This window comes from Suncus etruscus, chromosome 11 (assembly GCF_024139225.1).
Source record: "Suncus etruscus isolate mSunEtr1 chromosome 11, mSunEtr1.pri.cur, whole genome shotgun sequence".
NCBI classification, from domain to species: Eukaryota; Metazoa; Chordata; class Mammalia; order Eulipotyphla; family Soricidae; genus Suncus; species Suncus etruscus.
In genome coordinates this window covers 76,100,505-76,157,124 of record NC_064858.1, presented here as the reverse complement: position 1 = coordinate 76,157,124, position 56,620 = coordinate 76,100,505, and the positions used below count along the sequence as shown (strand labels likewise).

The 56,620-nt window shown below is 47.1% G+C and overlaps 3 protein-coding genes and 1 pseudogene across 4 annotated transcripts; 1 reads left to right on the top strand and 3 right to left on the bottom strand.

Annotated features, from left to right (window-relative positions):
• Positions 1–15,085: 15,085 nt before the first annotated feature.
• On the bottom strand, positions 15,086–20,616 carry LOC126022653 (cytochrome c oxidase assembly protein COX14). 2 transcript variants are annotated; one of them, XM_049783628.1, is made up of 2 exons: positions 20,459–20,616; positions 15,086–15,462 (listed from the first exon to the last, which is right to left on the bottom strand). In XM_049783628.1, the coding sequence occupies exons 1-2, from the start codon at positions 20,592–20,594 to the stop codon at positions 15,281–15,283; spliced, it is 318 nt and encodes a 105-aa protein (XP_049639585.1). In that variant the 5' UTR covers positions 20,595–20,616; the 3' UTR covers positions 15,086–15,280. The 2 variants fall into 2 exon arrangements, with proteins under 2 accessions (XP_049639585.1, XP_049639584.1); XM_049783627.1 differs by lacking the exon at positions 20,459–20,616 and adding an exon at positions 20,117–20,298.
• Positions 20,617–22,767: 2,151 nt separating this feature from the next.
• Positions 22,768–31,748, bottom strand: GPD1 (glycerol-3-phosphate dehydrogenase 1). Its single transcript, XM_049783526.1, has 8 exons — positions 30,959–31,748; positions 30,342–30,519; positions 29,211–29,351; positions 28,341–28,479; positions 27,860–27,972; positions 26,817–27,050; positions 26,287–26,393; positions 22,768–23,433 (listed from the first exon to the last, which is right to left on the bottom strand). Exons 1-8 carry the CDS (start codon positions 30,997–30,999, stop codon positions 23,337–23,339), a joined length of 1,050 nt encoding a protein of 349 aa, XP_049639483.1. The 5' UTR covers positions 31,000–31,748; the 3' UTR covers positions 22,768–23,336.
• A 2,693-nt stretch (positions 31,749–34,441) lies between these two features.
• Positions 34,442–34,551, top strand: LOC126023262 (uncharacterized; annotated as a pseudogene).
• Positions 34,552–35,677: 1,126 nt separating this feature from the next.
• Positions 35,678–55,694, bottom strand: SMARCD1 (SWI/SNF related, matrix associated, actin dependent regulator of chromatin, subfamily d, member 1). Its single transcript, XM_049783415.1, has 13 exons — positions 55,503–55,694; positions 54,705–54,892; positions 54,422–54,464; positions 54,208–54,330; positions 53,480–53,602; positions 51,821–51,937; positions 49,653–49,754; positions 48,075–48,236; positions 47,889–47,986; positions 43,419–43,554; positions 41,079–41,201; positions 37,537–37,638; positions 35,678–37,416 (listed from the first exon to the last, which is right to left on the bottom strand). The coding sequence occupies exons 1-13, from the start codon at positions 55,677–55,679 to the stop codon at positions 37,363–37,365; spliced, it is 1,548 nt and encodes a 515-aa protein (XP_049639372.1). The 5' UTR covers positions 55,680–55,694; the 3' UTR covers positions 35,678–37,362.
• Between the last annotated feature and the right edge of the window lie 926 nt (positions 55,695–56,620).

Below are 56,620 nucleotides of genomic sequence, written 5' to 3'. Positions count from 1 at the left end.
GTTTGTCCTAGGCTAGGCTAGCGTGGGCAAGGCAGGCACCTTACCTCTAGTACCATCATGGGGTAGGGGGGCTTTTTTTTTGTTTTTGGGTCACACCCAGATCGAACCTCTTTGCTACAGGCTAGGCAAACAACCTGCCCGCTGTGCTAAAACACTCCAGGCCCTGAACAACTCTTTTGTAATTACAAATTTTGTTTTAGTTTTTGGGTCACACCCGGCAGCGCTCAGGAGTTACTCCTGGCTCTATGCTCAGAAATCACTCCTGGCAGGCTCGGGGGACCATAGGGGATGCCGGAATTCGAACCACCGTCCTTCTGTATGAAAGGCAAACACCCCGCCTCCATGCTATCTCTTTGGCCCCTGTAAATACAATTTTGATTGAGTTGCATATAATTTCAAAAGATGCAACCAAAGATAAAATAATAAATATGAGAAAAATTAAATATGGTTTTCCCCCTTCCTTTCTCACTCTCTCTCTCCAGCTTGCCTTGCACAAAGCCAACCCAGATTCAATCTCCAGCACCCCATATGGTCCCGAGCCTTTCTGGGAGCGAAACCTGAGTGCAGAACCAGGAATAAGCCCTGAATACTGCTGGGTGTGTAAGACAATTTCTGGCTCTATGCTCAGAAATTGCTCCTGGCAGGCAATGGGACCATATGGGATGCCGGGATTCAAACCGATGACCTTGCATGAAAAGCAAATGCCTTATCTCGTGCTGTCCGGCCCCAAACTTTTTTTTTTTGGGGGGGCACACCCGATGACACTAAGGGGTTACTCCTGGCTATGCCCACAGAAATCACTCCAGGCTTGAGGGACCATATGGGACACCAGGGATCAAACAGAGGTCCGTCCTGGATCAGCTACATGAAAGGCAAATGCCGTACCGCTCCGGCTCCTGGGTGTGTAAGACAAACTTTTATTTTACTAAAAATTAGTAATAGGAGCTGGAGAAATTGTACAGTGCTAGGGTGTTTTCCTTGCACGCGACCAATCCAGGATAGACTCGGGATCGATTCTGGCATCCCAGATGGTCCCCTGAGCCTGCCAGGAGCGGTTTCTGTGCCTATGAAGAGCCAGGAGTAACCCCTGAGCCCCTCTAGGTATGACCCCCCCCAAAAAAAAAACCAAAATTAATAATAATAATTTGATGATAGCTGACACATAACACTATCACATGCCAAATACTGGACCAGGGAGAGAGCTTAAAGGGATGGAACACATGTTTTACATTCAGGAGCCCAAGTTGACCCCTGACATTATGTACTCTGCTGAGCATTGCCAGGAGGAACCTCTAAGCACTTGGCTTGGATTAGCCCCCAAATACTGCTGAGGGTGGTCCCCTCCTCAGGTGAAGAACTTCACATGCAGCTATAGAGAGTGCAACAGAAAATATACATGTCATGCAGCCAACCCAACTTCAATCCCCAGTGCCACATGACACCTGGTGAGCACAGATGTGTGGACCAAACTCCCCAAAAGGAGAGGGGACTTTACATGTGCTATGGAGTCAAAAGCTGGGGAGATAGCTCTATTGGCACATGCTTTGTATACAGAAGACACAGATTCCATCCACAGTACTGTGTAGTTTAAGGGTCTCAAACTCAATTTACCTGGGGGCCGCAGGAGGCAAAGTTGGGGTGAGGCAGGGCTGCATAAGGGATTTCACTTACTGAATATTGGCAATAAAAATTCGCATTAGTAAGAAAAAAACGGAACTGCTCGGGGTATGCGAATGTTTAATGCGATTTTTATTGCGATTATTCGGTAAGCGAATAATCGCAAATACTGCTGTATTTGAAGGCCGGCCGCGGGCCACAAAATGTTGTACGGAGGGCTGCAAACGACTTGTTTTTGAGACCCCTGGACTGTAGTTGGTTCTTTAACACTGCCAAGAGCTATCCACTGCCAAGGAGCAATTAAGCATTGGCAGGTGTGGGCCACCCCAAATTTATTTTCTCAATGAAGTTAAACCCTGGGGCAGGAGAGATAGCATGGAGGTAAGGTGTTTGCCTTGCATGCAGAAAGGTCGGTGGTTCAAATCCCAGCATCCCATATGGTCCCCTGAACCTGCCAAGAGCGATTTCTGAGCAGAGCCAGGAGTAACTCCTGAGCACTGCCGGTGTGACCCAAAAACAAAAAACAAACAAAAAATCCAGTTTCTGGGGATTTGGCTCAGCAGTAGGGCATTTGTGCTATAAGTATGAAGCCTTGGTTAAATTTCCAGAATTGGGGCCAAAGCAATAGCACAACCATAGGGCATTTGTCTTGTACGTGGCTGACCTGGGATGGAATTGGGTTCAGTTCCTGGCATCCCATATGGTCCCCTGAGCACTGCCAGGTGTGGCCCAAAAACCAAAAAATAAATACCCAGAATTGCCAAACCAAAACTCAAACCTACTGCTTGTTTGACTTATCACTGTATTATCTCTTTCCAAGATGATTCAAAGTAAGTGAAACATTTAGCCCAGGGGCTCCCCAAGCTTAGGGGACATTTATCCAGCCCACTGTGTTTTTGCTGTTGCTGTAGCTGCCAGTCCTCCTCAGTATCAAACTCATCCCAGGCTCACAGTGCACATGTGTGGGATGTACACCACACTCTCCAATTCGACTCCTCAGTCTCAGGCAAACGTCCTCGAACTACGGCCTGCCAAAAGCACGTCCATAGTTCCCTTTGAAATACTGGTAAGTCTGTTACTTTAACTTCTTCATTTTAACACTATATTTGTTCCCATTTTGCTTTTTAATTTACTTCAAAATAAGATAGGTGCAGTGTGCATAGGAATTTGTTCGAATTTTTTTTAAACTAAGTCTGGTCGCCCAGTGGTCTGAGAACAGTGAACTGATCCCCTGTTTAAGAAGTTTGAGGACTCCTGATTTAGCCAGACGCAAGATTAATTATAGTTTGTGGTGGGTTGATGAATTGAGCTTAGGTAAATTGCAGTAGCTGAGCCTTGCTCTGAGAAAGAATTCTGTGCATACTGAAAAGAGAAATAAGTAATGGTTTAAGGGGCTTAAGTGGTGGCGCAAGTAGTAAGGCATCTCTTTGCCCATGCTAGCCTAGAACGGACTGCAATTCTATACCCCTGCATCCCATATGGTCTCCCAAGCCAGGAGTGATTTCTGAGCACATAGCCAGGAGTAACCCCTGAGCTGGGTGTGGCCAAAAAAAAAAAAAAAAGAAAAAGAAAAAAAATGGTTTTGGGGGCCGGAGAGATAGCACAGCCTTGCTCGCAACTGATCCAGGACAGATGGTGGTCCGAATCCTGGCATCCCATATGGTTCCCTGTACCTGCCAGGAGTGATTTCTGAGTGCAGAGCCAGGAGTAACCCCTGAGTGCTGGACCCCCCAAAAAATGTTTAGGGGCTGAAGAGTTAGTACAACAGATAAATCAAGTGCTAGCATCTGACCTGGGTTCAACCCTAGCATCACATCTGTTCTCCAGAACTGGCAGAAGTGATCTCTGAGCACCTCTTTTTATAGCCGAAAACCAAAAAAGAAAATTAGAGGCCAAAGCATGGGTAGGGTGTTTGCCTTACATGTGGCTGACCTGCCTTTGATTTTAGACATCCCATATGGTCCCCTGAGCAATGTCGTGTGGCCCAAAAAAAACAAAAAAGAAAATATAAAAAGTTAGTTGCCTTGCATGTGGCTATGTCTGAGCTCAGATCAGTCTCCAACATCAAATGGTCACCTAGCAGCAACTCCAGGAACAGTCACTGAGCTCAGAGACAGAAACAGTCTGAAGATAATATGGAGTAGTGAAACTCTTAGGCCAGTTTTAGAAATAAATGGGACTGGAGTGATAGCACAGTGGGTAGGACATTTGCCTTGCCTGTTGCCAACCTGGTTTGCTCTCTGGCATCCCATATGGTTCCCCAGCCTGCCAGGAAAAATTTCTGAGCACAGAGCCAGGAGTCTTCAGTGCCACCAGGTGTGGCCCATAAACAAAAACAAAGATTACTCCTAGGCCCAGAGAAATAGCACAGCAGCGTTTGCCTTGCAAGCAGCCGATCCAGGACCAAAGGTGGTTGGTTCGAATCCCGGTGTCCCATATGGTCCCCCGTGCCTGCCAGGAACTATTTCTGAGCAGACAGCCAGGAGTGATCCCTGAGCACCGCCGGGTGTGGCCCAAACACCAAAAAAAAAAAAAAAAAAAAAAAAAAAAAAGATTACTCCTACATCTACAGAAGTGTTTTTTAAGTTAGTGTTGTTGTAGGTGAAATACTTTTCTTTATTTTATTTTTTTTTTTTATTTTATTTTTTTTGGTTTTTGGGCCACACCCGGCGGTGCTCAGGGGTTCCTCCTGGCTGTCTGCTCAGAAATAGCTCCTGGCAGGCACGGGGGACCATATGGGACACCGGGATTCGAACCAACCACCTTAGGTCCTGGATCGGCTGCTTGCAAGGCAAACACCGCTGTGCTATCTCTCCGGGCCCGGTGAAATACTTTTCTAGGCAGTAAAGCACTATACAAATCATTGAGGGTTGGGGTAAAGCAATAAACGGGCAGAGTGCTTGCCCTTGCATATGGAGTGTATTATCACTCTGACCCTGAACCATGTTTGATCTTTGGCTCACTAAATGGTCACCCAAGCCTACCAGGTGAGGGCAGAGCACCACGGGGTGTGCCCAAAAACAAAACACTGATGGGCTGGAGAGAGATTACGTACCACTGACCCAGGTTCAGTCTCTGGCACCCCAGCATGCCAAGAGTTGTCCCTGAGAGCAGAGCCAAGAGGTAATCACTGAGCACAGCTGGATGTGGTTTTAACCTCCCCAAACAGTACTTAAATTAGAAGGATAAGGGGCCGGGCGGTGGCGCTGGAGGTAAGGTGCCTGCCTTGCCTGCGCTAGCCTAGGATGGACCGCGGTTCGATCCCCCAGCGTCCCATATGGTCCCCCAAGAAGCCAGGAGCAACTTCTGAGCGCATAGCCAGGAGTAACCCCTGAGCGTCACAGGGTGTGGCCCAAAAACCAAAAAAAAAAAAAAATTAGAAGGATAAATGGAATAAAAAATTACTTTTTTTCTTTTTCTTTTTTTTTGTTTTTGTTTTTGGGCCACACCCGGCAGTGCTCAGGGGTCACTCCTGGCTGTCTGCTCAGAAATAGCTCCTGGCAGGCACGGGGGACCATATGGGATGCCGGGATTCGAACCAACCACCTTTGGTCCTGGATCAGCTGCTTGCAAGGCAAACGCCGCTGTGCTATCTCTCCGGGCCCCAAAATTACTTTTTTTTTTTTTTTTTTTGGTTTTTGGGCCACACCCGGTGGTGCTCAGGGGTCACTCCTGGTGTCTGCTCAGAAATAGCTCCTGGCAGGCACGGGGGACCATATGGGACACCGGGATTCGAACCAACCACCTTTAGTCCTGGATCGACTGCTTGCAAGGCAAACACCGCTGTGCTATCTCTCCGGGCCCAAAAATTACTTTTTTTTTTTTGGTTTTTGGGCCACACCCGGTGGTGCTCAGGGGTTACTCCTGGCTGTCTGCTCAGAAATAGCTCCTGGCAGGCACGGGGGACCATATGGGACGCCGGGATTTGAACCAACCACCTTTGGTCCTGGATCGGCTGCTTGCAAGGCAAACGCCGCTGTGCTATCTCTCCAGGCCCCAAAATTACTTTTTTTAAAAGCAGAAACATCTTTTCTTTTTTGTTTGTTTGTTTGGTTTTTTCAGGCCATACCCATTTGATGCTCAGGGGTTACTCCTGACTAAGTGTTCAGAAATTGCCCCTGGCTTGGGGGGACCATATGGGACACCGGGGAATCGAACCACGGTCCTTCCTTGGCTAGCGCTTGCAAGGCAGAAGACACCTTACCTCTAGCGCCACCTCGCCAGCCCCCAAAGCAGAAACATCTTAAGTAGCACATTGCCACATCCTGAAAGTCAACAGTAATAAGGATAGTCAATGGGGGCTGGAGAGATAGTATGGAGGTAGGGCATTTGCCTTGCATTCAGAAGGAGGGTGGTTCGAATCCCAGCATCCCATATGGTCCCCTGAGCCTGCCAGGAGCGATTTCTGAGCTTAAAGCCAGAAGTAACCCCTGAGCGCATGGGAAACTATTCTAAATATGAGAATGGTTAGTGGAGAAAAATACCGATTTTGTGGAATAAGAGGGGGACCACTCTCAGCACAGGGCGCCAGCAATGCTTGAGGGACTGTTTACAAGGGACCAAAATTGATCTTCCAGATGAAGCATGCTTTTGTTTTCTTTTTTTTGTTTTGTTTTGTTTTTTGTTTTTGGGCCACACCCGGTGGGGCTCAGGGGTTACTCCTGGTTATCTGCTCAGAAATAGCTCCTGGCAGGCATGGGGGACCATGTGGGACACCGGGATTCGAACCAACTACCTTAGGTCCTGGATCAGCTGCTTGCAAGGCAAACACCGCTGTGCTCTCTCAGGGCCCTGAAGCATGCTTTTGTGCACCTTGCATTCAATCATCCTGTTGAACTATCCAATCCAGTACTTTGATCTTACACTAAGTTCTTCAGGTTCTGAAAGATTTTAGAAGATATTTTTAGTTCCATAACATTTTGTGCCTGCTTTATGTGGCAGAAACTAGAGACAAAGATGAGTCAGCTCTAACCTCAAAGAATGTATTACTATGTTCAGTGAGGAAAGGATAACACTATGTGATAAGAGCTATTATAAATTGTTCTTGGCAAGAAAGAAATTAAAACATGTATTATGATCAGTTATGTCAATTATGTAATGCATTTTAAAGTAAATTAAGAATTAAAAAAAAGAAAAGTATAGCTCAGTGGTCCTCAAACTATGGCCCCCGGGCCACATATTGTATTGGTATCTGTTTTGTTTCTTCATTGCAAAATAAGATATATGCAGTGCGCATAAGAATTCGTTCACAAGTTTTGTTTTTACTATAGTCAGACACTCCAATGATCTGAGGGACAGTGAACTGGCCCCCTGTTTAAAAAGTTTGAGGACCCCTTGTGTAGCTGAATCATTAAATATCAGCGGTTTTGCTGGAACAACAAAAAGTGGAATAGTGTTAGGCTAAGAAGAGATATGAGAGAAATTTCTGGCTGAGACACACATTGGAAATGGTAGAGTAAGCTTTTTACAAAAAGTATTTTTCTTCTTCTTTTTTGGGGGGGGTTTGGGTCACACCCAACTGCTCTCAGGGGTTACTCCTGGCTCTATGCTCAGAAATCGCTCCTGGTAGGCTCGGGGGACCATATGGGATGCCGGGATTTGAACCACCGTCTTTCTGGATGTAAGTTACACAAAACTACAAAGGGTGATATTTCAACATTCCACAGGTCTACATAAATTTTAGTCCACACCATTCAATAGGAAACGCTACAATCCCCCTGACCCCTCCCTGACGCCACTCTAATCTCAGCTCACATTCTGGTGGTCTGTTTATTTCTCCTTGGGATGTCTTAACCCACCCGGATGGGGATATTTGGGAAAAGTCTGACCCATCAGGGTCTCAAAATTATTTTATAGTCTTGAGCCAGCAACATGTTGCTAAAAGCAACATCAATCTTTACCTGCCTATATCCTGTATTTCACAAGCACATACAGCTGTCTCTTATCTTTTTGGGCCAATCTGTAGCTCACTGGCATCAGTGAATTGTTTTACAGCCTAGCTGCCAGGGTCATCAGAGCAGTGATGCCTGGGGCAGTGAATCTTAGAAAGAAAAAGCTAGGGGCCAGAGATATAGCACAGCCACTGCCGGGCATTTGCCTTGCAAGCAGCCGACCCGGGACCTAAGGTGGTTGGTTCAAATCCTGGCGTCCCATATGGTCCCCTGTGCCTGCCAGGGGCTATTTCTGAGCAGATAGCCAGGAGTAAACCTTGAGCACTGCCGGGTGTGACCCAAAAACAAAAGAAAGAAAGAAAAAGCTAACAATGTAGTTATATCTTACTATAAAACTATAGAACAGGGGCCGATGTGGTGCAAGCGGAAGGACCACGGTTCGATTCCCCGGAGTCCCATATGGTCCCCCCAAGCCAGGGGCAATTTCTGAGTGCTTAGCTAGGAGAAACCCATGAGCATCAAATGGGTGTGGCCCCAAAACAAAACAAAACAAAACTATAGAACAACTAAACAAACATTACATTAACTCTGGCTGCAAGACTGGTATATGATCTTATTTGGAGTGCTCTTTAGCAAATTTTACATAATTTATTATTTTATATCTTTAATTGTAAAAACATTTCTGGGAACTAATTAGAATTGGATGAAATATTCCAGGAGATAAGAATTAAAAATTACTTTGGGAAGTGGGCCAGAGAGATAGTACAGCAGGTAAACTGCTTGTCCAGCTCATGACCGACTCTGGTTCAATCCTTGGCATCCCATATGGTTCCCTGAGCCTGCCAGAAGTTATTTTTAAGTGCAGAGCCAGTAACTCCTGAGCACCATAGAATATGGTCCAAAACAAATTTTAAAAAAGTTAGTCATGACATGGAGCCAGAGCGGTGGCACAGTGGTAAGGGCATTTGCCTTGCATGTGGCTGACCTAGGACAGACCGCAGTTCCATCCCCCAGCATCACATATGGTCCCCCAATCCAGGAGCGATTTCTGAGCACATAGCCAAGAATAAACCCAGAGTGTCACCAGGTGTGTCCTAAAAAACAAGAAAAAAAATTATTCACGACAAACATAGTCACATCTGTATTTGGCCAATTCTAAAGATTAAATCTATTTTTGAAAGAGATGTATACTAGGGCCGGAGTGGTGGTGCAAGCGGTAAGACATCCGCCTGACTGCTCTAGCCTAGGACCGACCTCGGTTAGATCCCCTGACATCCCATATGGTTTCCCAAGCCAGGAGCGATTTCTGAGTGCATAGCCAGGAGTAACCTCTGACTGAGCAGCACCAGATGTGGGGCCCCCCCCCAAAAAAATGAGATGTATACCAAGCCATGAGAAGGCATAGTTACACTGGCAATCTTGGTGGGAGTGAGCCAAGATCTCCCTGCTTCACCGCCAAAGCCATACCAGTTGCACCCTTCACACACACTCTCCACGTCACCAATGGCCTTGCTTCACCACTCATCTACAGATCTCTGCAGGGACACCAATCTGACCAAAACTCCAGGTATGCTGGTATTTGGGCTGATACCTCCAGGACTTTTTTGGAGTATGGGCATCCTCACTGCCCCTGCCCCTGCCTTCTCATATTTTCTGAAGCCCTGGCAACCAAAAGCCACAATATCAGCAATAGCGCTCAGAATTCCTAGATCATGGGCACAAATTCACTCTAACTTTCTAGACAGCTTTAATTTTTTAATATTGTCATCTCATTGGAACACATCCACACACCAGTTTAGATACCGTTGTGTATCTGAAGCCACCTAATGTTCAGAAACAAAATAAGTAACAGAATGATCAACTAGCAACAAGAACTTATGAAGCCTTCTGATAATGACTTCATTGTGAGATACAATCATTTTCACAATTTTTCTTGTTAATGTACTTTTTTTTTCTCTTCTTAAATAATTTTGCTCCCACTGATCTGGAAACAAATGTATTATAATCAACTATGTCAACTCTATGATTCATGGTCTTTTTTTTTTTTTTTTTTTTTTTTTTTGGTTTTTGGGCCACACCCTGTGACGCTCAGGGGTTACTCCTGGCTATGCGCTCAGAAGTTGCTCCTGGCTTCTTGGGGGACCATATGGGACGCCGGGGGATCGAACCGCGGTCCGTCCTAGGTTAGCGCAGGCAAGGCAGGCACCTTACCTCCAGCGCCACCGCCCGGCCCCGATTCATGGTCTTTTAAAGTGATTTATGTATAAAAAGGTTTCAGAGGAGGGGCCAGAGAGATAGCATGGAGGTAGGGCATTTGCCTTGCATGTACAAGGACAGTGGTTTGAATCCCTGCATCTCATGGTCTCCCATGCCTGCCAGGAGTGATTTCTGAGCGTAGAGCCAGGAGTGACACCTGAGCACTGTCGGGTGTCACCCAAAACACAAGCAAACAAAAATAAAGATTCAGAGATGAGAGCAAGTAGTACAGCAGGTAGAGCACTTGCTTTTATGTGGTCATCCCAGGTTTGATCATTGGTATCCTATCCAGACCCCCAAGTACACCAGGAGTGATTCCTAAGCATAGAGCCAAGAGTAAGAGGCTTTCCTTGTGCACACAAAACCTGGTTTAAAGGGTTGGAGTGGTAGCACAGTGGTTAGCTACTTTGCATTGCACACCAGCTGACCTGGGATCCCCGGCATCCCATGTGGTCCCCTGAGCCTGCTAGGAATGATTCCTGAGCACTGCTGGGTGTGCCCCCCCCCCAAAAAAAAAAAAACAGTACCTCAAGCCCTGCCAGAGTGATCCTGAGCACTGCCAGATGTGGCCCACTAATAAATTAGTAAACTACTTTGGGACTATGTAGGATTCTGGCGCCGGGACCCCCGACAAGGCTGATGCAAGGATGGATAAGGGTCTCTTCCTGCCCATAGCCTCAAAGGCTAAACTCAGGAAAGGAAGGAAAGACTACGAGCCACAGACAGCTCACAGGGAAGCATTGTTAGAGGAATGGACTTCGTTTATTGAAGGTAGGGAGAAGGCTTTTAAGGGTAAACTTTAGGTGGGAAACAGGATGTTTAGGCATTACAGCAACAAGATGGTACGACAAGACAACAGTCACAAGGTACATGGCTTCACTAATTCAGATGGCATGCACTGATGATGGTTACAATGCCCGTGGCATCATTAAATTAGGAAGTATGTAAAGATAGTGTAGCAATACTCATGGCATCATTAAATCAAAGTATGTCAAGGTAGCGGTTACAATGTTTATGGCACTATTAGCCTAGACAGGTTGTTTGACCTGGATTACTTTCTTAGCTCTTCCTGCACTCATAACAGCAGGGACACACTTTTTTATATTCAAGGCCAGTCTGCAGAAATCTTATTTCCCGGCTTCTCTCCCCACAGGACCAGACTGTAAAGACTATTTAGTTATGACTATCACATTTATTTATTTTTTATGATTTTTGGGTCACACCCGGCAGTGCTCAGGGGTTACTCCTGGCTCTCTGCTCAGAAATTACTCCTGGCAGGCACAGGGAACATAAGCGATGCCGGGATTCGAACCACTGTTGGTTCTGGGTCAGCTGCTTGCTAGGCAAACGCCCTATCACTGTGCTATCTCTCCCGCCCCTTCTAGCATATTTATTTTGGAAAGTTTAAAACAGTCAGATGCATCTCTGGGAAGTAGGCTTGGAGGGTCATCTCAGGACTTGGAAGCAGACCTTAGAGAAATAGAGGAAATAACTATGACAAGGAGGTCTGTGAATTGGCCATGTTATAAGTTAATCAGAATTTGGGGGGGGGAGGGGTGGGTCAGTGCTCAGGAGTTACTCCTGGCTCTATGCTCAGAAATCGATCCTGGCAGGCTTGGGAACCTTATGGGATGCCAGGATTCAAACCACCGTCCTTCTACATTTAGGGCAAACGCCCTACCTCCATGCTATCTCTCCAGACCCAGAATTTTTTTTGGGTCGGGGAACATACCCAGTGTACTCACAGGTTACTTCTGGCTCTGTGCTCAGAAATCAGTCCTGGCAGGCCTGGGGATCAAATGCAGACTGGCTGCGTGCAAGGCAAATGCCCTACGCAACTATGCTATCACTCTGGCCCCAGCTAATCAGAATTTTATGTACCTCTTTTCCTTTCTCCTTATCTGAACTGAGACACACCCTTTAAGACTAAGGAAGCAAGAAACTAACACCATCTACATTTCTTGTTATGTGAATACTTGTTCTGACCTGACATGTAGCTCAACAGAATTGGTCAGTAGAAACTGTAAACCGCTCTGATAGTTGCCTTTCTCAACACTTCATTTTCCTTTATTTATTTATTTATTTATTTATTTATTTATTTATTTATTTATTTATTTATTTTGGGTCACACCTGGCAGCGCTCAGGGGTTACTCCTGGCTCTACGCTCAGAAATCGGTCCTGGCAAACTCGGGACCACATGGGATGCTGGGATTCGAACCACCTAACTTCTGCATGCAAGGCAAATGCCCTACCTCCATGCTATCTCTCTGGCCCCCATTTTCCTTTGTTTTTATGTGCACCAATGATTGGGCATATTCAAACTGCTCATATTTATCTTTCCCCTTCATTAATGTGTTTTTTTTTTTTAAGAAAACTCTTAAATTTCTATATACTGTTACATCACTTTTTTTTTGTTTGTTTTTCGGGCCACACCCATTTGATGCTCAGGGATTACTCCTGACTAAGCGCTCAGAAATCGCCCCTGGCTTGGGGGGGACCATATGGGATGCCGGGGGATCGACCCGCAGTCCTTCCTTGGCTAGCGCTTGCAAGGCAGACACCTTACCTCTAGCGCCACCACGCCGGCCCCTACATCACTTTTTTGTTTGTTTGTTTTTGGGCCACACCCGGTGATGCTCAGGGGTTCCTCCTGACTATATGCTCTGAAGTCGCTCCTGGCTTGGGGGACCATATGGGACGCCGGGGGATCGAACCGCGATCCGTCCAAGGCTAGCGCAGGCAAGGCAGGCACCTCACCTCTAGCGCCACCGTCCGGCCCCCTACATCACTTTTTAACTCTATTTGGTATATAATCAAACTCACCAATTCCCCCTTTTGGTGTGTGAGTAGGGGATGTTTCAGCTGCTCAGGAGGTATCCTTAGGAGTAATCCCTGGCGGCTCTTGGGGTACATATGATACTGGAATGGGATCAGGCACAGGCAAAGAGAGTGCCTTAACTATTCAGCCCCACTGTAGTTTTTTTTTTGGGGGGGGGCACACCCGTTTGATGCTCAGGGGTTACTCCTGGCTATGCACTCAGAAATTGCTCCTGGCTTGGGGGGACCATATGGGACACCAGGGGATCGAACCGTGGTCCATCCTACGCTAGCGCCACCTCTCTGGTCCCAGTTTTTGAAACTCCAAATAGCCTATTGACCAGACAAGCTTATTGTATGATGGCAAGAACATTTTCCCCCTAATTTTTATAACTCTTGATTTACCAAGTTGTTCATAACACAGTTGTTTCAGGCATTAGATATGAACACCAATTCCACCACCAGAACCATTCCATCTCCAGTCCCCCACCCACCACCACAACCTGCCTCCATGCATGCATAAATTTACTTCATATTGCTTGTTACAACACAAAGGCAAGTGGAATTATAGGTCTGGATCGATAATGCAGTGGGTAGGGCCTGCCAGGAGTGATTTCTGGGCGCAGAGGTAGGAGTGTCTCCGGGTGTGGTCCCAAAACAAAAATAATATGTGGATAAACAAGAGTCAATTTGAAATGTTTTTTCCATGGAGTATTACAAAAGTGTCTTAAGGATTTACAGGGTTGATTGGTGCTAGTATAGCCTTTTGTGTTACTCTTTGGGGTCACTCAGGTTGGTAGATTACTATGTAGCTTTCCCATAAGATACTGAGTTCTAGGGGCCAGAGAGATAGCACAATGGTAGGGCATTTGCCTTGCACGCAACCAACCCTTGTTCAATTCCCAGCATCCCATAAGGTCGAGCCTGCCAGGGGTGATTTCTGAGTGCCGAACCAAGAGTAACCCCTGAGTACTGCCGGGTGTGGCCCCCTCAAAATACAGCAACAACAAAAAGATATTGTGCCGGAGAGATAACATGGAGGTAAGGCGTTTGCCTTTCATGCAGAAGGATGGTGGTTCGAATCACGGCATCTCATATGGTCCCCTGTGCCTGCCAGGAGCAATTTCTGAGCATAGAGCCAGGACTAACCCCTGAGCACTGCCGGGTGTGACAAAAAAAAAAAAAAAAAAGGGGCCGGGTAGGTGGCGCTGGAGGTAAGGTGTCTGCCTTGCAAGCGCTAGCCAAGGAAGGACCGCGGTTCGATCCCCCGGTGTCCCATATGGTCCCCCCAAGCCAGGGGCGATTTCTGAGCACATAGCCAGGAGTAACCCCTGAGCGTCAAACGGGTGTGGCCCAAAAAAAAAAAAAAAAAAAAAAGATTGTTGTAGACCAAGCTGTGAGTCAAGATGGTATGAGGGGTGGCATTGTGTTGTTGTAGTTCACAAAAAAGGGGCTTGGTGCCTCTTCCTCTTTCTGAATGCCAGTTATCATCCAGGACAGAACTACCTGGCAAGTATGGTGGCCATTATTTATTTTGCCAAGAATAAGAACTTTTTGCTTGTATTCAGGGTTCTTCCTGGTGTAGCTTAGGAGTCTATGTGGAGTTCTAGGCATTGAACTCAGATTGGTCACATGTAAAGCAAGTGCCCTACCTGTTGTACTATCTCATTAGCCCCATTGAGACTTTTTTTTTTGGTGTTTTTGGACCATACCCAGAAGCACTCAGGGGTTATTCCTGGCTCTGAACTCAAAAATCGCTTGTGGCAGGCTTGGAGACCATATGGGATGCTGGGGATAGAACCAGGGTCAGTCCTCGGTTGGCTGCGTGCAAGGGTAAACACCATACCACCGAGCTATTGCTCCAGAATGAGACCTTTTTTAAAAAAATTTTTTTTCTTGGGCGAGAGCAGGTTTGATCCCTGGCATCCCATATGGTCCCTTTGTGCTTGCCAGGAGCCAGGACCAATTCCTGAGTACAGAGCAAGGAGTAACTAACCTCTGAGCACTGCCAGGTGTGCCCCCAAACAAATTTTATTTTTCTTGTCACACCCATTGCTCAGAACTTACTCCTGGCAGTGCTTGGGGAAACATATATGTACTGGTGCTAAGGATCAAATCCCCATTAACCACATGAAAGACAAATACCTTACACAACGGTACTCTCTGGGTCCAAAAGCACTTTTCCTATTCAGCCCCCAGCATCCTATATGGTTCCTAAAGTGCCGCCAAAAATGGTTCCTAAGAGCAAAGGAGTAATCCCTGAGCACTGATAGGTGTGCCACCAAAACAAAAACTTTATTTGGTTATCCCTGTGATATTCAGACAAAAGCCAGTAAATATATATGAAAATTATCTGTACGTTTTTTTCCTCAATCATGTGCATAAGATTCTTTTTTTTCTTGTTCAACGGGTTATTGGTTAGATTCCTGAATACCACACCACTGGAAATGACTCCCCCATCCCCCCACTTTCATCTATTTAAATACCAAGACACAGACAAGGCAAAATATTTATTGGTGTGCCTCACTTTCCCATTCCTGATATGATCTGATAACCTCCCATATCTAGCAGTGTTGGGTAAAGCATGATCATCTGAAAACCATTACAGTCCTAGTTCTCTCATTTGGAAATAATTGCAGGTGAGGTCTCCCCACAGCATGTCTCAGGCTCTCTGCTCAGAGGAAAAAAACTCCCTTGTTTACAAGGCTCCTGAGGTCTTCTGTTCTTCTGCAGCCTGTCTCTGGGAGCTTTGCCGCTGGAAATACCGGTAGGCTCGGGCGCTGCAGAGGTAGCCCCCATACACGGTGAGTAGAATCATGGAGCTGGAGAAGGTCTTGTAACCAATGTCTGCTAGTTGCTTGGCAGTAGGCATGTTGTCACCTACAAGACAGAGTAGATTCAGATCTTAGGGCCTATTAAACTTTTTTTTTTTTTTTGGCCACACACGCTCAAGATCGATCACTAGATGAGAATAGGCAACAAGTCACTGACAAAAATTAATGGAGTGCACTGAACTGGAATTGACATTAAGTAAAGGACACAGGTTCTTGGCCAGGGCCCCAACATGTCCATAAATCATCTTCCCATAAGCTTCATAAATGCTTATGCATTTCCTTAGGTCAGGGAGAAACAGATTTTATTTTTTGGCCATACCTCACTATGCTCAGGATGCCAAGGACTGAACCTGAGCCAGCTTTGTGCAAGGTAAGTGCTCCATCCACTATACGACCTCTCTGGCCCAGACTTGCTAATTAAAAGAAAGAGAGTGGTGAGGGCTGAAGTGGTATCACAGTGGGCAGGGTGCTTACTTTGTATTTGGCTGACCCGGCGCCCCTCCCCCAGAGCCTTAAATATTGTCAGATGTGGCCCCAAACAAAAACAAAAATGAAATTTTATTCTATCTCATACACAAAAAGTAATTCAATGTGGATCAAAGATCAGGGGCTGGAAAGATAGAAGGATGAGGAAGGGACTTGTGTTGAATGTAGATGGACTAGGTTCGATCCCTGGGATCCCATATAATCCTGAGCCTGCCCTAAAAAAGACCCCTCAAGAAGATGGGGAGAAAATAGTTGTACAAAATACTTGAAATAACGACAGACATCCAAAATCATAAAGGTCAGCAACAAAACAAACCAATTAACTCCATCATAAAAGGGAGAATGGGGCCAGAGATACAGTATAGTGAGTGGGTAGAATACTTAACATGCACACAACGTTCCCTATGTCCAGTGGGCCCTCCAGGAGTAATCCCTGAACAGAGCCCAGGAAGCCCCTGAGACCCTGGATGTGGCCCAAAATTAAAAAAATAAAATAAAAATAGGGAGAAGAGTCAGAGAGAGAGTAAAATGAGGAACTTGCCTTGCACAAAACCACCCTGGGTTCGATCCTAGGTACCACATATGGTCCTCTGAACCCTATTAGTAGCAAGTCCTGAGCAGAGTCAGAATTAAGCCCAAAACCACCCCCAATCCCTAGACTGGGGGAACACAGCCTAGGCTGGAACACCCTGGTACCACTCCTCTGAGCCAGGAGGGAATCCCCCTGTTTCAAGCCAAACATTGAGAAAGAGAAAGGTGTGTGTGTGTGTGTGTGTGTGTGTGTGTGTGTGTGTGTGTGTGTGTGTGTGTGTGTCAGGAGGGCTAGTTGTGTATGTGTGTGTGGGGCTTTAGTTATGCATGATCATGCTTTTGCACATGATCCTAGCTATGTGTTTGTGGTCTGTGTTTGAGTGTCTGACAGCGCTCCCATTTGCGGACAGTTTGCACTATATTTATTGAAAGTCAGGATTGAGGAGCCCAGGCAGCAAGACAATAGCTTCTGGGACCTGCCTGGGTACTGAAGTCTCCCCAGACTCTCAGGGTCTGGAGGAAGGCTCACAGATTATCCTCATTAAAGTCTTTTTCAGTAGGAAAAAAAATTTAAGACCAAAAAGAAAAGAGAAAATATTTGCACACCTACATTCATTGTTTCTTAATACAATAGACAGGATACGGAAACAAACCAAGTGCCTAATGACAGGTGAATGGAAAAAGAAAATTGTGGTAAATATACAATGGGATACTATGTAGCCACAAGAAAAATTAAAGCCATGCAGTTCACTGTAAATTAGAATTGGGAGGTTATCCTACTGAGCAAGATAAATTGAAAGATAAATTTGTTATAATTTCACTGATCTGTGGAATACAGAAAAAGAACAATTTCAATCCACAATAAAACTCGAATACTGAATTAGACTAGAGAATGCATGACTGGACAGAGCAGAGGGGACCATTATGCCAACTGGAAATACTGGTACATAGGTGAGGGTCTAAAATAAAGGTTGTATTATCTAGAGGTAAAAGAAGCACAGATTAAGTATTATGGAGTGATTAGTAAGTAGGTTTAAGCAAAAGTGGGAAAACATTATGGAAAATGCCAATAAGATATATAATCTACAAAGACCATATGGCTCTTTTCTTTTATAGGCTCTCCCCGCTGCCCCCCATACAGGGAAGACCAAAAGGCTCAGGTTTCTTCATAGGAAAACTCATTCTTTTAGGGACTGGAAAGGGTCCAGGGGTTAAAAAGCAATGCAATGAGAGATAGCACAGCAGTAGGGCATTTGCCTTGCATGTGGCCAATCCAGAGTGGGCTCTAGTTCGATTCCCGGCATCCCATATGGTCCCCTGAGCCTGCAAGGAGCACAAAGCTAGAAGTAACCCAAGTGCCGCCAGTTGTGACCCAGGAAACCCATCCCCCCAAGAAAAAGGCGATGCAGTGGTAGACGCGATTAGATGGAGGTACCACCACATGATCATTAGGTTATCAGCACCCCTTGGCAACCCCAAGCACAGTAGGGGTGGCCTGATCATTTCTGGTCACAGTGAACCCTGTGTTCCCTTGTAGGCATTGTTAGTGAGGTTCCCTCACAAAGGAGAACTTAATTCCTTCCAGTTTAGATTTACTGGAATGTAATACAGTGTGCAGGATGCTTACCTTGCATGAAGCTCACTTGGGTTCAATCCCCGACATCCCATATGGTCCCCCCCCCAAGAACTGTCAGAAGTGATTCTTTTTGTTGTTGGGCCACATCTAGTGGTGCTCAAGTGTTATTCCTGAGCTCAGTAATCACTCCTGGAGGGCCCAGGGTACCACAATAGATATCGGGAATTGAACTTGGCAGCATGAGGAAACGTTCTAACAGCTGTGCTATTGCTCTGGCCCTTGCATTTTTGTTGGTTGGTTTGGGGGCCACATCTGGCAATACTCACGGGTTCCTCCTGACCCTGGCAGTGCTTGGGGAACCAGATGGAAAGCTAGGGATCGAATCCAGGTTGGCCACAAGCAAGGCAAGCACCTTCACTGCAGTTCTCCACCCCACTGGGGATTCATCCTCGCACCAAAAATGCTCTATGTCAAATTCAAGAGCAGAGCTGTGGGTTCCTGTGTCTTTTGAGGATGCTCTTGTTTTGTTTTGTTTTGTTTTGTTTTTGGGCCACACCCATTTGATGCTCAGGGGTTACTCCTGGCTATGGGCTCAGAAGTCGCTCCTGGCTTGGGGGACTATATGGGAAGCCGGGGGATTGAACCGCGGTCCGTCCTAGGCTAGCGCAGGAAAGGCAGGCACCTTACCTCTAGCGCCACCGCCCGGCCCCTTGTGGATGCTCTTAAGGCAGCACTGGTCATAAAATAAATCCCCATGGTTTGTGAGATTACCCCATACTTTGTCCTTCAACCACAAGGACAGGTCTAATGCAGGTGGCTGTGAAAAATTAATAAACCAAGCCAGGCAGAAATCATGGAGTCACTGGCTTCTCTCTCATGGTGTCTCTCCAAAGGTGCCAAATTGCTCTTTCTTTATTTTTCTGGAACAAAATCCACCAGGCGGGTCAGGGCAGGCGGGTCAGCCCACCTGGTGGGCTTGGTGATTTGATTCCTGGTTTCCCATATGGTTCCCCTAGCCTGCCAGGAGCAATTTCTGAGCGGAGCAATTTCTGAGCACAGAGCCAGGAGTAACCCCTGGGCGCCGCCCGGTGTGACCCAAAAACCAAACCAAATCAAACCAAATAAAAAATGCCAAACAGGGGCCGGGCGGTGGCGCTGGAGGTAAGGTGCCTGCCTTGCCTGCGCTAGCCTAGGACGGACCACGGTTCGATCCCCCGGCGTCCCATATGGTCCCCCAAGAAGCCGGGAGCAACTTCTGAGCGCATAGCCAGGAGTAACCCCTGAGCGTCACAGGGTGTGGCCCAAAAACCAAAAAAAAAAAAAAAAGCCAAACAACAACAATAATAATGAAAAAACAAAACCATAGTGCTAGGGTTTTATTTTTTTTTAAATGTTTTTTGGTTTGTGGGCCACATCCAGCGGCGCTCAGGGGTTATTCCTGGCTTTAGAAGTCGCTGCTGGCAGGCTTGGGGGACTATATGGGATGCCAGGAATCAAACCCAGGTCCGTCCAGGATCGGCTGCGTGCAAGGCAAACACCCTACCCCTGGTGCTATCTCTCTGGCCCCAAAAGGGTAGTTTTAAAGGAAAGAGGAAGATGGGGGACCCTGTGTTTTGGGCTCATAGCTGAGTGTTATCTTATAAATGATAACCTGTGGGCTCGGAGAGATAGCATGGAGGTAGGGTGTTTGTTTAGATACAGAAGGACACTGGTTCGAATCCCGGCATCCCATATGGTCCACCGTGCCTGCCAGGGGCGATTTCTGAGCGCAGAGCCAGGAGGAACCCCTGAGCGCTGCCGGGTGTGACCCAAAAACCAAAAATAACCAAAACAACAAACAAGAAAGATAACCTGTTTTCTGCCTCAACGGAGTTTACAGACAGCGGGAGACAAACAAGCAACCTTAAGAGGCCCCAAGACGAAGACTTCACGCGAAGGACAAGGCCGCGAGTGAGCAGGACAAAGGCGTGCCGTGGAATGCTAAGCTGGGGCAGCAGAGAAGCGAGGCGTTGGTTCCGAGCGCTGACAGCTTGCAAAAGACGGGGACCCGGCCCGGCAAGGGCGCAGCGGTCGGGGAGGAGGAGTCGCTGGGCACGAGCGTACGTACCGGGAGGCGCCTGCGGGCTTGCACAGGCGGCGGAGGTGGCGGCCCGTGACCTCTGGGCTCCGGGGTCTGCAGCCGGAGAGCAGCGGGACGAGGCGCTTCCCGGGACCAGGTAGCAGGCAGGCCCGCTCGCTCCCACCAGCGCCCCCTGCTGGCAGCCTCCGGTCACGCCGACGCCGCGCATGCGCACAACCCCGGCATTCCCCACCCACGTGAGGACAACCCGGAAGAGCCCAAACTCTGAGACGCTATTGCCGAGGAGAGCCCCCCCTTTCCTTCCTCCCTCTCCATCCGGGGCCCCGCTCACACGCCCCACGACTTTGCTCCAAGCCGCCGAGAACGTACCGTCCGCGCAAGCCCACCCGGGAGGCGGGAGGCCGAGCCGGCGGCTGTCAGCTTCGCACTTCCGCTCTGTCGACTTCCGGCATCCGGGCCTCTGACCTCGCGACCCCGCCTCCCCCGGCGCGGTGCCCCGTTGCATCCTGGGAGTTGTAGTCCTTCGCCGCCGCTGAGCAACGAGGCTCGATGGCCCCGGCTGTGTCGGCTGCATTTAGGCTTGGCACTTAGGCACACAAAGGCGGCTTTTCCGAAACAGAGAGTCGTGACTCCCCAGCCCGGGGCGCGGTGACAGTCCCCGTTAGCTAGGAATATTGTCTCGGGGTTCGGCCTTTTGCAGGTGGCCCCTACAGCCCGAAGCTCCTGCGGCCGAGCTCAGGTAGGAGGAAAACGCGAGGGCCACGGATGCGGCTGCTTGGCCGAGGCCGGAGTGGGCTCCGAGGAATCTCACTTTTCTCCTCCTTTAGGTGACCTCAAAGCCTTGCAAAGCGCCGGCAAGGGACCCAGAAGGTCCCAAGGCTCTGCCGCTACAGGTGTGAGCAGCAGGATTATAAAGTAGAAAGGGGCCGAAGAGATAGCATGGAGATAGGGTGTTTGCCTTGCATGCAGAAGGACGGTGGTTCGAATCCCGACATCCTGGGCCCGGAGAGATAGCACAGCGGCGTTTGCCTTGCAAGCAGCCGATCCAGGACCAAAGGTGGTTGGTTCGAATCCCGGTGTCCCATATGGTCCCCCGTGCCTGCCAGGAGCTATTTCTGAGCAGACAGCCAGGAGTAACCCCTGAGCACCGCCGGGTGTGGCCCAAAAACCAAAAAAAAAAAAAAAGAAAGAAAGAAAAAAAAAAAAAAGGAAAAACAAAAAAACAACGAATCCCGGCATCCTATAAAAAACTGTATAAAGCGGATTTCTTTTTCTTTCTTTGCAAGGCAAAACGCCCTACCGCTATGCTATCTCTCCGGCCTGACACCACAGTCTAACCACGTCCTGGAGCACCCTTTCTCCAACCTCTTTCTGGAAGATGCATGCATTTGGGGTGGACAAGCATCCCTTCCATTCATTGGGCAGTGAACGAGAATAGGCAAAGGTGTTGGCCTGTCCGAGGCTGCAGGGGCTGACTATCACCCACCAGGCTCCCGGTTCCAGGCCCTATTCTCCCTCCCCACACTACTCCTGCCTCCCTAACTTGCCCAGGAGGAGAGAAAGTTGAATCTGGTGCCACCAGGGGCCGCCACAGCAAGCTGAGAGCCTCTTCTGCAGGCGCAGCAGCCTCCTGGCGCCTATTTATAGCCCAGAGACTGGCTGCTGACTTTGGCCATCTCTGGCTGCCACCGTGCCCTGGAGCTAGGCCAGTCTTAGGTCAGCTCCTTCCCTTCTCCCTTCCTGTGTTTCCTTCCCCTGATTTTTGTTTTATTTTGTTTAGGAGCCACACTTAGACTCCTGGTTCCGGGTGGTACTCTGAGACTATTGTCTAGTGCTGGGTCCAAACCAGTGTTGCGCCATACGTGCTATCTCTCAGGCTCCAAGAGGGGTAATGTTTTCTAGCTGCTGCACCTTCAGACAACTAGGAGGAGCTGGCCTTGGAATGTCAGGACCCCTCCATTCCCTGTCCATTTTCAGGGCCCCTGGTTTTCACATATAGGTATGAGTTACTTGTTTTGGATAGACATGGGATAGCTGAGAAAGAGGTACTGGATTTGGGAGGAGGAAATTGAGCCAGCGAGGTGCTGCAGGAGTATGAGGCGCTCTTGGCATTCTCTCTCTCCCTCCCTCTCTCTTTCTCCATCCCCCCCACCCACACACACTCTGAGCTCGAGTTGGCTGCAGGAGCATTAGAGGCTCTCTTGGGCATTCTCTCTTTCTCTCCCTCTCTCTCTTTCTCTCTCTCTCCCCTCCCTCCCTCCTTCTTTCTCTCCATTTCCCCCTTTCTACACACACACACACACACACACACACACACCACCACCACCACCACCACCACCACACCACACCACATCACTCCAGAAAGGAGGCAGGGCAAATACAAATGTCACTAGGAGCAGTGATCCCAGGCAGCTATGAAAAGGTATTGCTATATCAGCAGATTAAGTTCCTGCTTCTCAAAGAGGGTGCTAGTAGGGAGGGTGAGGGAAGACTTGGAAAGGTCACACAGGGTGGGGAGAAGCTGACAAAGAATTAGAAACCAGGAAGTCTCTGGGGGAGAATGGCAAGCCCTGGGGGGCAGAGATGCCAGTCTAGCAGCAACTCTGGTGCCAGGGCAGCCTGGGGGAGTAGGAAATGACAGAGGTTTCTGAGAACGCAGATGTTGCTAGGAGAAGGCAGTTGTTTGAGATCTTTGTATTTTGTTAACAAACACTGAGATCCATTGAAGCTGTGTGGGGCCTGGCAGAGGTCAGAGCAGAGGAGTCCCCAGGGCCTTTGTCAACCTCAAAGCCCAGACCCCTCCTGCTTAGCCCTTGCCTCATTCCTCTTGTGGCTGATGTACTTTATCAGTATGCTGGGCTTTTGGACACGATTCCTGGTCTTTGAGGCAGCAGTAAGCAGCTCTTACTTAGCCTCTCTCTCTTTCTACACCCCCCCCTCCAATACTCAAATAAGGCAGCACTTGGGCTTGATCATTTCCATCTCACAAGACTAGTTAAAAACCCAACATCTGAAGAGGGACAAGGCAGCTCTATTTCTGGAAAGATGTGGCAGGAGGCAGCTGCAAGCCACTCGGTGGTTCAGCATTTCCAGGCAGGTAGCTGGGCTTCACAACCTTCTGTCCTTTGGTGAAAAGTTGAGAAAGGCTGCTCCAGGAGGAGTCCCAGATCTTTTTGGCCAGGTACCCCAAGCTTCTGCCTGTCTCCACTGGGGCAAAGAATCTTCCTGGCCTGGACTCTGGGCCCATTCACATATGTTCTGGGTGATTGCGCAGGCAGTGGATGAATTCAGTCACTGGCAGATTCTCATAGCATATCCTGTACACAGCCATGAATAGAGGGAACCTAGAAAGGACAGGAGGGACACAGCTTAGCATACTAAACTCCCCATCTTTCACCTAACTTTCCACTCCCCTACTGTTTTGCCTTTGTGCCCAAGCAAATACTGATACTTAGTTTCTAGTTGCTGATAATTTGAAATTCGTAGTCCTGCATTTTTTGTTTGTTTATTTGTTTGTTTTTGGGTCACATCTGGCGGTGCTCAGGGGTTACTCCTGGCTCTGCACTCAGAAATCACTCCTTGCAGGCTCAGGGGACCTTATGGGATGCTGTGAATCAAACCTGGGTCTATCCTGGTCAGCCGCGTGCAAGGCAAACACCCGATCACTGTGCTATCACTCCAGTCCTCTAAGAGTAATTCTTGAGTGCAAAGCCAGGAGTTACTCCTAAGCATTCCCAAGTGTGTCCCTCATCAAAAGAGAAAATAAATTGGGCTGGAGAGATAGAATGGAGGTAAGGCATTTGCCTTGCATGAAGAAGGACGGTGGTTCGAATCCTTGACATCCCATATGGTTCCCCGAGCCTGCCAGAAGCGATTTCTAAGCGTAGAGCCAGGAGTAACCCCTGAGTGCTGCTGGGTGTGACCCAAAAACGAGAGAGAGAGAGAGAGAGAAAGAGAGAGAGAGAGAGAGAGAGAGAGAGAGAGAGAGAGAGAGAGAGAGAGAGAGAGAGAGAAATATCTTGTATTCATGAAGCCAACTGGCCAAGGCAATTTCACTGCACCTCAGTATCATCAGCTATAAAATAGGACTAGTCTTGAGCTAGGGATATAGCTAATCAATAGAGCATTTGCCTTGTATATGTGACACTGGGTTTAATTCTCATCACCAACACACATGTGCACTCGCACGCACACACCTTAATTCTTGTCGCCAACACACATACACACATAGACACACCCCTAGTAGAAAAAATTAATAAAGATAGTAAATGTTATATAAAGTGTTCAGTAAATGCCAATTTCCTTCGTTCCAGCCTCTTCCTACTTCCTTAGCCAGGAGGCTTCACCCTGACCAGTCATGAGCTGATCTATTGAGCCTTTTTCATGTGCGTACAAGGATTCCTTCTCAGACCAACAGAATCAATCTATCACCCCCATTGTATTTATGTTCTTAGGAAGTAGAGATTGTTCTCACACTTGAGAGTAAGATTCGGTGACAAAAGGCCATGGGGAAAGAGCTTTTTTTGGGGGGTATGGGGGGGAATCCAAAGTAGTGCCAACTCCTGATGATACCAGAAGCATCAGAAAATGCTCAGAACTGGGGCCGGAGAGATAGCATGGAGGTAAGGCGTTTGCCTTTCATGCAGGAGGTCATCGGTTCGAATCCCAGTGTCCCATATGGTCCCCCGTGCCTGCCAGGAGCAATTTCTGAGCGTGGAGCCAGGAGTAACCCCTGAGCACTGCCGGGTGTGACCCAAAAACCACAAAAAAAAAAAAAAAAAAAAAAAAAAAAAAAAAAAGAAAATGCTCAGAACTGAGGCTAGAGTGATAGTACAGCAGACCCCCTATGGTCCCCAGAGCACCACCAGGAGTAATTCCTGAGAGCAGGAATTTTTCCAAAGAAAATGCTCAGAACTGGGCAGGAGTGTTATAGAACAATGGGCACTTGCCTTGTATCCAATTCAATCCCTTGTACCCCAGATGGTCCCCCAAGTCTGCCACTGAGTAACAGTGAGAGCCAGGAGTAACACCTAAGTACCACTGGGTGTGACCCAAAAAAACAAAAAAGAAAGAAAAGAAAATACTCAGAACTAAGCAGAAAATGCTGAGGCCCAGTTGGGGATGGTGGTGGTGGTAGTACAGTGTCACTTGGGACCTTGAGTGAAAGGTATATACCAGTGAACCCTGAGCTATCTCCCCAGCCCCAATGGGAATAGACAGAGGCAGGATAGTCAGATGTACTTATTCTTTTTTATTTGTTTGATTTTTGTTTTTTGCATGTTCAGGGGTTACTCCTCACTTTGCACTCATCAGTCAGTCTTGAAGGGTCCAGAGAACCATATGGGATACTAGAAATTGAGCATGGATCTGCTGCATGCAAGGCAAGCTGTACAATTGCTCCAGCCCATGATACACTTATTTTTTGTTTATTTTGGACCACATCTGGTTATGCTCTGTGGTTACTCCTGGCTCTGCACTCAGGAATCACTCCCAGCAGTGTTCAGGGGACCATATAAGTTGTCAGGGATCAAACTGGGTTGGTCATATGAAAGGCAAATGCCCTATTCACTGTGCTATCACTCCAAACTTAACTTATTCTTGTTGCTCTAGAAATTCAACCCATACAGCTGAGGGCAGGGAAGAAAGGACAAAGAGAAAGCAAGGTGGTATAAAGAGCATTAGACAATGAGTACAAAGACCGTAAACAAGGGCCAGAGATATAAGATAGAAATTAAGATACTTGCTTTGTATGCAGCCAACCCTGGTTCAGTTCCCAGCCCTGCATATTGGTCTCTTGAGCACCACCAGGAGTGATTATGAGCACCACATGGTATGGCCCAAATAAACCAAAACAAAGAACCATAACTGAGGACAGAGCGAAAGCACAGCGGGTAGGGCATTTGCCTTGCATGTGGCCGACCCTGGTCCGATGCATCTCATATGGTCTCCTGAGTCTTCCAGGAGTGATTTCTGGTGCAAAGCTGGGAATAACCCCTGAGCACCACAGGACATGACCTCACAAAACCCCAAAAATACCCCACAAAAAACAAAGACCATAAACTAGCAATTGGCCTCACTGGCTATCTCTGTAAAAATAGTCTATGTCTGTAAAAATAGTATCTGCACAAGAAGGTGAAGGTAATGAAAAGACTCTTGGCTTCAGTGCTTCAACCAGTGTGGCTGAGGCAAATACTTACTTTTGCAACAGGCCCTTCTGCTTGATGATGCTATGAAGTTCTCGGGCTGTCTGGGGCCCCTGCAGCTTCTGCCCATTCAGCATCTCCTTCTCCAGTTGCTCAATCGGCTGTGAAGAAGACAGGATAGGTGCGTGGAAAAGAAAGCTATGGGTGTGTGAATCACAGTATAAGGCTCAGATAAACGGTGGGGGTTTTGGAGGGAAGAAAGGCTGTGCAGGGCCTGGAGAGATAGCACAGCGGTGCTAGCCTTGCAAGCAGTCGATCCAGGACCTAAGGTGGTTGGTTCGAATCCGGTGTCCAATATGGTCCCCCGTGCCTGCCAGGAGCTATTTCTGAGCAGACAGCCAGGAGTAACCTCTGAGCACTGCCGGGTGTGGCCCAAAAACCAAAAAAAAAAAAAAAAAAAAAAAAAGAAAGGCTGTGCATGTTCACACAATCCTAATGTTTATGTTCAAGAGACTCAAACCAAGTTCCTTTACCATGATACCAAGTCTCCCCTCTCCACCTTCTTCCTTCTGTCCTGGGCCTACCTTTCCTGTGCGAGCAAAGGCTTCCGCCACCTTGCGGTTCCGCCCTCCATAGCAAGTAGTGATGAGGTCAGCAACACCACAGCTCTCCAAGAAGGTGGCAGAGGACACAGGACCACGGCAGAAGATCTTGGCAAAGGCGATCATCTCCATGAGCCCCAATCGAATCACTGCTGCCTTGGTGTTGTCGCCAAAACCCAGTCCATCACAGAAGCCAGCACCTATGGCCACTATATTCTTTGGGGAATTGAAGTCATAGATGAGAAAGAATCTCTGTCTGCAGGTCTCATTTGGGCCCTCAGCACCTGCCTCATGCTCCTTCCCTTCACTATGTACATACCTACTGAGTAAGTGAAGTATAGTGGGCATGCTCCTAAATTTCTTTGTTTGTTTTAGAGCCACACCCAGCATAGCTCAAGGTATACTCCTAACTCTGCCCTCAAGGATCGCCCCTTGTAACTGTTCAGTTCAGTCCCCAACAGTGCACATTGTCCCCTGATTACAGAGCCAAGAATAGTCCCTGAGCACCTTCAGGTGTGGATCCCTAGCATCCCATATGGTCCTCCGAGACTGCCAGCAGAGACTTTTGAGCACAGAATCAGGAGTAATCCCTGAGCATTGTAGGGTGTGGCTCAAAAACTATACCCCTCCCCCCCAAAAAAAGGGGTGAGGATCACCCTGGTGGTGCTCAGGAGACCATATGTAGTGCCAGGGTTCTAGGGATCAAACCAGGGTCTGCTACATACAAGGCAAGCTATATAGTCTTTCTAACCCTTTTCCAAAATTTCTTATTTCTTTGTTTCCCATTGTTACATTAGGCTGGGCCTATGCACTTTGGTTCTCTAACCCTGCCCCTTCATCCTTGAGGACTGAAATTGCTGATAGTGAATAATTGGCAGACCTTGCTTCTGCAGTTCTTCCTATTGTATGGATGGTCCTTTGTGGGGGAAGGGAGCAGCTGAGGTCCTAGTAGCCTTGCATAACTAAGCCAGGCCCTCCTTTAGGACCTTCTCCCAACACTAGCATTGCCTCATTGCTCTGCTCACCTTCAAAGCCCCGCAGATCTCTACTGTGTCAACCTCTTGCACCACTGTGATGCGGAAATTGGGTGTCTGCATCAGATCTTTCAGAAGCTGTCCATGGGCCATGTCCTTGCAGCCTAAAGTAGAGAAAGGGTACGAATTTATTGGAGGGGTATTTGGGGAAGGGATTGGGCCACACCTGAAGGTGCTCAGGGGTTATTCTTGGCTCTGTGATCAGGGGACTGTGCACTGTTGGGGATTGAACTGAACAGTTACAAGGCTAATGCCTTAACTTCTAGACTATCTTTTTGCTACATTTGCCTTAAGACCAGCAACCTTTGCCCTAGAGATGTTCCAGCCCTCCTTCACCTTTGATGCTTTCAGTTCATCATCCTTTGCCAACCTTATGGAAAGAAGAAGATGGCTTAGTGAAATGGGGGGATGAGTATGGTTAAGGGATATAATGGAGATGTGCTATATATGTAGGTGGTGACGGGGTTCTCACCAATGGTTGTTTCACAGAACTTCTCCTCAGCCACCTCACTGGCAATGTTGGCCCCCATTAACACACTCATGGGGATGCCAAGGCACTCTGCAATCACGTCAGAGATGAGCTTCAGACCACTGGGGCCCTCATCTACTCCCTGGGCACAAGATGGAGCTCAGGTCAGATGCACTTTATGCCCAATGAGTGCTCCCCCTCAAATCCTGCCTCTTCTAAATTAACCTACTCCCCGACCCCCCAGACCATTGTCTCCTTGACCCCCAGGTCCCATGGCAAAGCTTGCTCTGAGGAAGGAAGACAGCATGTAGAAGAGACTCCACATACCCTCAACGAATCTCTAAGATAGTGTACCCACAACTTAGACAACCCTTCTTGAGCACTCCAATGCAAATTCCATCCTAACCACTGCTCCAAACAGGTTTCCCTTTCAGATTTTCAAACACCATGCTTTTTATATTCCCCAGGCAGCCCTTAACACCTCCTAAACTCTCCAAGACATATGACTCCAAAGCAATCTCTTATCTGTTCCCAACCTCCCTCCCCTTTTATTTGTTTTCGTTTTTGTTTTTTTGGGGCCATACCCAGCGGAGCTCAGGGTTACTCCTGGCTCCACTTAGAAATCACTCCTGGGAGATTCGGGGGACCATATGGGATGCCAGGGATTAGGCAACTGCCCTATCTGCTGTGCTATTGCTCTGGCCCCTACCTCCCTACCCTTTCCAAAGGCCCAGTCCAACTCAAAGCCCACTTTTCTCCACCCTATCAAAAGAAAAATATAATAAACTTAGTCTACTAAGTTTATTTTCTGTTCTTACTTCACCCACCCACAATAGTAGCCATTCCCCATCCAAGAAAAAGTGTGCTTGGCACCTTAATAAGTGATAAGCCAATAGCATCTGCCTTCAGGTGGCCCTTGAGCTGGTTACAGATCTTGCCGATAAACTGATGAGGCACCACAAAAATCAGGATGTCAGCAGCCGCTGCAGCTTGGACAACATCTGGGACAGCCACCTGTAGGAGTGACCAGTGCTCATGGCGTGACAAACTTCTAGCATCTCCCAAACCCCATTTGGGACATCTAGGGAACAAAATGTGAGGCTTGCAGGGGAGAGGATAGGGTATTTGTAGGGCTAAATCTGAAAAGGTAGAATAAGATTCTTGGAGGAAGAGTCTCTCCCTCAGCCATTGCTCCCTCTCTAGTTTCAGTTGTCCTGGGCTCTTCTCAGCAATCTCCTAGTCCTTGGCTATGAAACAGAGATGGAGGCCAAAGGAGACCTTGTTTTGGCAGGAGAAAGGCCAAGTAAGGTTTCTTTTATTATTAGCCTGTTCCTTAAGGCCCCCCAAGAAGAAGGAAGAGATCATTTCTGCTCTTTTTTGCTCCACTTTTGCAGATGGAGAGTAAATAATAGGGATTCTTTTTTATTTATTTTATTTTATTTATTTTTTTGGTTTTTGGGTCACACCCGGCAGTGCTCAGGGGTTACTACTGGCTCTCTACTCAGAAATTGCTCCTGGCAGGCTCGGGGGACCACATGGGATGCCGGGATTCGAACCACTGTCCTTCTGCATGAAAGTCTTAGCTCCATGCTATCTCCGGCCCCAATAATAGGGATTCTATGAATAAAGACCTTAAGTTCAAGAAATAACTTCTATGCTAGTAACACAGTGAATGAGTAACAGGATTAAAACAGGTAGCCTCAGATTTGGAAGCAGAGAACCTGCTTTTGGCTGCTCTAGAGATAACTTTCTTGCCCTCTCCCTGTTTTTTTTTTGTTTGTTTGTTTGTTTGTTTTTCCTATCTAGGAGCCCTAACCCTTATCTAAGGTTAGGGATGCAATAGGTTCCCCTTCTTCACAGAAGTGCTCAGAAGCTGAGTAAAGGGGTGCCCTGAGCCTGAAGTAAGTTTCCTAAGATGTTTCCCCATCCAAGTAGCACCTGAAATTGTCCCCTTTCAACAAGAGGCACCCCCTTCATCCTCCCTTGCAGGGTTGTGGGGCTCACCACATTGGGGGGCAGCTTGTGCCCTGGCAGGTACTTGACATTCTCATGCTGTGTGTTGATGATCTCAGTCAGTTTTCTGCCTCCAACATCTTCCTCAAACACCCACATGGTCACTTTTGGGTCAAAGTGTGCCAGCTGGGCTGCTTTGCTGCCCACAATCTTGGCGATGGCAGAGCCCCTGACAGAAAAGTACAGGAGTTGGGGTGTGAGGAACAGGATGGCTGGGTGCCACCTTGGGATTTCTCAGCAGCCCCTAGTATTTGTCAATTTCTTCATCACCCCCATCCCAGTGACAGAGCATATTCCCTAAAAACCTAGAAGCAGAAAGGAGATTCTGTCTACATCACACCACTCTGCTGATAGGGACAGCCTTCTGTTTTCCCTGCACCCTACCCCTCAAACAGCTTTCCAGGCAAGGCAACACTGCAGCTTGCTCCTTGGGGTGAACAGGTGCAGCTGCTCAGGCCAGCAGAGCTGGGAGAACAGGCACAAGCAAGAGCAGGGGAGCAGTGGTTTCCTAACCAGTCTGTCTCCTATCCATCAAGCCACCCTCTGTAATGTCCTGTGAACATTCCCATATTCCCTCCATTCCCATATCCCTTAACAGAGCTGCATACCAGTTGCCGGAGCCTATAATGCAGACTTTCTTGCTGGCCATGGTGCTGTTTCTCTGTCCAAGCCGGCTCTGTACCACACTTGCCAGCTCCTGCCGGCTGGTGGCATTTAACTCCACCACACTGGGATGTGGCCAAGTCCCGCCCTCCAGAGGTGGGTGGGAAGGCGGGCTCCCAGGGAGCTTGAGACTGGCTGAGCCAGAGAAAGGGGAGAAAAAGACTGATGGGGAACAGGAATAGACTGACAGGACCGCACTTTCTTCCTAAATTAACCCACTCGTGATGCTTCTCATGGTCCCAGCCCAGCTTGCTGCCATCACCCTCCCCCATTACAACTTCATTCTGCTATTTGGCAACAGCCCAGAAAGGACCAAGTGACTGGTCTCCCTCACACATACTTCTGTCCCAGCACTGGAACACACTTTGGAGTGGGGGTGGGAGTTGACACCACACCTGGTGGTGTTCAAGGCTTATTTATGACTCTATATTCAGGGATCATTCCTGGTAAGTTGAGGATATTACAAGGTGCCAGTGATTGAACCCTGGTCAGCTGCGTGCAAGGGATGTGCCCTTCTCACTGAACTTTTGCTCTGGCCCCATGGGACATAATTTAATCCTAGTAGTAAATGAAAGGATGTTTTTTCAGATGGGAACTGGCTCACACTATACCCAGGACCCCCAAACTATCCTATAGGGTGTTTTATTTTTATGGTGGGGAGGGCACACCTGGCAGTGCACAGGAATAACTCCTGACTCTGCACTCAAGAATCACTTTTGGCAAGCTCAGGGAACCATATGAGATGCTGGGAATATCAAATTTGGGTTGGTTGCATGCAAGGCAAGTGCCTTAACTGCTGTACTATCACTCTGGCCTATATAGGCTTGTTCTCATAGCAGTCACAGGGATGTATCATTGGCCCTATACTAGTTCCCAGCAGGGTTGTCCAGTACGCTGTTGTCTGGGGGGCCACATTAGTGATGCTCACAAGGTCACTGCCAGTATGATCTCAAGGGACTAAACTGTGGCGGATAGACTCTCACATGCAAATTACCCACCCACCCTTTTTTCTTTTTCAGTCTGAGGTATCTTGCATGCAAGGCAATGGCCTACTTTGGGCACAGTCCACACCAAGGGTAATAAGATACTCCAGAAGCCTGGAGACACAGACCAGCTTAATTACCCACAGTGGTTATCTCAGGGACTTCAGTGGGTCTTTCCTCATCTAAATGTCAAAGTTGGAAGGTCTCTGTACCATAGGGCCACCATTCTCCTTTTGCAGACTGGGCAAAAGGAAAAGGAAGACAGGAGAGAAAAAAAAAAAACAGCTGGAGGGGCTGGAGCAGTGGCGCAAGCAGTAGGGCTAAACTAGGACGTGCTAGGGCTAGCACGGTAGGGGTAACCTAGGTTAGCACGCACTAACCTAGAATAGACTGCAGTTCAATCCCCAGGCATCCCAGCCAGGAGTGATTTCTGAGCGCATAGCCAGGAGTAACCTGAGCGTTACCAGGTGGGGCCCAAAAACCAAAAAAAAGAAAAAAAAAACAAAAACAAAAACAGCTGTAGTCAAGGTCCTTCAGAGGCTCTGAGCTTCCTTCAGTTCTCTTCGGATTCCAGGTTCCCAACCTAAGAATTCCCTTGGACTAATGTCAAATTTACAAAAGCTAGAATGAGGGAGGTAGGACCTGGGGTAGTTGTGACCTCTGGAGTTTTGTGGTTTCATTTGCTGTGATGTTGGTTGTATATTCTGGAACAGTTGAGGGCTCTCCAGCACCCACAGCCATCTGTTTGACTAAGAGGGGGAGCTCTGATTTCTAGGCTGAAGTATGACGCAAGAGCTCTCTAGCATTCCCATTTGTGCACCTTGGCCTAGAGGGCAGACGCCACGGTGTGCTCATGTGCTGACCTCCTACCTTGGCAAACTGTTAAGTGGGTGTTTCTATTCCCTTGGGTTGCTGCTGACCCATGAGGGTGATAAGCTCTGGGCCAGAGGGGAGTCTGTGTGCAACCAGTCTTAGGGTAAATGGGCAGAGGTCAAATGTGAGTTTTTTTTTTTCTTCTGTCACTCAGCAGTGCTCAGCGCTCACTCCTAGCAGTCTTGGGGGACCATGAAGTGCTGGAGATTGAACCCAGATTGGCTGAGTTCAAGGCAAAAATCCTACCCAGTATACTATATTTGGCTCTAGCCTCAAGAAATAGTTTTCTAAGTTCTAGGGACTGTTGTTAGAAAAGCCCACCACGTTCTCCTTCCAGGGCTAGTGTTTGGAATTGGCAGTTGTTTCTTAGGAACAGAGTTGCACATACTGCACACTGATCCTGTAAGCCATTCATGTTGTACTGGCATTAAGGTAGACACCAGTGCCAGGCAGCCAGCTAGGAGCAGTTTACAGTTGATGGAAAAAGATAGGTTATCCTTGGCACAGGAAAAGAACCGTAAAGAATAGCTGTTTACGTATAAAATTTTCCTTTCAACACTTCCATCTCTTCTCCCCCCCCCCAATAACTTGGGGGGGGGGGTCCTTGGTCTGCACCTGATGATGTGCAGGGCTTATTCCTGGTTCTGTGCTCTGGTATCAGTCCTGACAGAGCTCAGGGGACTATGTGGGTGTCAAAAACCAATCCCAGATCAGCTGCATCCAAGTCAATTGTGCCTTGCCCATTGTTCATTTACATTGGAAGTATGCAGAGACTCAGAAGTGGCTTGTCATGTAAGTTATCTGCACCACTAGAGCTTTTTCCCAAGAGCAAGTTTGATGATCATTTGGTTGAAATAGTGGTTCACAGCCATTCATCACAAATGTAATTAGCCTGTATAAAAACAGATGCTATTTCAGTGTCCTTGACATTTCTATTTCTCTACCCCAAATGATCACTCACACAGAATTTTTTGTCTTTTTAGTTTTTTGGCCACACCTGGCGATGCTCAAGGACTACTGGCTCTGCGCTCAGAAATCGCTCCTGGCTCGGAGACCTTATGGGATGCTGGGGATCAAATCTGCTTCCATCCTGGGTCAGCTGCGTGCAAGGCGAATGTCCTACCACTGTGCTAACTCTGGCCCCATCACTCACACATATTACTCTCTGCTTTCTATACTTGTCTGGCAAGTCCTCAACTTCTAAATTGGAGGGCCGGAGAGATAGCACGGAGGTAAGGCGTTTGGCATTTGCCTTTCATGCAGAGGTCATTGGTTTGAATCCCGGCATCCCATATGGTTCCCCGAGCATGCCAGAAGTGATTTCTGAGCCTGGAGCCAGGAGTAACCCCTGAGCGCTGCTGGGTGTGACCCAACCCTCCCCCCGCCCCCCAAAAAAGTTCTAAACTGGAAGAATATTTTATCCCTGGTGAGTTTATGTACGGTAGTCTTTCTCAGCGATGGTGTCAAAGCACTTTTTGAGGGGGAATTCAGAATCTTGGCCACACTTGGCAGTGCTGGAGGATTATATGCAATGCCAGGGACCAAACCAGAATTAGCCACATACAATGCAAAAGCCTTAAAAATCACACTATCACAGAAAGAGGAGGTACAGTAAATGCTTCCCATATACACCTCAAACCAGGTCCTTTGCCTGGTCTGTATTGTGAATGGGGGGGACAAAAAAAAGAAAAAAAAAATCACACTATCTCTCCCCAAACATATCCTTTGGGGCCACACCTACCAGTGTTCAAGGGCTACTCCTGTGCTAGAGTTGCTTCCAGAGTTTGAGACCAACCATGTGGTGCCAGGAATTGAGCCTACACCTCTTTATGTCCTCAACCTATTGACCTGTCTAGCCCCCAAGGCTAATTTTGGGGATAGGGGGTTTGGGGCTACACTCAGTGTGCTCAGAGGCTATATAATAGCATTCATACTCTATTTTAGATGCCTTTTTGAGTAAAACAAAGCTATGGAGTAGCATAAAGAAAGTGAGTGAGCCACAGGATATAAAGCAGACTTATCAAAAGCAGCATAATTTCATACTTTTGCTAATGATCCTGAGTCAAATCACCCAAACTTTACTAATGAGGGGCTATTTGTATCAAGTTGACAATATATTACTCTTCTTGACCATCAGGCAGAGGGGGCTCGAGAGCGAGTACAACAGCCAAGGGACTCGCCTTGCAAGCAACTAACCAGGTTTGGCCCCCAGTATCCCATAATGATCCTCCAAGCATCACCAGGAGTAATTTGATTGCAATGCCAAGAGTAAACCCAGAGCACCACCAGGTGTGGCCCAAAAGCTTAAAATAAATTGTCAAGCAGAGGGCCAGAGATAATATAGGGGTTAAGGTGTTTGATGAGGCCAACCCCAACTGTATCTCCATTGGTGTGTATCCAGGAGTAAGCCCTGAACAGTTGGGTATGGCCCCAAACTCCCCAAAAACAAAATGAAAAAGAATCTAGAAAAGCACAAAAATGTTCTTTGCTATGTAGGCCCTGACCTGTATGCTCACAAAGTCTGAAGGATCAGAAAAGGATTACTTGCTTGAGCCAACAGTATCTGTGAGAGCTCAATAACAGAAGATAGCAGTGGCAGTGGCAATGGTGCAGTGCCTTCTAAACAGGAACTAGTATTCGAAGATCCAAATGTCAATGCTAACCAGTACCTGGACTGTTTGGATCACGGGGCTAACATCAAACTCTAGGCCCACGTGGTAGAAATCTTGTCTTCCCCCATAACCGAAGTAACTGAGATGAAACTGACCTACAGAAAGTATTCAATAAATGTCAAATAAAATGATCAAATGCCATGGAGAAAGAGCCAGGAAGAGCTCCTCCTTAGTAGGAAGGGAACCCATCCTTCAGAAGGTTCTTTTATTAAAACTAGGTGACATCAATAAGGGGGTAGTACAAAAAAAATTTTGGTCCATGAAAAAAAAAATAATTCAGTTAATAAAAAGTTATCTTCAACAAGGACATTGTATACAGGAGTGCTGAACTTCCTTCGCATGGTTCCAGCCCCAAGGACAGGAGGTCTAACGTCACTATGAGACAGGTGGGACAATAGTAGAAAGGGAAAGATAGGGAGTTCTATGAGAAACAGGTAGAGGGCTAGGGGGTGTGTGCCCGCAGGAGCCTGAGGAGGGGTGGGTAAGCAGGGGCTTGTCAGTTCTATGGGTTGAGACCATAATGATGGAATTCCCCTTATGTGCCCAGCTATCTCCCACCTGTTGTGTTGAACCTGCGAGCTTGGGATATACTAACTTGAAAGTTATCAATCTGGAAGAATCTGGGGCTCTCCTGAAATGATGCAAAACCATCTCAGTTCCAAGGGGCCAAGATCACAAGGTCCTGCTGCTACCTGAGGGGTCTGAAGCTTTGGGGGCAGGGGCTCAGGAGTATATTCCTATGAGGCAGGGGGAGGAGTCACAAACCCAACTCAGCTATTGTCTAGCCCTAGGCACTTTTACTCCTTAGTGCCCAAGAAGTCACCAGTGAGTGTCAACTGAACAAGGACAGGAAGACAGGTATGGCCCAGGGCTTTTACCCGTTTGATTTTTAGGCTCATTTCTCAATGAAAGGATGGGCGAAGCAGAGTGAGGTGAGTGAATGTCCACACCTCCAGTGACAGCAGAAAGAATCAGCCTCCACTGGCAAAGATAGGTTTGATCCCTGGTACTGGGAAAGGCAAGATTCCCTCATCCAAATGCCCTTTACGGTTAGAACAAATAGAGGAAATCCCAAAAAGAGCAGCTACAGGGAACGTGCTAGGAGGGAACATTAGTTAAAGAACAAACTCCAATACTGTTGTAGACCCCCTCCCCCCCACTAGGGAGAAAGAGAAGCACTGAAATAGCAGGCCAGTCCAGAGGGCTGGGACGGACCTGGCTCAGTGGAGCTCAGGAGCGAGGGTTCCATTAGTGCTAGAGGGCAACAAGTAGAGGGAGAGTTTGCTTCAAGCCTGTGGAGGGAAGGAAGGAAACTGGATTCTCTTATCTGGAAAACCATGACCAACTAGCTTATACAGTGCCCCACCCCCCAGGCCTGAGTGTTGGAGAAGGGGTTAAAGATCTCCCCATTCTTGGGTCTCTGGAGCGCAGGATCAGTGTAGCTGGTCCCCCTGAAGACCACTTGGCCTTAGGCCCAGTCCTTTAGAGCTATGATTACCACTACAGGGTCTTTCTCTAACACTAACTATAGAAGTTCTTTGTAGACTGGGGCAGTGAGAGGCACATGGGAACTGGGGGGGGGGGGGGGGAGGGGGAGAGAAGGGAGGGTAGGGAACCAAGAAGATAGAAAGGGATGGGGAAAGAGGGCAATAGGTGTCTTGTGAGACAGAATTTGAGACCCTCTTCGCTATGGTGTTGTCCGTAAATCAGTAACATCCCTCAAAAGGCCCCAAGCAAGACCCAAGCAAGGCAGCTGCTTTGAGGCAGGCAGCACAGGGCCCAAATAATCGGTGCAGCCAAATCAAGGCTGTGGGAGAGGCCCTATGTATTTCGGATTCCCAGGGCTTGCTCTAATTCTTGTCGTCTCTGCTGCACCTAGAGAGAAAATAGTGGAGGGAGTGGAAGATGAGATAAAATCAGATATTACCCTACCCCATCAGGGGTTACAGACCCCTTGCCTTTGATTGGTTTCCCCCATGCAGCCAAGGCGCTTACCTTGGAATAGAAGTAGCGGCACACAGCCTCCTGAGCCCAAGGTTGGAAGTAAAATTCAGCTCGGCGTTCCTCCTCAGGGTTACCCACTACATCAGTCATGGTCTGAGGGAGACGGGAGTGGTAAGAGAGAACAGTCATGTTTCCTTTTTTCACATCTCTAAAGAGCCAAATTATACCACCTCCCATCCATCCCCACCCTCAAAAGATGTCAGAATCCTAATCTCTTCCCTGTGAAAGCAACCTTACTTAGAAATTGGAACTCTTGCAAAAGAACACATTAGATGAGGTCACAGGGGGCCAGAGTGGTGGCACAAGTGGTAGGGCCTTAAACGCAATAACCTAGGATGGACCTCGGTTTGACACACATATCCCCCCCATCCCCCCGTGTCCCATATGGTCCCCCAAGCCAGGAACGATTCCTGAGTGCATAGCCAGGAGTAATCCCTGAGCGTCACAGGGTGTGGCCCAAAAACAAAAACAACAAAAAATGATGTCATAGGCTGGAGCAATAGCATAGTAGGTAGGACCTTTGCCTTGCACGTGGCAGACCCAGGTTCAATCCCTAGCATCCCATAAGGTTCCCCGAACCTGCCATGAGTCATTTCTGAGTGCAGTCAGGAGTAACCTGAGTGCCGCTGGGTATGGTCCCAAAAGAGAACAAAAGACGAAGTCATAACCCACTTTTGATTGTTAATTCATTATGACTGCTACTCTTAAATGGGGTGGGAGGAGTGAGCAGGAGAGAGTACAGCACATGCCTATCATGCAGCTGCACCTACAGCCACAGCTACAGCCCTGGTTTGAATCCTGGCACCACTTATGGTCCCCTGAACACTACTACATGCAGCCCAAAAGCAAAAAAGAGAGAGAAGATACAGAAAAGAACTATGAAGGCCTCTAGAGCCCACCAACTGTAAACCAATAAATGCCAGGGGTCCCAGAAGCTAGGACCTGTCTTAGAACTGTCTCCCTTACAGTTTTTTTTTTCTGGCTCTGCACTCAGAAATTGCTCCTGGCTTAAGGGACAATATGGGACGCTGGGGCTCGAACCAAGGTCCGTTCTGGGTCAGCCTCATGCAAGGCAAACACCCTACCACTGCGCCATTGCTCCAGCCCCTCCCTTACAGTTCTAAGGAACCAAACCCTGATGACACCTTTCAGACTTTTAGCCTCTAGAAGGAGAATGAACTTCTCTACAGAGTAGTTTACAGAGGAACCTCTTGTGCTTGGCCTCCACAACTACACTCACAATCAAGACAGAAAGGCAGGGGCCGGAGAGATAGCATGGAGGTAAAGCGTTTGCCTTTCATGCAGGAGGTCATCGGTTCGAATCCCGGCGTCCCATATGGTCCCCCGTGCCTGCCAGGAGCAATTTCTGAGCCTGGAGCCAGGAATAACCCCTGAGCACTGCCGGGTGTGACCCAAAAATCACAAAAAAAAAAAAAAAAAAAAAAAAAAAAAAAGACAGAAAGGCAGAGCTGATGGGCCGGAGCGGTGGCACAACAGTAAGACGTTTGCCTCTGACCTAGGACGGACTGCGGTTGGATCCCCCACATCCCATCTGGTCCCCCAGCCAGGTGCAATTTCTGAGCGAAGAGCCAGGAGTAGCCCCTGAGCGTCACCGAGTGTGTCCCCCCCCAAAAACAAGAAAGGCAGAGCTGAGGGCACATTTCACATGTTGTGTGCTCAGTCCTTTCTACTTAAAAACAATCGGGGGATGGGGTGGTCAAAAAAATTTTTAAGTCAATCACCATAAATTACTAAGTTATTCATGATTGAGTTTCATGAGTACAACATTCCAACATCCATCCCTTCACCAGTGTCCAATTCCCTCCACCAATGGCCCCAATTTCCCTCCTGACTCACCTGCTTCTATGGCAGGTATTTTTTTCTTCTATCTTCTTTTTGGGGGTGGTAGGTGGAAGGGGCCCAAACCTGATTGTGCTCAGGGGTTACTCCTGGCTCTGCACTAAGGAATCCTGGTGGTGTTTGGAGGACAATATAGAATATCAGGAATCAAGGGGCCAGAGAGATAGATAGCACAGTGGTGTTTGCCTTGCAAGCAACCGATCCAGGACCCAAGGTGGTTGGTTCGAATCCCGGTGCCCCATATGGTCCCCCATGCCTGCCAGGAGCTATTTCTGAGCAGATAGCCAGGAGTAACCCCTGAGCACCACCGGGTGTGACCCAAAAACCAAAAAAAAAAAAACAAAAAACAACAACAACAACAACAACAAAACCCCAAAAGAATACCAGGGATCAAATTCAGGTTAGCAGTGTGCAAGGCAAACACCCTACCTGCTGCTACACTATCTCTCCAATCCCTCTTCCTACCTTTTTGACTTCCTCTGAATTATGTGACTAGTATAGGTGAGTTCTACTATTTTTATTTTTTTTTTTACAGTTTACTGCCATTTATTTTCAGGGGCGGGGGGCTGGGAACACTCTTGGCAGTGCTGGGGCAAAGAAGAAGAATATGTGTTTTTTTTGTTTTGTTTTTGAATTACTTCTTGTTCTGTGCTCAGAAATTGCTTCTGGCAGACTCGGGGAACCATATGAGATGCCAGGAATCAAACCCCGGTCTGTCCTGGGTCAGCAGCCTGCAAGGCAAATGCCCTATAGCTGTGCTATCATCCTGGCCCCAGAAGAATATGTGTTAATGATGATTTAAACCAGGGTCTAGGGGCCAGAATAACAGTGGGTAGAGTGCTTGCCTTACACACAGCTGACCTGGGTTTGATCCTAGCATAGGTAGGTGTGGGCCCCCCCCCCAGAAACTAATAAAGACAAATCACAGAGTAAAAAGAGGCAGCCACATGCAAAGCAAATGCGCTATCTTCTATACTATATCTCTAGCTTTGAGGTTTATCATGCCCTTTTTTTTTTTTTTTTTTTTTTTTTTGGTTTTTGGGCCACACCCGGCGGTGCTCAGGGGTTACTCCTGGCTGTCTGCTCAGAAATAGCTCCTGGCAGGCACGGGGGGACCATACGGGACACCGGGATTCGAACCAACCACCTTTGGTCCTGGATCGGCTGCTTGCAAGGCAAATGCCGCTGTGCTATCTCTCCGGGCCGGTTTATCATGCTTTAAGTTATATTAACTTCGTTCCTTTAAAGCAAAGATCATCTTCCACTCTGTTCCCTACCATAGTCTATATTACAGCACATGTCAGTTACCAGAGCAACTGAATTATAAAACAGACCCTGGAATGTTCTACAGGAAATTTGGTATCTCATTTCCTGCCCAGCCTTCTCCTTCCAAAGCAAAACTAAAATGTGATTCACTAAAGTGCATTACTAGGGGCCAGAAAGATAGCACAGTGGTAGGGTATTTGCCTTGTAAGCAGCCGATCCAGGACGAATGGTAGTTTGATTCCCAGCATCCCATAAGGTCCCCTAGGCCTGCCAGGAGCGATTTCTGAGCACAGAGCCAGGAGTAAACCCTGAGCGCCACTGGGTGTAACTCAAAAACCAAAATAAATAAATAAATAAATAAACTGAAGAAGAAAAATAAAATAAAGTGCATTCCTATGCACCTTTACCTTGAGATCCCGGCACTGAGACTGAAGCCAGTCATTGATGAAACCCTGAGGGTCTCTGGCAAAGCTCAGCATGAACTCCCGCTGGGTCTTCAGCTGATTGATAGTTTCTATTGTCTCATGGATCTGAAAGAAAAAAGAAAGACTGGGGCCGGGCGGTGGCGCTGGAGGTAAGGTGCCTGCCTTGCCTGCGCTAGCCTTGGACCGACCGCGGTTCGATCCCCCGGTGCCCCATATGGTCCCCCAAGAAGCCAGGAGCAACTTCTGAGCGCATAGCCAGGAGTAACCCCTGAGCGTCACAGGGTGTGGCCCAAAAACAAAAAAAGACTACCTGAGGGGAAATGCAAATGAGGCAAAAGTGACTATCTTTGCCTTACACTTCCAAGGTGGAATGCTTCCCTCTGGCCGCCTTCCTGCTACCCCTGAAGTAAACTAGTTGCACAGAGCTCCAGCAGCTACCGTAGCTACCAGCAGGTACCATAGGTACCATAGCTACCTTCTTTCAGCAGGTTTTTGGTATTGTCTCTCTAAACACCCTAAACGAGGGAAACTTTTCTAGTGGTTTCTGCATTTTTCTCTGCCCTCTCCTTCATATTCTTCCTGGCTATTTCACCTGCTCATATGGCTTCTATTTCCTTTGATTTTTTTCAACCTGAATTTGTCATTTTTCAATTTGAACATAGTCCCCAGAACCATATATGTTTATGTAACCTAGTACTGCCAGGAGTGATCCCTGAGCACAGAACCAAGAACAAGCCGTGAGCATTGCTAAGTGTAGCCCCCAAACAAAAACTGTAGCTCTTTTTCCCATGCCACCTGACAACTCAAATCTGTCTGCTTATTTCATCTTCACTATGCCAGAACTTAAAGTCTTTCACTTACATGCATTATGTACCAGTCTTATAATTGGGCTTCTTAACCCTCTAACACTCTTGATCTCCCAACCAATGATCATTCTAAGAGTGAAAATTTTGGAAGTCATATTTGGTGGTCTACGGGGGATCTTGTGGTGTTGGGATTAAACCCAGAATACTTTTGCCAAAGCAAATAGCTTCAGTCTCTCCAGTCTTAGGATTGAAGTATAAAACCAGTTTACCTTCCTCAAAGCTTCACAAGTAGGCTCCTTCTTAGCTATTTCATTTCCTTTCCCAGACTTCCCATTCCTGATACCCTAAGCCGTTATCAAACACACTAAATGGCTTGAACTTCTTGAACGTGCTAAATTGGCTCTTTGGCCTTCATTTCCTGTCATGTGTTGTTGCCAGTACCCACTACCACTCCTCTTTTTGTTTTGGGCACTCATAGTGGTGCTCTGGGCTTACTTTTGGTTCAAGGACCAGTCACAGAAAGACTCAGCACCACACGGGGTGCTGAGGATCAAACCTGGGTCGGCTGTGTACAAGGCAAGTACCCTACCTGTTATCTCTCCAACCCATTGTTTCCTCTTTATGAATATCCTCTCCTCCTAACCTAAAATTACCACTAATTTTTTTCTTCCTTTCCTTTTTTTTTGGTTTTTGGGTCACACCCGGCAGTGCTCAGGGGTTACTCCTGGCTGTCTGCTCAGAAATAGCTCCTGGCAGGCACGGGGGACCATATGGGACACTGGGATTTGAACCAACCACCTTTGGTCCTGGATCGGCTGCTTGCAAGGCAAACACCTCTGTGCTATCTCTCTGGGCCCTCTCCCTTTCCTTAATTCTCACTTTATCCATCAAGATTTAGTTGGGCAACCACCTTTCCAGAAAAGATGACCACACACACACACACACACACACACACACACACACACACACAAAGGAAAGAAAAGATGAAACACACACACACACACACACACACAGGAAAGAAAAGATGAAACCCTTCTTGTTTTTTGTGTTACCAAGCATTTTGGACTTTACTTACATGGACTACATCTGATGTTCAGAGTAATGCTACTGAGAACAGTAGAAGCAACTGCCATTTGTCTTTAAGGACCAGATATAATGTCAGGTTTATACATCCTGTCTCATTAAATGCTCATAGCCAGCTTATAATAGGTAGCATGATCTCTATCTTGGAGATCAGAAACTGAGGATAATCAAAGTCAGAATGAGAATGTGTATGTTCCAACTAAGTGTGATGTCTGGGTGTCAATGTATTTTAGAAATTTTGAGGACAATTTACTTTGGTGCAGGGCCAGGATGGAACTCAAGGCCTCACACATGGATGTGTTCTACCACTGAGCTAGATAGCTGGCCCTCATTTATGCCAATATATCTGAATGAATACAAAAATCAAAAGGCAGCCTAGAAACTATTATAGAAGTCTGGTGGCACTCAAACCACCCAGGACAGAAATCCCTACCTTGTTGTCTAATGTAGCAATCTCCTGCTGGCTGGCTGTAGAAAGCAGAAAAGAATTCATCTGCGTCTTCAAGGTATCATCCACTTCCACATCAATATCATAACAGGCAGTCTTTTTCTGATCATTAGGATCAACACTAGGGAGGAAATCAAGGGAAGAAGTAAACATCTCTTTATTGGGGGGGGGCCTACACTCAGTAGTGCTCAGTAACTTTGTGCAGGGTCATTCCTGACAGAACTCAGGAGACTATATGGGATGCTAGGGATCCAACCCAGGTATGCTGCATGCAAGGCAAGCACTCTGTACACTATACTATATCTCTGACCCCTGGGCTTGTCTCTAAAGACCAATTTATAGACTAAAGAGATTGTCCTAGATGACTGGATAGTACTGCAAGAGGATAGGGCATTTGCCTTGCCTGTAGCTGACTAAAATTCAGTTCCCCAATACCACATACACCTCAGAGCCAGGTGTGATCCAGAAGTAAGCCCATAACAGAGCTAGATATGACCTCAAAAGGAGAGAAGGAGGGAGGGAAGAACAGCCTGAGAATGAAAGGGAAAGGTGGTGGCATCTCAAAAGACTTAAGGTATGTTTTGCATACAGGAAGTACAGGTTTGGTCATCCCAAGCACCACCAAGGACAAAAAGAAACAAACAAAAATGAAGAAAAAGGCACTGGCTGCACAGGGTAAAAGATAAAAAGAGTTCTGGGTGTAACAGAAAGGTTTGTACTTTCCTTAATAATGTCTACAAAGTGTACACACATTTTTGTTTTAACTATACCTGGCGTTATTCAGGGGTTACTCCTGGTTCTATACTCAGGTATAACTTTTGGCTGGCTCAGCGGATCAGATGGGGTGCTGGGGATCGAACCAAGGTTGCTGCATCAAAGGCAGCCCACTGTACTATAGCTCTGGTCCCACACGTTTTTTGTTTTAGGGTCCCATTTAGTGATACTCAAGAGTTAATTTTAGCTGTGCTCAGGGATCACTCTTGGCAAGGCTTAGGCTCCTTAGGTATATACAAATTTGACAAAGTCATCAAATTGTACTTGATTTTGATTTTGGAGTTACATGTAGCAGTGCTCCAGGCTGACTCCTGGCTCTGTACTTAAAGAATCACTCCTGGCTGGGCTCACAAGGCTGTAATTGACTGTAATTGACTGCTAGGGATTGATCCCAGGTCAGCCATGTGCAAAGCAAGCACCCTACCAACTCTGGCCCCTCAAGTTATACTTTAAATAGTGCAACTTATTATAACAAAACCCAAATTAATCTGCTATTTTAAAAACTGAGAGATGGAGTACAGGTATGTGGCTATAACCAGTGATCCTGGTTCCAATCCTAGTACCTGCATAAGATATCCTGTGAACAGAGCCCAGAAATGTCTCCTAGGCACTGCTGGGTGTGGCTTTAAAAAACAAAAAACCAGCAAATGCTGATTTCTGTGTATTACCAACATGACTGATTTCAAGTTGCAAGCACTATACCAGGGCCAGAGTTACAACACATGGGTATAGGGTGTTGCCTTATATGTGGCTGACCTGGGTTAAATGCCTGGCATCACTTATGGTCCCCTGAGCCAGCCAGAAATGTCTCCTGGGCACTGCTGGGTGCGTGGCCTTTAAAACACAAATAAAAAAACCAGCAAATACTGATTTCTGTGTATTACCAACATAACTGATTTCAAGTTACAAGCACTGTCCCACCAGGGCCAGAGTTATGACACATGGGTATAGGGTGTTGCTTTATATGTAGCTGACCTGGGTTAAATTCCTGGCATCACTTATAGTCAGGAATGATTCCTGAGTTCAGAGCTAGGAGTAACCCTTAAACACCATTGGATATGTTCCCCAAACAGAACAAACACAGTATCACTCAATGACTGAAGAATTATGAAGACATGTGGAAGAGAATAATACATTATTATATATTATTTATACGATAAAGACACAGTATTGGTAGGGGCCGGAGAGATAGCATGGAGGTAAGGCGTTTACCTTTCATGCAGAAGGTCATTGGTTTGAATCCCGGTGTCCCATATGGTTCCCCGTGCCTGCCAGGAGCGATTTCTGAGCACAGAGCCAGGAAAAACCCCTGAGCACTGCCGGGTGTGACCCAAAAACCAAAAAAAAAAAAAAAAAAAAAAAAGACACAGTATTGGGATTTCAGCCCTAGTACAGAGGGTAGAGCACTTGCTTTCTATGTGGCCAACCAAGGTTTGATCCCTGGTACTCCATATAGTAATCCTTGAGAATGTGCCAATAACAATCCCTGAGCAATACGAGGTATGGCCCTAATAACGTTTTTTGGTTTGATATATATATTGGGGTTTTTTTTTTGGGGGGGGGACGTTTTTGTGTGTATTGTTGTTGTCCCCCCAGCATAGCTCGGGGATCATTCCTGGCTCTGTACTTAGGAATCACTCCTGGTGGGCTTGGACCACAGGGATGCTGGGGACCAAAGGGAGCTTGGCCACATGCAAGGCATACTCTGATTCCTCCAATAAATATTTAAAAAAAGACATAGTATTGTAGTCCCAAAAACACAAATACTAATAGAATGTACTAAAATAAAGTAGAAAAGAATTAGTTTTGAATATTCCTACTGTAAATTGGGGAGAGGTATTGGAGTCACTCCTGGTGTCACATGGGTTACTGCTGACTATGCTGAGAAATTGTTCCTGGTAGGTTCAGGCTCAGGGGACCATATGAGGTGCCAGGGACCAAACCCTAGTCAGGGGCCGGAGAGATAGCATGGAGGTAAGGCATTTGCCTTGCATGCAGAAGGACGGTGGTTCGAATCCCAGTATCCCATATGGTCTCCCAAGCCTGCCAAGAGCGATTTCTGAGCATAGAGACAGGAGTAGCCCCTGAGCACTGCCGAATGTGACTCAAAAACCAAAAACAAACAAACAAACTAAAACCCCTGGTCAGTCCTGGGTGAGCTGCATGCAAGGCAAACACTCTACCTGCTGTGCTATTGCTCCAGCTCCTATAATTGTAAAATATAGGTCTGTGAGGGCCAGCTACCTGCTATACCTGCTATACTATATCCAGTGACTGCCTTACACAGGGCTGACCCTGTTCAATCCCTGGTATCCCATATGGTCTTCTTTTTTTTTTTTTTTTTTTTTTTTTTTTGGTTTTTGGGCCACACCCTGTGACGCTCAGGGGTTACTCCTGGCTATGCGCTCAGAAGTTGCTCCTGGCTTCTTGGGGGACCATATGGGATGCCGGGGGATCGAACCGCGGTCCGTCCTAGGCTAGCGCAGGCAAGGCAGGCACCTTACCTCCAGCGCCACCGCCCGGCCCCCCATATGGTCTTCTGAGCTTCACCAGGAGTAATTCCTGAGTGTGGAGTCAGGAGTAATCCTTGAGCATTGCCTGGTATGGCCCAGAAAAAAAAATTAAGTAGGGGGCTGGAGCAATAATAGTGGGTAGTGTTTGCTTTGCATGCAGCCAACCCAGGTTTGAATCCTGGCATCTCATATGGTCCCCCTACCCTGCTTGGAGCCATTTCTGAGTACAGAGTCAGGAGTAGCTTTTGAGTGCTGTCAGTGTTGTTTAAAAAAAAACTTAAATTAAAACAAAATAAATGTAATTTTTTTCTGTTTGTTTTTTGGGTCACACCCGGCAGTGCTCAGGGGTTCCTCCTGGCTCTACACTCAGAAATCGGTCCTGGCAGGCTCGGGGGACCATATGGGATGCCGGGATTCGAACCACCGTCCTTCTGCATGCAAGGCAAACGCCTTACCTCCATGCTATCTCTCCGGCCCCCAATAAATGTAATTTTTTATAATTTTACTTTATTTTGGGTTTTCGAGCTATGCCTAGCTAAGCTCAGAGGCCAATCTTTGTTCTGTGCCCACACTGACTCTTAAGGGTATTCACAATGCCTATGCAGTACCAGGGATTCAAACCAGCCTCTGCCACAACTACATATAAGGCAAGTCCCTTACCTTCTATACTATTTCTTTGGCATAAAATTTTATAAAAAAAGTTTTAATATTAGGGTCTTTTTTTGGAGGGATGTCATACATGGTGGTACTCAGGGCTCACTCTTAGCTCTAGGATCAGGAATCACTCCTGGCTCTATCTTTGGTACCAGGGATTGAACCCACGTTAGATGCATACATGGCAAAAGTCTTACTATACTATCTCTCTGGCTCAATATTTTTTTTTTTTTTTTTTGGTTTTTGGGCCACACCCGGTGACGCTCAGGGGTTACTCCTGGCTATGCGCTCAGAAGTCGCTCCTGGCTTGGGGGACCATATGGGACGCCGGGGGATCGAACCGCGGTCCGTCTCCTAGGCTAGCGCAGGTAAGGCAGGCACCTTACCTCCAGCGCCACCGCCCGGCCCCCTGGCTCAATATTGAGCTGTTTTTTGACAATGGCTTACAAATTCCTGAAAACTGGTTTATGTAAGCTGGTACAAGTCAACTTTAACCTCCCATGAATATGCCTACCTGATGACATGATTAATAATAATAGGCTCTGGTGGCATAAGCAAGGCATGGAGCCGTTGGGGGATCTCTGAAAACTTCATCCGTTGAGACTCAAAGATCTGTGAAAAAGAGGAAAAGCAGCTTTAGGACTCAGCGTTTTGAGAACAACAGTAATCCAGTGGATTCCAGTAAAAGACCTTTACTTACTTGCTGCAGATATTTGTCACAGATGACAAACTCCCGCTCATGAGGGTCCTGGAGTTTATGTGTCTTAATATATTGCCATAGTGCTTGGATGATCACTGGGCGGGTTTGAGTGTGGATACCCAAGAGCCGAGCTAGTCGAGGGTCTAATTTAAACTGGGGAGGCTGTAGAGAATCAAAGATGATAAAGGTGAGTAACCTGGGTCCCTTTGCGAGTTGGGATACTTAGCAAGGCCATACATTCAAGTCATGTAATAGTATTTTTTTTCCTTTGTCAAAGAGTGGAGGTTTGAGGTCACAGCTGGTGGCAGTGCTTGGGAAGTTGTTCCCAGCAGTGCTTAGAGATCAGGTGGGCCTAAGGGTCAAAGTCAGGGCTCTTGTATACAGAGCACAAGCAAAAGTTCTGTGTCATCTCCCAGTCTCAGACCAACTACTCTCTTGGCCAGGGAGAGAACTCAAAATGCTGAACATATGCCTGGTATATGCTCTGGGTTCAGTTCCTGATACTGAATAATCCCCTCAATTACTGCCGGGCCCAGACAGTATCATGTCAGATATTATCAGGTGTGGCCCCATCATTCCCTCAGCATAGAAACATATAACCCCCATTAAAAGAAAAATAGTGGGGCTGGAGAGATAGCATGAAGGTAAGGCATTTGCCTTGTATGCAGAAGGTTGGTGGTTCGAATCCCGGCATCCCACATGGTCCCCCGAGCCTGCCAGGAGCAAATTCTGAACGTGGAGCCAGGGGTGACCCGAGTGCTGCCAGATGTGACCCCCCCAAAAAAAATAAATAGTGCTATAGTGCTTTTTTCCAGGGCCGCTAAATCTAATGAGCAGGAACCTAGAGATAACAAAACTCTTATCACTATGTTAGGCTGCTTAAAGACTAGTAACAAACTGTCTACAATTAGACTTAAATATTCCTTTCTTTAATTTTGGGTGAGCCATACCCTGTGATGTTCAGTGAACTATATTTGGTGCCAAGGATCGGCCTGGAGTCAGCAAGATACAAAGCAAATGCCTTCACTTTTGTATCACTTTTTGTTGTTTGGGCTCCATCCAGCAGTGCTCGGGGCTGACTCCTGGCGCGATACTCGGGATTCACTCCTGATGGGGCTCAATAGACCACATGGAATGCTGGGAACTGAACTCAGGTCAGCCACATGCAAGGGAGCACTCTACCCACTATACTACTGTTCCAGCCACCAAATTTATACACTTTCTTGTGTTCCTATGGTAAAGGGTGGGGGTAGCATAATCAGTGGTGGAACTCAGCGTCTCATAAATGCAAAGCATGTATTCCACTACTGAGATATACCCTGGGTTCCCACTTTTAGTTACACCAAAGTCAATAGTGAGGCTCAGAGGTTATCACTGGCTCTGTGCTCAGGAATGACCCCTAGTAATGGCTCAGGGGACCGTATGTGATGCTAGAGATTTGAAGCAGGGTTGGCAGAACAAGATAGGCATCTTAAGCTCTATCTCTAGTCCTTTTAAATATCTCTCATTTTAAAACATCAGACTGCTAATGGAAGATGGCTATGAAGGTTGACCTCCTCACATCATATTACAGAGTACCTGGTAATCCAACATCAGTAGAACAGTACACCGGACATTCACGTCTCCTGGCCGCTTCACCTGGAAGCCATCCGTCTCCTGGGTAGTGGCGGTCCTGTGCCACTACAGAGAGGAAGATGTCATGGGGTGCTCTCCCAGAGGAAGAGCTGGGTGAGAGGGAAGAACTTCTGTAATGACTGAATATTCAACTTTGATTACTGAGACTATTGGAGAAGAGCAATAGTATGAGATATTTTCAAAAATGGCAACAAATCTGGGATTACTGTCTGATAGTAACCTTTTCTGATTGATTAGAGTCACAGTGTGAATTTTCAGTGATAATTTTATCTACAAAACGGAAAACTATAATAAAGTAGTTTAGCTATTGTTTACTAATACTGTGTTTAAAGAGTATTCTCATTTTCTTGGATTATCTAATTCCCATAACAGCTAATCAAGATAAGTGCAATTAAACTTATGTTACAGTAAAATACACCCTAACACTTAGCAGAATGAAGTTGCCTAAAGTCAAATAGCCAGTCAGTGGCTAAGCTGCAATGTGAACAGTCCACATGTTACAGATTTACACATTTTTTGCCACTATGTCTAATTGCCATAAAGTGAAATTTATTTATAAATTGTCTGGAGCCAGAGCAATAGCACAATGGGGAGTGTGCCATAATAATGGATATCATTGGTTGCAAGCAGGCAATCTGGGTTTGATCACTGACATTTCATAGTCCCCCAAGCCTGTCAACAGTAATTTCTGAACACAGAGCCAGAAGTAACCCCTGAACGCTGCTGGATGAGGCCCAAAAACAAGAACAAAATTCTGTCAATTCTATGACTTACTTCTCTTAGTAGATGATAAAGACCTCCCCATGTCTCTTAGTGGTTGAGGTTAAGGAACTACAGCTAAAATGGCAAAAAAATTAAATAAATGAAAAAAAAATGGAGCAGAGTAAGTTCACTTGGAGCACCTGGCTGTCTCATTCATCCTGGTTTTGACTATATCCCAATGATAGTGAGTGTTAGTTATACTTGCTAACATGTTCTTCAGAACATTGTGTAATAGGTATCAAAGTAAGAATTTTGTTTCTTTTGTTCTGGGGTCACATCAAATGATGCTCATGACATACTCCTGGTTCTCCACTCAGGAATTACTTCTGGTAGTGCTCAGGTAACCATTGGAATGCTGGAGAGCCGGCTTGGCTCTTTCTCTTCCCAAAATAGTGATTTTAAGTGATATGGTTTCTGACTCTAAACAAATCAGGAATCAACAGAAAGGTCTAGATTATAAAGGTTACCTTGGCAAGAACTATATAAAGTCCATTTATTACAATAGTGCGTCAAGCCAAAAATATAACTGTTATTTTGATAACTATGTCTCAGCATAATTAAGATGCAGATATGACCTGGTACATGTAAGATGCTGCTACTAGAATTTCTCTTGGAATGAAAGGCTGCTACCTCCGTTCCTGAATAGTAACATTAAAAATGGTAGGATAGGGGTTGGAGCAGTGGTGCAGCAGTAGGGTGTTTGTCTTGCACGCGGCTGACCTAGGACAGACCAGGGTTCAATCCCCTGATGTCCCATATGGTCCCTCAAGCGTCACTGAATATGGCCTAAAAACCAAAAACCAAAAAAAAAGGTAGGATAAATCAAACTGCAAAGGGGCGGGAGTGATAGGGTGTTTGCCGTGCAGAACTGATCCAAGACGGACCTTAGTTCGATCCCCGGTGACCCATATTGGTCCCCAGCCAGGAGACTGAGCACATAGGCAGGAGTAACTCCTGAGTATTATTGGGTGTGGCCCAACCTCCCCCCAAATCAAACTGCAAAAAGATTTTTGGGGAGTGGGGGTAGAACTCAACTAGTGTCATCTAGAGGTCAATATGCAAAACTGCAATGGTGGTAACTACATCTCCCCAACAACCTCGGCTTTTAAAGGTTAGCAGTCAATTCCATAATCCTCAAATTGTGTTATTTTTTTAATTTTGGGCCACATACAGCGATGTTCAGGGGTTACTCCTGGCTCTGAGCTCAGGAATTACTCCTGGCAGTGCTCAGAAGAACAGGGGATTTAAGGGATCAAATCCAGGACAGTTCCATGAAAGGTTATGCTTTCACTTTCAGATTCTCATCCTCCAGTCTTAAGAATCAAAGTCTAGGGGGCAGAACTACTCACTTCTACCAGATGGTTGTCTGGCCCGTACAGGTCTTTGTCCAGTTCGATTACCAATGACTTAAAAAAAGAAGAGAACTTCCTCTTTTGTTTGGTGGCATCATATTTGGACAAGGCTGACTAAAAGAGAGAGTAGAGGTCATGTTAGAAAAAGACTGGGGGGGGGGGGGGAGAAAAGGCCAGAAAAAATTTACCCAAGACAAAGTCCCATAAAAAAGGAACCCACAACAAAGGAAAAGAGGCAAAAAATAAATTAAAAGGGGCCGGAGAGATAGCATAGTAGTAGAGCATTTGCCTTGCACACAGCGGACCCAGGACAGAACTGAGTTCGATTCCTGGCATCCCATATGGTCCCCCAAGCCTGCCAGGAATGATTACTGGGTGCGGAGCCAGGAGTTGCCCAAGTGCCACCAGGTATAGCCCAAAAATCAAAATAAATAAGGGGCTGGAAGGTCAGTGGTTCGAATCCTGGCATCCCATAAGGTCCCCTGAGCCTGCCACAAGAAATTTCTGAGCGCAAAGCCAGGAGTAACCCCTGAGCACTGCCGGGTGTGACCCAAAAAAACAAAAAACAAAAAAATAAGAAAGATTTCTTAGGAGCTAGATGGCAAAGAGTTTGGTATTAGGTAAGTATAACAGTCCAAAACACAGAGTCAATGACTCGTCTGTTCCACTTCCCCTTAAAGGAAATTAGGCATGTTAAGCCAAAACACTGCACAGTAACAAAGCAAATCTAAACAGAGAAAACTCTCCTAGACGGGAAATGAATCAGGCAATAAGCAACCAGAACAAAAAGCTTTATTTGGATAGAATGACAACACTAGCAGATGGCCTGGAACTATAGACTAAAAGGAGGCACTGACACCACGACCTGATTCTCCTGCAAGAAAAGCAATTATATGAGCTAGCTTCTGCACAACTGAAAATAGAGCGGATACAGGAATGGAAGGTGAGTTTCTCTAAGGAGCCTCTAGTGTGAGAAGTTTGGGGGCTATCATCTGTCAGCTGATGCATGAAGCAACAAAGAACTTGTCACAAAAATATATTCTACCATAACAGTTATGTCTCAACCAAAGTTCTGCAGATGGAGAAGCCATGGTTGGAACTGAGTATCTCAAAGACTCAAAAGAATGGGGCTGGAGAGGTAGCATGGAGGTAGGACATTGCTTTGCATGCAGAGGGACGGTGGTTTGAATCCCAGTATCCCATTATCCCATATGGTCCCCCGAGCCTGCCAGGAGCTATTTCTGAGCCTAGAGCCCCTTGAGCGCTGCCGGATGTGACCCAAAAACCAAAAAAAAAAAAAAAAAAAAAAAAAGACTCAAAAGAATAAGATGGCCTTTAAATGATTGAGAAAAAACCTAATTGAATAACAGCAGATACTGCTAAATCCAATGGCCAAAGCATCAAGAGAATGGTAAACAACAAATCAAATCCCAGGACAATAAAGTTCTCGATATGATACCACACTGAGGACCAAGCTGTGAGAGCCAGATACAAAGAACCATTGTCTGTCAGGCCAGGGAACACAGTGATCTTCTCCTTGCTGTTCCCAATAGGAGCTATGAGCACCAGTCAGGCTTCCTGCCAACCAGACAACACTGTTCATTCCCAGCAGCTCCCGCCACCCTAGACATGGAGCAGAATGGATTTTAAACTTACATCTTCCAGAAGTCGTCCTTCCACCCGAAGTTCCCAGGAAGCCACTGTCCCTTCCCCATCCTCAGCATCTGACTTAGCCGGATTGAAAGTGTTAGAAATGAAAATTCGAAGCTTCCGTTTTTGCTAGAGAGGATAGAAACAAAATTGATGATGAGGTTTCAGTGATTTGATGAAGATAAATGATTTTCAAAAACCAAAATTACATCTACCAGACTAACTACAGTCTACCCTATTCTTAGGGTAGATAGATAGATTCACTGAAGCGGCCAAAAGTAATTCAAGGTGTCAGGTTCCCAAGGGGTAAAACAATCTTAGTAAAAAGGACAGAATATATTCTTTTTTTTTTTGGTTTTTGGGTCACATCCGGCAGCACTCAGGGGTTACTCCTGGCTCTACACTCAGAAATCGCTCCTGTCAGGCTCAGGGGACCATATGGAAAGTCGGGATTCTAACCACTGTCCTTATGCATGCAAGGCAAACGCCCTACCTCCATGCCATCTCTCCAGCCCTAGAATATATTCTTGGTGCAAGAACAATCAACTCCTCCCCTCCTTTGCTGTTCTGATCTTATGCTTCTAATGTAATACTCCATTTGTAGGCGGCAGGAAGAGCTATAATTTAAATGCCAAAAAATAAAACTGTTGCTGTGAATTTGATCTTAGCCTAAATCTGTGGAAGGTTCCCAAGTTATCTCCTTTGGCTTGCTGCTTAGTGTTCTCCTGCATTACCTTAATAGGTCGTTTCAAGGCTTCCTGGATATCTAGCCTTTTCCTCATGATAGTCTGGTCTAGCTTCCTTTCAAACGCCAAGAGATCCATATAGGCTTGGGATTCTGGTACCAGCTCACGAATCTTAGGAACAGAAAAATATAATTGGGATTTAGTGCTATTTCTGTTCTCAAACTTACCAACATCCTCAAGACTATCTATAGCCCAGACTCACCCTTTGAGGTAGAATTTTGTCAGCCATCTTCTTTTTCTTTGCACTGTTTGGAATAAATAGAGTTATCAGGTTGGATCGAACTAGCCACAATATGACAAGCCATCGACACCTCTATTTGCAGTAGAGAATGCAGTTTCTCCCAAATCATAAGATACCCTACTCCCACTTCAATGACTATAAGGCAGTCAAAAACAGCACCCTCTCTGGCATGAATCCCCCACCCCCTGTATCCCCCCAGGCCACATCTCCCCCACCTCTCCCAAGCCCCCACCCATCATCTTACTTGTGGTTTCGATTCTGGACTGCCTGCTGCTGGACCTGCTGAATTTGCTGAGGTGCAGGTCTCTTGCGGGACTGGTCCATCCCTGATTGGGCCAGGCCAGGTCGCACTGAAGGGTTCCCCCCATAGCCAGGGGGTCCCATGGAAGGTCCCTGAGGTGCCATTCGGCTCCCTGGCAGCATACCTGGTCTCTACAGGAGGGAGGACCCAGAGATGTCATGTCTTCTCCCACTAACCCTCAATTAAGAGAGGGAAAATGGGAGAATGCCAGCATTCTTTCAATAAAACCAGGATGGGGGGTGGAAGACAATGGGAGAAAAAGCTCACTGCCTCTGAGTGCTCCAGAGCTTCCAGGCTCCAATTGGGGGGCCTTAGGCAAGTAAGACCCCAAAGCTACCAGACTTGAATCTGACACATTCAACATCTTTCCAGGGCCACCTTTACTCTAGATGACACAGCCAGCTGCTATCTTCAAGTGGATCTCAATTTGCCAGCCGGGGTCCTCTGGGCATAGGTGCTTTCCCAAGTCCTTTGGCATTCTAGTCCTACTGTGTGTGTCCCCCCCAAAAAAAACCCTGGGCCCCACTTCCCACTCCAGGATCTAATTTCTTTCTCCTCCAGGAAACAATACCCAGAGAAGAGACTGAGGATGCTCTTCCCGATCGTCCTCTGCAAAGAAGCCCCCAGCCCTCCCCAGGAGTCCGTCCGTCCTCCCTCCGCCCCCCCATCCAGCCTGTCACTCCCGGGCCCCCCACTCGGCCCCGCCCCTGGCCCGCGCGCCCCTCCTCCTGCCCTGCTCACCGGATAGGCCGCTCCGGGCATCGGGGAGCGGTAGAGCCCTTGGCCCGGCGCCGGGCTCATTCGCACGGGCGGCCCCGGCGTCCCTCCCGGGCCCAGGGCAGCCGCCGCGCCCGCCCCTCCCGAGGCCCCAGCGCCGCCGCTCGGAGCCACAGCCTGGAAGCCCGCCCGGGCCGCCATCTTCCCCGGAGCCGCGGCTGCAGCTGCACAAAGAACCGGAACCGGAACTCCCCCCACGCGAGCCCGCCTGTCCCGTCCGCTCGCCGGGCGGGGGCCGGCCGGCCGGCACGGGAGGCTCGGGCAGCGAGACGGTGGGCTAGAGAGGGGGGCGGCTGGTTTCAAAGCGAGATGACCGCTCCCTCTCGCCTTCAGGAGCCGGGGGGAGAACCATAGAGAGGAGCGCTGGGCTAGAGAGGCGTGGGAGCGGGCGCCCCCTGGCCAATGGGAGACGACCTGGAGCCGGAAAGGAGGAGGACACGGCCCCCAGCCAGGCCAATCCAAGGATGAAGAGGATGCTTCCAACTTGACGTGAAGGACGTGAACTAGCTGCTTGTCTTCTTCACTTTCGATTTTCATTATTTATTTTTTTTTTACTGTGATAAGCCAGGTTTAGGGAAGGAGGCTTGAAGAGGAGAACTCAATGTTTATTCCGTTTTACCAAGAGAAAAACTCAGAAGATGATTTGGGAAAGGTCAATGAATAAATTTTCATTATCCCTGGTTTCATTTCCACAGATAAAGTGTGCCTCAGTAACTACCTCACTTTAGAACCCAATATTGTCCCTGATATTTAAGCTAACCTGCTTCCAAATTTTAAGTTCAATTGTTTACTTTTTTAGGTGGGGGGTTAACTTTGGCCATGTTCAACTTTGCTCCAGGACCATGTGATGCTGTGGTCCATGTACTATTTATCTAGGTCTAAACCAAATCGGTTTTGAGCCTGTTCTGCAAAGAAGTCCTTTGTGTTCAGAACTTAATCTTTAGGATCATTTATTTTTATTTTATTATTATCATCATTATTATATTTTTGGTTTTGGGGCAACAGTTGGCTCTGTGCTCAAAAAACGTTCCTAGCAGGCATGGCAGACCATATGGATGCCGGGATTCAAACCATGGTTGGTC

Excerpts from the sequence above, each read along its gene's own strand:
- LOC126022653 (XM_049783627.1), bottom strand. The coding sequence starts at position 20,297 with ATGCGCGGCGTCGGCGTGACCGGAGGCTGCCAGCAGGGGGCGCTGGTG. Across the intron at positions 15,463-20,116 it reads AAGCCCGCAGGCGCCTCCCG|GTGACAACATGCCTACTGCC; the intron begins GTACGTACGCTC and ends TCTGTCTTGTAG.
- GPD1 (XM_049783526.1), bottom strand. The coding sequence starts at position 30,999 with ATGGCCAGCAAGAAAGTCTGCATTATAGGCTCCGGCAACTG. Across the intron at positions 29,352-30,341 it reads ACAAGCTGCCCCCCAATGTG|GTGGCTGTCCCAGATGTTGT; the intron begins GTGAGCCCCACA and ends TCACTCCTACAG. Across the intron at positions 27,051-27,859 it reads AGATCTGCGGGGCTTTGAAG|AATATAGTGGCCATAGGTGC; the intron begins GTGAGCAGAGCA and ends AATTCCCCAAAG.
- SMARCD1 (XM_049783415.1), bottom strand. The coding sequence starts at position 55,679 with ATGGCGGCCCGGGCGGGCTTCCAGGCTGTGGCTCCGAGCGGCGGCGCT. Across the intron at positions 54,331-54,421 it reads ACAAAATTCTACCTCAAAGG|ATTCGTGAGCTGGTACCAGA; the intron begins GTGAGTCTGGGC and ends TCTGTTCCTAAG. Across the intron at positions 43,555-47,888 it reads ATTATTAATCATGTCATCAG|TGTTGATCCTAATGATCAGA; the intron begins GTAGGCATATTC and ends TTTCCTCCCTAG.